Genomic DNA, 72,089 nt, shown 5'->3' with positions numbered 1-72,089 from the left:
GTAAAGATAAAGAAGGAAGGAATGTTACATTTCACTGATTAGTCAATCTTTCATTTCTACGACGATTTTTGCTCCGTATTACGTTAGAGAAGACAAACCATTGTACTTAAACGACTGTATTATGCTTAGGTTTTCTTTGAATAAAGATTCCCTTAACAGTATGTGGATAGGTGTAATCCGCAGAGAGAATTTCTACCTTACAACGAATCATTCAATTTGTTCAACTCATTTCGAACTACTTTCAAACTACGTTATTACCATATAGATTGTTATTGTCCTTCATCCACTCCATATCCTTCATTTTCTTCAAACAGATAATTATTCGCCGAATTTAAAGATACAGAAACTGTATAAATTATAAAACGTTAATATTTTAATATGACTGATTGAAAGCAATTCTTGTCTTAGTTACGGATTAATTAAACAGTTTCTTATCTTACTAGGTACTGCTACTACTACGACTACTTACTGCTACTACTACTACTACTACTAATAATAATAATAATAATAATAATAATATATTAATAATAATATATTAATATTTATTATTATTATTATTATTATTATTATTATTATTATTATTATTATTATTATTATTATTATTATTATTATTATGCTTTTTGATTTCATATAGCAGTTTAACCTACAGATTAAATTAAAAAGTAAACATCCTTTCATTAACCGTGGATATGAATATTCACATTCAGAGTTCCTATGAAAATGATGAAAGCCTGACAGCCAGAGTTGCCGGGTATCCCAATTTAGGCGGGATTCTCCCAATTTCGTGGTTAAATCCCGATAAAGCGAGTCGAGATTGGTAAAAATTCCGATTTGAGAGATAACAGCTTAGAACGTAATTTAAACAAATTAGTCTGCATTTCCTATTATCCGATATTTTTATTTAAATATTGACTCAAATGGTAACACTGTGAACATAGAGGTAACCCGCGGAAATTTAGTAAGTCTGTGAGGTAACCCAGCTGATTGCCGTAAGGCAACTTACTCTACTCGCAAGATAATAGTTCCCCTAGTCCTACAGCATTGTTGATTAATCCGTTTCGGTACCTAGTTGCTGCTCTCTCAATTAATAAACATTGTGTAGTTTAGGTGCGTTGAATGACAAAAAAGATAGCGTTTTGATATCGTATTTTTACACTAATAACAGAGACATACAATTGCTGCGTTTTATAGTTTAGTGAACTATGTTTAAACATGGATTCATTGTCAGATGTACTGTTGCAGTACCGGACCCGAAAAAGAAAAGTTGCAAAGTTACTGTAATTTAGTAGCGAATGGTTAAAACATATTCGTGGTCAATAAAAGAAAAAACTATTAGCCTATAGTATTCACTGTACTGTGTGTCCTTCGTATTTTAGTGTTTCTCAAGGAGGCGAATATTACATTAAAAGAACGCGAACATTACTTTGCAGAAAACAATTATAAATCTTATGATAAAGTGATGATAAGTCTAATGTCTTAAGTCAGCTTCTGATATCCCGATTTCCCTCGCAGAAAACCTAGCAACTCTGCTGACAGCAGAAACATGTTATTAAAGGTATATCGGAAAAGAAGTATTGTTCCTGTAAATAAAAACATTTAGCTTTCGGATACGGAATACAACGCGTATTCAAATAGCGGTTTCGAAATCCCGCGCGTTTTCTACCAACAAATGGCGGCTTTCCGCTGCTTCAATCTGGGAACATATTTCTCACTTTTCCGCTATGGCGTGGTAGGGGCTCGATAATAATTGAGAATAGAATTAAGATACAGGATCCAAACATCGCCTACCTTATTGCATAATCCAGTAACGCTTTGCTTCAAATAAATTCAAGTTAACAGCTTTCCCTTATTTTTCAGTGTAATAATAATATTTTATATTTCAGATATAATACATTATATTATAAAATAATATAATACATTATAAAATTAAGTATCGAATTCGTTTAATATTTGTATATAATATAATATACGCATATGGTTTTACTTCTCGTAAGAGTTTTGTTTTTCCATTTTCAGCGCTATCAAATCATTACATATTTTAATTGTTGTTGGGGTCAACGTCTCAACTCTCATTATAAAGGAACTCTAGAGTCTAGACATTACAGTTAATGAAGGATTTATTATTTTATGGATCCAATTTATTTTATTTGAGTACATAATGTACCTAGATGTATTAATTGTATGTGTTATATTTCCGCTGTGTCGACTGATAGCTGGTGTGATGTCAGCGTCAACTCTAGGGAGAAAGCAGAATCTGACGCTCTAGCTGGCTTGAAGGTAATTGAAATCAGTCCGGCTACATCAAAGGTACCGACGCGAAGTGTCCATTCTTTATAATCCCTATTCGCTGGTATCCTCGTATAAGCCCGAAGTACAGGAGGAAAGGAACTATCTTCCGCGACGTAGATTTCAAGAATGTAGCCTAGTCGGAAAGAAACTCTTAACTCTGCTGTCCACTGCGGTGAAACCACAGTCTACTATGTACAGTCGCGAAGCTCAATATGTAGTAAAAATGCAAACATGAGTAGTTGCCCACCACTAGGATCGCTACTATCGCCTCATCATCGCAGATCTCTCTCCTAGCAGCCGACAAAATATGCTACACTTTCGTTGTCGTGTTCTTTTGAAAAAATTAACACCTTCCTTCCATTATTGAAATATTAAATGCATAAAGTTAATTTATTATTTTAATGAAGTATATTAAATTCCACTATAAACTCGAAGATACCTGCAAGAAATAATTTATTTCAGTCACTGACTTCACAGCATATGTTTAAGCTGCTACACCTTTACATTACATATTTAAAGGACGTATGAACGTTTTCGTTGGTCTACGCCAACATCATCAGATACGAAGTACATTTCAGCAATATCAATGCTCTCTACATAATATCTACAAATACAAAACATATTTAGTGGCATGCGAAATGAGATATATTAAAAACCAACATTGCTGTGATACACATTGACATTCTATATGACTGCCTTGATTGTCACTGAAATAAATACTTTTAAGATACAATAAAGACTTCTCTGAAAATCAAAAATGAATTGCAAAATAATGCAAGAAATAAGTTAATATAATTTTTGTTTGTGCAAAACGAACTGAAATTTACTATAATAGCTTCACTCATTCAAAATTATAGCGATAATTTACTATAAAACCAATAAATATTAATTTGCATTTCTCTTCACAACAATAATAATGGAAATATGAATTAATGGAGTAACTTACGTGTACCGGTACTTGTAGTGTAGGCTTACGTAGTTAACAAAGTGGGATGAGGTTAAGCAATAATAATCACACCAGAATTGGAAATAAAACGTGATCAATAAATTTTATTGTAACAGACTTTTTGTACGTCTCTAGTAAAGCAACAAATAAAAATAACAACAAAATTAACAGCTATAATTAAAAACATATCCTTTGAAGAAAAAAGTAGGCCTAAGCAATAATAATCCCACCAGAATTGAAAATAAAACGTGATCAATAAATTTCATTAAAACAAACTTAATTTTTCTCCGTCTTTAGTAAAATAACACATAAAAGTAATAACAAAATTAATAGCTACAATTAAAAATATATCCTCTGAAAAAAAAAAAAGTAGACCTAACCTTTATTTCTCTGGAAATTTAGCAGCCTAAATGACAGAACTTTAACCGGTATCTAATGTCCTTTCGGTTAGAGTGAAACATTTCATTGTGAAATTTAAGGATATAATGTATTCTAACAGTCACAAAGAACTTCAAAATTAAGAGTTTTGTTTCTGCACAGCATTCTTGTGGAAACCCAGGAACCTTTCTGAATCTTTCGGAAATCGGAAAAAGGATAACTCTGGCCTCTTTCTCTTACTGTTGCTACAATTTATAGCACTACAAACGTCTCCTCCTTGTCCCATATTATTATTCCAATTATTATATTTTAGCCATTAACATTTTCATTATAACCTATAACGAACATTTCACAAGCATCAATGTGAAATACGCAACGAGCTAGCACTCGATAGAAATACGACACAGACCAAAGTCGACCATGGACAGTCTATTGTTTCTGGTTGCTAACCGCTTGGAGCGCTTTATCACGAGATTTGCAAAAAAACACCTCAAGCTTCGCGACTGTATATAGTAGACTGTGGTGAAACGCTGATCAGGTCCACAAATGCTTCTTCGATATCTATCGAAGTCAAATAAGGCAACCTAAAAAACAACTTGAGCCATTCACATATAATACTTCCTCTTTACTCTTCTGGTCTTACTAATAAAAACTCTATATACAGACGTTTAACTGTCTTATACATTGGCCCATAAGAATAAAATTGAAGGATTTCCTTCGAAGCAAGAGGTTGAAGTACAAGGATGTGCTTCGAAGCAAAAGGTTGAAGTATAAGCATATGCTTCGAATTGTAAGAATAACCTTTACCTTATCCTTTGATCTTCTGCTTCTAAGACAGGAGCATGTGCTCCTGAATGTGTCATGTATATTTTTTGGCGTTTCGTGTTTCACTACTGTGTATTTGTCGGCGCTCTTTGTCAACTGATAACGAGCATTCGGTTTCATAAAGGAAAACGATAAGCTGCAATGGTAAGCCTCTCGATAGCACAGCAACTTTCGTTCTGATGCTAATAAACCATGGTCACTTCCGTCAGTACTGGGTAGGGATTCTGTGTTTTTAAAATGGAGTCTTCCGATTCAGATGACGGTAGCTCTGTCCCTCTTGAAAATACAATGATATTTCTAGCGACAACTTTAGGAAAGTATCCAGAAATATTAGAAAAATCACAAGTTCCGGAAATGAAAAGGAAAAAGGAGGCAGCAATTAAGGATATGATAAAATTATTCGAAGAAAATTTCGGCACGCCAATAAATTCTAGGCAACTACTAAAAAAAAATTAATAACATGAAAACAAGGCTCAAGAAGAAAACCGACAAGAATAGAACAGGAAACAAGCCAATAATTTTGAATACTTGGGAGAAAGAACTATTCACTCTGCTACAGGGTGACACAAATCCTGTAATCAGCAAAATTCCAGGTAAATGTATACCATCTATTACCATGGTTTTTTAATCGTTGATGTAATTATTTTGTAATCTATATATTAAACGCATGTGTATTTAAAGTCAAAATTACATTTTAAATTAAAATTACATGCCGGTAAGTCTACTTATATTTTTTAATTTGTTTTCAGGAGCTGTAAGTGTGGAGCCTTGTCCATCCACTTCTTCTTCTTCTTCTTCTTCTTCTTCTTCATCTGCCTCATCAAACACTGAGTTTACATCTTTAAAATTACCAGGTAATTTTAATTACAGTTATTCTGTTGCGAAAGTTGTATTTATTGAAAAGGGCTAATTGGAAGTAATTATGCAATAGGGAACCACTTTATTGCAATTTTACGTCTGTTGGTTTAAGTGAAATTAAATATAGACTAGCAAATAGAATTTGAATTCTGAAACAGCTAATCACATATTTTATTGAAACATAGCATTGCAATATAATTTAACATCAATATGAAGTTTTATTTCATTCTTACATTTTTTTCACATCTCTGTTTGCAGGCGCTACAAATCATCCTCTTGTACCTCTAGATTCAAGGTCATCGTCACCAATGCCCAGCGAGGTTTCATTTACCAGACCACCACCCACAAAAAAACCTAAATTAAATTTACCAGAAACAGAGGAAACAAAAATACTCAGCACTAATGATTTACACAGGCTTGTATTGTTGGAGCAGTTAAAACTGACAAGAATTCAAACAGAGAAGGAACGCATGATAATAGACATTCTTAACCAGAAGATTAGCGAGGAAGCCAAGCAACCGCAGGAAGATAGATCCAAGAATGAAAGTGCCAAAATATACACCATCTTGTAGAAATAGAAACCTACAAGTAGACTATAAAGAAGAAATTCAGCAGTACTGTACCTATTTACGTCTACAATCACAATTTCCTACAGTAATTGAGTGTTATAACAGTGTAATATTCACCACACAGCGATATTTTCAAGTTTATTTTTTTAATTGTGTTTCTCGTTAAATATTTTATAGTCAGGTTACAGTCTACAACTATATCAGTACCAGTATACTATATTACTAACTACAACTCAGTGATAAACAGTTATTATTTTACGTGAATCTAAATTCGTTCTAACATATGTATTGTGTATTAACAGTGTCTATAATACTGTATTTTATATTAAATATGTTGCAAGTGTGAGAAACAGTCATATTTTAAGTTCCTACGCTAATTTGTATGCAGTGACATTACCAGTGTACTATTCTCCACACAGTGATATTTCAAGTTTATTTTTTTAATTGTGTTTCTCGTAATATATGTTGTAACATATCAGATTACATGTCCACATCTATATCAGTACTGGTGTAATATATTACTAACTACAACACAGTAATAAACAGTTATTATTTTACGTAAATCTAAATTCGTTCTAACATATGTATTGTGTATTAACAGTGTCTATAATACAGTATTTTATATTAAATATATTACGAGTATGAGAAACAGTGATATTTTAAGTTTCTACGTTAATTTTGTGCACAGAGATTACATCAGCGAAATACGTAGTACCGGTACCAGTGCAGTGCAGTTCAGTGAACACATTTAAAGTTCATTTCCTATTAGAGTTGCAATTTGTTCCCTTTTCTCGCGTCCTCTCTTTAAAATTTCCCTTTCAGTGGTACATTCCTCTTGCTCTTCATCACTGTCATCTTTATTTAAATCCTGTGTATCGTCTGTAAAGTCATCATCATGTAGATACTTCGCCACATTGTGCAACACAAAGCAACAAACAATGATGGTTGGAACGTTAGAGGGAGCAACTCTGTAGACGTATTGTAGAATAGGAAACCTCCTTTTAAGTTGACCAAAGCAACGTTCTATTATAACTCTTTCTTTCTTTAAAAGTCTGTTGAAATTTTTGTGACTATTCTGTACAGCATTTCGATATGGTGTCATGAGCCATGGTTCTAAGCCGTACCCTTCGTCACCCAACAGGACAGTGTTCTTAAAACCACTTAACACATCACGCACTGATTAATTTTTCCATATTCTACAGTCATGAACTGACCCTGGCCAACTAGCTACAACACTCGTAAAACATTCTTTTGCATTGCATGTAGCTTGCACGTTGATACTAGCAAAACCCTTTCTATTAACATACTCATCACCATGCTCTATTGGTTTAGGGATACGCACATGAGTGCAGTCTATTACACCGATAGCACTCGGAAAATTGAATTTCTGTAACCATTCAGCCTTTGCAGCAGTTATGTCTTGCAATGATGACGGAAACTTGATCCATATGTTAGCTTTTTCCATGATTTTCTTAGATACACTAATAACAGTTTTACTCACAGTTGTCTGATGTATACCCATCTCTTCTGCAATACCTGATTGGAACCCTGGATCAGCCATGTACCGCAGAAAAATCTTCATCTTCATTTCCGATGATAGTGCCCCTCCTCTTCTCTCCTGTGTTTCTTCTAGAAAATGAGATGCAATCCATTGAACATTTTCTTCAGTAAATCTATATAAGCTCTTATAATGCTCACTAGCGGCACACCGACGTAATCTGTAGTACTTTAGACGACGCAAAAAGACTGGTAATTGAGCCATGTCAGTAAACCACAGAGATGAGTCTGCTACTGACCAGACTTCACTTTTCAGAAGGATGTGCTTCATAATTGAAGGATATGCTTCACTTTATTCTTATCTTTTTTCTAATTTTGAAGCAAAAGGTTGCGCTCGAAGCAAATGCTTCTTCCCGTGAAGCAAGTGCTCTTTTCCTATTACGTCATCAGTAGCAGAAGGTTGTACTCTGCATTTTATTCTTAAACTCTGAAGCACATCCTTCAAAATAGATGAGGAAAAGGATATGCTCCACTTTATTCTTACGGCCCAATGAGTAGCTCGTTTATAAGTCGTGTGTAAATTCCTTACTAATAATCACTACATACGTCGTGTATAACAGTACAACTGTTACACAGCTACGTTATAGTTTCGTCATTACTTCGTTACGAAAGCTAAAAGAATATCTAAGGTTCTCTATTGCATCCGGTAGAGCGCTCTAGTGCGTCATGATAAGTATCGATAGTACAACTGGCTCTAATCGATTACCACACTATATTTTGGTCAAAGAGTACAAGCGACAGCAATAATATTCTAATTATTCAGATTTCTTCTGTGGTTACAAGGCAACCATCATCATGAAATGACAGTCGATACGAACAGCTGTTAGAGGGACGGCCATTTTTTTCTCTATATACAACGCTTAAACAAGGGGTTTCGTGTATATAACTACTGCAAAGCAATTCCCATTTTATAGTTACAAACTTTATATATCCATCGCTTATGCATGGTTTATTAGTAAAGTTTTTGTCTCAACTCTGCATAAGGATCGTATAAAAACTATACACGACTTAGTAAGATAGTTACAGTATACAATATCATTTTTGTTGCAACTTCTGCAGCTGTCTCCAAGGTCTAATATTATACGGCCGGGAGCAAATTGAGCATCACACAAAGAACTATTTCGTCTCCACATCTTCTCATAGCAAGGAAATCATTTTCATGTTTGTAAAAACAAAATATAACCTGATGATCATTTTCACCATAGTAAACAGATAGATTGCACAATTGTTGGAAAACCCGTGGACGAGTATAAAATGTCCCATCTGCTAAAACTATTTTCACATACAATGTACTAAAATTGTAGATTTGTATCACATGTTATGAGTACTATATCGTCAATGGAAAACAAAATCATTCATTCTTATTTGTTACAATGCCCAACTTTCCTAGTTGTTTCAAGACGCCTTACAACGAAATAGGATTTTGAGGATATTTCTTCTTCCGTTCGCGATAAATAGCCTGTCTTACATAATTAATATAGCTGTGTGTTATATTTGAATTTTGTTCTTTACTGAAAGCCATTCTGATTAGTGAGAGGTCTGAGTCCTAACTCTTCACAAGCTTTTGTTTTATAGACGTAACGAACAATTGATTTCTCAATATCACATTCAACAATTTCGTCATGATTATGGGTACCAATTTCCAGTGGCGAAGTTCTTAAAAGGCTTCTGAGGCTTAGCCTACCAAAAAATGTTCGTAATAATGCTGTAACGTAAAATTTGGTTTCACTTCGATCATTCCATGTATTAAATTCACTGTTGGCAGCCATTTCACTACGGGAGGCTTGTGGCAGAAGCCTCGTAACGAGGCGCGACGGCAAGCTTAAGGGAGGAGGGGATATCGATTCGCTACGACTCGGTAGCTGGAAGCGGGGATAGCCTCAACCGCGATATAATACGCCGCGTTATATTGGTTTTCTGTGAATGCGCTGCATTGATAGTCTTAGTTTAATCAAAAGTACATGCTTGTATGCGTTACATATTAATTTTGTGTAAAATGCTCATACTGAGAGAACATTGAAGAGTCATTCCACGTCAGACCGGACACATTTTTGACCTCATATTTTTAGAATTATTTGAAAAATTTTTTATGCTTTCTCAGGGTAAAAATAAGAGACCCATATTTTTTTGTTGGCCCCAATTCTGATTATTTTGAGATATAAACAGCATCAAAATTATTGAAAAATTGCATACATTGACATATATAAATATTCGTTTCTCCCATTACGTGTGTCGTATGAAATCGAGGTTAGTCTCATTTGGAAGGTTAAATATATGGCTTTTAGCCTGTGTATATTCACTTTCCATTTTTATGTATTCACAGTGCTTTATGCCATAATTATTATATAAATCTTGATATTCATAATGTTCGGACACTTAGAATACCATTTTTAAGTTATCACCGTGTTCTCCATTTAATTATCCGTAAGTAAACCAAATTTCGTAGTGGGAAAGCAATAAATGACTCAGTAAAAAAATACTAAAGAAATACGCGCGCAGAGCTCTGTTGCGCTAATCTTAATCCCTTGCAGCACCACGCCGCCACACCGTTAAACTGCTGAAGCCTATAAACTGTCAATTGCTGCCTTTGTCTGTTATCACCACACTGGCGACTGCCAGTCATCTTTGTTTACGTCTGCAGAAGCTTAGCTGTGATATGTAATAGTTAAACCAGGTCCAAGGCAGAATGAATTCTCTTCACAGTGTTGCCAACTGGACGGAAATTCCGTCAAAACTGACGGAATTTCAACGTAGCGGACGGGGAAAAAATGCCTTTGACGGGTGACGGATTTTCTGGCGGAAATTACAATTTACATATTTTTTTTTTACTTTTTTTAGCTGCTGTCATTTTTAATTATTCAATTTTTGGGGGAGCGTAGACCAACCCAGCACATCAACTGCAGATGATGTGGATGGACAATTATTTTAATCAAGATTTGAAAGTTATGTTACAATTTTCTTTTTAATTTTCTATAGATATATTGAGTGGGTCTTATTAGTTTTAATTTTGACGGATTCTGACGGATTTCCAGGTGTTAGACTGACGGGAATACAAGTTATGTGTTGGCAACACTGTCTCTTCAGTTTGTTCCGAGATTTTCAAACGTTCGGGCATTAATAACACAGTACTATAGTATTACTGTGAGTGTGTATGGCGTAGTTTCTCTTGTTTTTAGATGGTGCAATTACTGTGTAATCTAGTCACAATGAATAATGTAACACAACCATCAGTGTTTTATTCTTTCAAAATAAGCAACCACAGTCGTAGGTTTACGAAAGGGAAATTAAGGTGCATGACTTTCAACATGTTTAAAAAATTGAACATGCAACACATTAATTTGTCATACAATCTTAAGATTTGTGAAAATTGTCGTAAGAAAATTTTGTTAATGTCAGATGTTGGTGAATCAAGTGCCGTTCAAATCATCAGTGTTGATATCTTAGCCGGTTCTAGTGTCCAGTAATTCAAGTAATTCAGAGGTGTCAGTGACGGACATTGTTGAATGGAAGTATGGTTTCAATGGGGAAAACACCAATTCAGAAGAAGAAATTATCACAGAAGAAGTATCCCCAACAGAAATATCAGAAAATAAAACAAACGCTTAAGGAAAAGATTTTTCGCGTTGAGAAAAAGTAGAAACAACACCAGATGAGAAGAGTAGCAGTGTCACAATTAATAAGCTAGCAGAGTGTTTCAGGAAAACTATTCACCGAACACTTAAAATTCAGATCTTGACTATATTTGAGGACTGGCCATACAATAAAATTAGGGAACACTTTGTCTGTGTGTGTGCTCATCATGAGAATGTAAAGTTGTTAATTACTGAAGGTGGAAACATTGCGAAATTGACAGCCAATCTAGAACTGCCACTGAGAAATTACAAAGATCTGATTTCACAAATTGTATGTAATCCTGCATCCCCTGATTGTTATTTCAGAAAGTGTAAAAATTGTCCATCAACCCATCAACAGCAGACTTAATTCAATATTTACAGAAAGCATTTCAAACAGAAATGATAGATGTAGTCAATTACAAAGAATGGGTAACTATTGACCGAACTAATTTAAAAATGTTGCACTCTTTAATAGAAGAATTTTTAGATAACATTTCGACCATATTAGAAGCGCTAGCTCCTCACGCATTTATTGCTTAGCAGCAAATTGCGTTTCTGGCGGAAAAGAAAGAAGGTCTGCAGGACGGTGAATGCCTTGTAATTTGTGACTTTTCCGAAAGTTATGCCTGCGTGATTCAAGACTCAGTACAGGGTGTTCATTGGAATAAAAATCAGGTCACACTCCATCCCTTTGTAATTTATTTTAAGACAGAAGTGAATTAAAACTTAAAAAACTTTGTACCAATTTCAGTGTGTCTTAAACACGAAACAAATTCTGTTCACCTTTTCGAACGACAGTTAATACGGTTTCTGAAGAACGAAATAGGAAATGTGAAAAGACATTTATTTTTCTCATGGGGCTAGTGCCCAATACAAAACCGGAAAAAATTTGTAAATCTGTGTTTTCACGAAGAAGATTTTGGCGTAAGTGTTGAATGGCATTGTTTTTTTTTTTTTTTTTTTTTTTTTGGAACTTCACATGGGAAGGGTCCTCGTGATGGGATTGGCGGCACCACTAAAAGACTAGCAACAACAGCAAGTTTTCAGCTACATCAGGACCCCATTACGACACCAAGAAAATTGTTTGAGTGAGCTGAAAAGAATATTAGTGGAATTCATTTTCTATTTTTCACCAATGATGAACATAAAAATGAATGTGACTTACTGCAGTCTCGATATGAGAGGGCAAAATCAGTAAGTGGCACGAGAACACTACATGCTTTCATACCGGTCTCAAAATCTGAAGCACTAGTTAAATATTATTCTTTGTCTCACGAAAGTAAACGTGTATTTGTCTGAGTTGCTGAAACGTATGTTTCAGTTATCCAACACGGTTGACTTGTTTTTGTGTGTTTTAACTTAGTTTTGTGGAATTTTATGTTTATAATTGTGCTTCAAAAGTGTTTACATATTTCGTAAGTCGACTTTATGGTGTATAACATACTGACACTGTGTGTACACACGTATCCATACATAGCGACGCGGTCTTGCAGTGACGCTCCTACTCAACAGCGTGCGCCCGGCTGGGTAAGTTAATTTATTGCAAATTCATTTATGTATATCCCATTATGAAATTTTGTACGCATATAGTTGAAAAACTAAGGAATGTAGTGATATTTTTTATATTTCGAAAAAAGTGTCCGAACTTAAAAAAAAAAAAAGGCATTTTAAAAATATATTTTCGAGAAAAAAATTCAACATAACTTTTTATGTAATCGAAGGTCAGATGTGTTAAAAGTATATGTTATGAGCTTTAATATGAGCCGAATTTGAATAAATTGCGTTAATTAGTAACGGAGATATTACCGTTTATATATAAGAGTGCGCGCGTTATTACAAAAATTTTGAATTTAAATACTTTTGGAAAGAATCAAGTTTTATGAAAATAAAACTATACGTATACTTTATTTTTGTTCTTTCAATCGAATAAAAAAGTTTGACAGAAATAAAAAACTTCAAGGTTAAATTTTCTTTAAATTTGTCCGGTTTGACGTGGAATGACTCTGAAGTCATTTGCAGAATTGAAAGAGAAACCGTTTTCAAGTTGGGGATATGAAACAAAATGAGCTTACGAAGATAGGAGATCGACACTACATTTATAGCTCGATTCAGCGTTATAGCTCGCGCAAGAAACGATTACCGAAAACCAATGGTCTGTCTGTTTTGACGTGTGTATGTAGGCACGCCGAGGGGGCAGAGGCGTGAGCCGATGGAAGTACTGTCTCTTCCAAGGAGATAAACAAATGAGGACATCGCTATGGAAATAAAGAACGTAGCAAGAGAAAAATTCGAAGCTAATTAAACGCGCAACATATGTTTACGAATGAAATAATAATACCGTGCGATATAAGACACGCATTCACATGCAATGGAACAAACTAAAGTTGTAATGTAACTATCACAACGCAAGACTGATTCTATCGATGTCATTTCTCTTCCGACTGTACTCTTGAATATCATTCAAGTTATCTCGTGGCCTTTCCTGTCGCCCGCTCTTCCATATCGCAGTGTTAGATTCGCATTCTTCCGTCGGTATTCCGTGCTTGCGAGACCTATAATGGCCCCTGTCCTTGGTTGTTTGGCTAGTGAGCGGGCTGTGTGTTGCATCATAAGAAAGAAATTTAATCACAATTGTGCGTAGGAGGGGAAGAGAAAAGAAGAAAAATGAAAATAATATCTATGCTCCAAGCTGAGGGACACTCATGTCAAGAAAATATAAGTCATCATGACATTGTTTAGTCAACAAACGTAGACATGTGGAAGAATATTGTGTTTTAAGGCGCAGTGTACGGCGACATAATAAGAAGGAAGTGCTAAGGCCCATTCACAATGAAAATTAAAGATAACCGTAACATAAACACAGAAGTTTGCGCCCAGGCTACCAAATGGGATCATTCACAATGATTCACATAAGCATTGACATAAACATTACCGTAAGACGTTAACATGAAAGTTTGCAAACTCCAAACTTTCATGCTTATGCTTACGTCATTTGCAAACAGAACACAATCGTGGAGCGCTGAAGTATAGCCTACGACAGAATATGAGGAAATGGCGTCGTTGTTATGTTTCCATGGTTACCAAGTATGTTTGCGGTTATGTTTATGTTCCCATCGTCAATGATGGTATGACTTCTTGATTTTACCGTAACGTTTATATTCTTAAGTTAACGCTTACGTTATGTTTAATTTTCATTGTGAATGAGCCTTTAGGTGTTAGACTGCGCGGCCTGACCTGTGTGACCCAGCCCGCCAGCAGTGATAAGTAACTCGCTCTTAGTCTGTCTACTTACTTTTTTCAGGGGTCAAAATCCCTGAATCAGGCTGAAAATAGCGGATGGAGGAAGACAAAATAGAAATGTTCAATTTTCGTGCTACTGTATAAGAAATATCCTTAGCTAACAGGGTACTCCGAGAAAAATAAGTTATATTGTTATACCTGTATTCCGTTTGGGGATGAAAATAAGTAGTCATCATCTTTTTGTGTGGGTCCGTATCACACAAAATTTTGATATAGAATCGAGAAACATCTGCTGCATAAAGAGATATAAGGTAAGCAGATTTTTTTCATCCTACCTAGTATTTATACCTTAGCTTCGCTACTGATACTTTCATATAACACACAATACTTACATTTGCGTCAGTATGGATGGAAGCATTACACTTTCGTGAAGTACACCTCCATGAAATATCACCACTATCCAACACACGGAACCTTCTGTATTTGTAATTGGAGTACACGACGCACTCGTATTTATTAGTTACCGTTCTCACAAACGAACTCATTTTTGACCAACTGACTGCACGTCGTGTAGAAAGATCTGAAACTTACGCTCTGAGGAAATGAATAGACCTACGTTGCAAGCCTCCCAAGGATCGATTACCTAATCGATTACTTGAAATATTGTTTGCTTCTTATTGGTAGGTTTTAGCGCGCTTTCATTCCTGCATAAAAAACCTCCTCCTGCAGCGACGGTGTCAGAGAAGTCATGCAAGATGATGTCTGGCAAGACAGAAGACGGTGGGGCTTGGATACGAGAGACGTCGTGTAATGTGTAGTTCCACTACTATTCTTTATTAGTTCGATATTGTATTCGTATAAATTTTGTTACAGTAACACTTCAGGGAGTCTACCGCTGTGGTCGGCACGTCTGGCTATGAAACGACGGGCCTGGGTTCAAATCCTTGTTGGGGTTTTTCCAGGGTTTTCCCTCAACCAATCGAAGCAGAATTGCTGGGTAATTTTCGGCGTTGGTCCTCGGACTCATTTCGCCATCATTAATTCACATATCATCATCATCATCATCATAATCATCATCATCATCATCATCCATACAATAGCTTGAATTAACTTAAGGGTGCGTTGTGCTGTACTTGTACAAGATCGCAGCAGTTTGGCTACCCAATAATTCACAAGAATAAGAGTGGTACCTCTGATTGAGATTCTGGCTGATATGTACAGCAGTAGCAAAAAAAACCGGACCAACCCTTGTAGCTGATTTCAGAGCCTTGCTCACTCCAGAGCACGATAGACTGGTGCCGCGGCCTCATGCTTAACATGCCGGCATCATACAATAACGCCGATTGTTGCTCTGTAGGTTTCACTCTAAGCGTCACGTTGTCACGTCTACTTCCTCGATAAGAATAAGCACTAGTTTGTTATATTGTTAAATGGCTATTATTATTATTATTATTATTATTATTATTATTATTATTATTATTGTTGTTGTTTCAATTACGAGTACGTTGACATTCTTAACTCTTATTAATAACTCTTTAATAATAATTTTTAATCACATACCTTAATGTTCGTCCTCAGCACAAGACATTGCAACCTCGGTTTTAGTCCACGTGGATTAGACAAGTAGGTGTCATTAATAATGGAAGCAGCTTATTGGTTGCAATATTGAAATTGAGGCGAGTGATTGGAGCGGCGACATAGGAAATTGAAAACAATAATATAAACAAATTTCAAAGACCTGCCAAATGTTATGCACAAGGCCGCTCAAAGACCTGCCGAATGTTAACCATGAGAGCGCGGCGATAATACAGTAACTAAGACTTTTGTGGTTCGAATCCTGCCTGGGAAGGAAACTTTTTTTTGTTCCTTATTCAAATTTATTCCCAATACTTTCCGATTGCAGCGATAGTTTACTACTTAATTAACTTGTTATGCCCAGAACATGAATTTTACCAGCAATCGAAAAGTATTGGGAATAAATTTGAATAAGGAACAAAAAAAAGTTTCCTTCTCAGGCAGGATTCGAACCACGAAAGTCTTAGTTACCAGTCTATCGTGCTCTGGAGTGAACAAGGCTCTGAAATCAGCTACAAGAGTCGGTCCGTTTTTTTTTTGCCACTACTGTACATCTATTATCAGGCAGTAGGCTACATTTCACTTGATGATAATATGTGTCAAAGAAAGAACAATTGTTTGTATGCATCTGAAGTCTGATTGGTGGAATATGTAGCTAATCGGCGATGTATGCAATGGAGGGGAAAAGGAACTGGCCACCCTACCCCATTATCTCCTGGCCTAGTTGCCTGGCCTCATAATTATGAGGTTCAAACTTGTCTTCGGACAGTTGACTAAACAACAACAATAGGAGTGGTAAGCACAATAAGCCTCAAGCTACAGTGTAAGCCTTCGGGTCCCTCCTCCGTAAAAAAAAACACTTCAGGGAATTGCAGTAATTTAAAGATCTTTTGCTTTATGCTATTAAAATACTTTTTTACGATGGATTGCTTTCAAAAGAGACAGAATTGCTTCAATTTATTAAAATGTGGCTCGGCTAAGGCGCTTACCTGCCGATCCGGAGTTGCGCTCGGGCGTGGGTTCGATTCCCGCTTGGCTGATTACCTGGTTGGGTTTTTTCATAAGTTTTACCTAACAGTAAGGCGAATGTCAGGTAATCTATGGAGAACCCTCGGCCTCATCTCGACAAATGCCATCTCGCTATCACCAATCCCATCGACGCCAAGTAATCTAGTAGTAGATATAGCGTCGATAAATAACCAAGTAAAAGAAATTAAAATGTGGCATTGTTCCTTATATGATGATATTATTATTATTATTATTATTATTATTATTATTATTATTATTATTATTAATTTATTCTTGTGCAGTTAAAGTGAAATACACTAGATATATAAATACAATAATAGAAATAAAAAGAAAAATCACACTATAAACAAAGTAAAGCCACATAAAAATATACACAGGTTGCAGTCACACAAACTTTAGATGAGTGATTAAGTATCATAATTAATTATTATATCCTAATTAATTAGCTAACATAAACAAGAAACTTGTAATTTTAATCTAGAATAAAAAACACAAATCAACATTTCTAGCAATACCTAAAAAGCATGAAATAAGACAAAATTATCCAATTTAATTTTGAATTGTGATAAAATCTGACAGCCCCTGACGTCATTAGCTAACGATTTCCAGAGGCGAGGTATTTCTACATTGTACGAGGATGAGTATAAAGACGTTCTGTGATGTGGGACAGAAAGAAGTGCTTGATGCCGGTTTCGAAGATCAGACTTCAATAATACACAAGTCCACACCTTCGGAGTAACGGTTAGCGCGTCTGACAGCGAAACCAGGTGGCTCGGGTTCGAATTCTGGTCGGGGCACGTTACCTGGTTGATGTTTTTTCTTATGTTTTCCCTCAACCCAATACGAGAAAATCCTGGGTAACTTTCGGTGCTGGATTCCGGCATTGTCACCTTCATTTCATTCAGACGCTAAATAACCTGAGATGTTGAAACAGCATTGTAAAATAACCCAAAAAAGACACAAAGAGCAACCGGATTTGCGGCAAAAGATTGTGGGAGTTTACACTTGTGTTACGATTCTTTTGAAGGAAGTCAGAGAGCAGAGAAAGTGACTTGTAGGCAATTAACTGCACATTTCAAATGTGCACTTTATTTACGAAGAAGCAGAAGATTTGTGGCTTGCGGGTGTTCTACGGGGAAAGACGTACACTAATTACAAACGTGTGTACGCTGAAGTGCATACATTTAGCCAACTCTTACTTCCTGAACTCTACTCTTAATTTAGCAATGAGAAATTATTTTGTCCAACAACCAGTAACATTTTGTGACATTAATTTCGCTTTAACAAGGAACTTGGGCTCACAGCACGCCAGATGTTCCCCGCCTAAAACTTGGTTCGAATACCGGCAGGCCCAAGTTAGTGTAAGTTATGATGATGATATGATGATATGCTATATTTTCGTCACAGCACTTCTTTACATGTAATGTTATACCTCACATTTCTCTGTATCCGGTGCCACCATTAACATATTATTACAATAACACATTATTTGCAGTACACGTCTACACAAATACTCCCATTTACATTTTTTTTACTTCGTCTAATTTCCCCTTGATATAATAATAATAATAATAATAATAATAATAATGATTTATTTTAGCTGGCAGAGATAAGGCCGTAAGGCCTTCTCTTCCACTCAACCAGCAAAAAGAGTATATACATATGCATGAACTTACAAAGAATTCAACAATTTGATTTAGATGAGAGTTACATGTATACAAGAGTTATTTACGAATTAAACAACAAAATAATATGAACTATTAATTAAACACTGAAATAAACTGTGTAGCAGAATTAAGCTAAAATACATAGAATGTTAATATATTTCAAATAATATTAGATAATAGGAAGAGATTATTATGAGACAATTTTGAAAGTACAGCACAATCAGGATGATGTCTAAAAGAAAGAAGTAACAATGTAGTCAGTGATAGTTTAAATCAGTATGATTGGAGTGAAATGCTAATAAGGTTATCTTTTAAGCTGTTCTTAAAGGTGTTTATTGTGTTGCAGCCCCTAATACTTTGTGACAAGGAATTCCATTGACGCGAGGTGGATACTGTAAAAGATGATGAATAACAAGATGTTCTATGAAGAGGTACACTTAGCGTGCCACAGATAAGTGATGTGGTATTTACGTCGTGGTTAGAGTATAGATAAGAGAAACGAGACGAAAGGTAATTTGGTGTTAAGGTGTGCAGAATTCGAAAGAGTAAAGACAAAGAGTGTAAAGTTCTGCGTTTTTGAAGTCGGAGCCACGAAAGACTTGCGAAGGACGGTGATATGTGGTCATCTGGTCATATCGTCGGATGTTGCACACGTATCTGACGCACATATTCTGAGCTCGCTGTAATAACTTGACTGACAGTTCAGAACTTAGATCACTTAACAAAACATCACAATAATCGAAGTGCGGCATTACTAGGGTTTGTACTAGGGTAAGTTTTAATTAGTCTTTCTCCTACATTTCATTTGCCATTCTCTATTTGTTCATTAATCCTAATATATCTAATATTATATACTACTTTCAAACCCCCTTTTTCCTCTAACTACTATTCACTAAAATCTCGATTTCACATTTTCTCTATTAATTATCATATTGAATTATTTGTCCTATTTGTTCTTTGACCTTTTCTCCTATCTTTCTCTTATATTCATTTACACTTCCAACGTTCAAATGTTAGTACTAATTTTATGCTGACACTTGTTCACTTCTCTTAACCCTTTTTCACCATTTTCACTCATTCCTATTTGCGCTCACTTTCACTTTCTTACTATTCCCCTTACACCTAATCCTTTCTCACTTCCTATAAATGCTTATACAGGGACATCATTTTATTTTTACTTCAATTTTTATTGTACCTGAGTTTTTGAATGTACTTCACTCCCACCCCTTCTACTAGTACTACATAGTAGCCTTACGGTCACAGTAACAGTACGTTCCAAAAATATGTTCGCGTTTTCCAGTGACGAAAGAGCTTTCAATATTGAATCATTTTCGCACAGGTACTGTCGTCCATTTGCCTACGTCGTATCCCGGTTTCCCCCACCAGCTTTTATTCGCCAGCTAGTGGGTGGACTGTCTTAGTTCTTTTCTGAGAACATTAATTTCTGTTAGGAATTGGACGTCTACGTAATATTATACAACTGTTTAAAATAACTTAAATAAAAGGGCCTCGTTAAGTAATTAACTGTCACGTGATTTCCCCCCTTTATATGACCCTACGACATAACCACTTGGACGGAGTAATTTTATCTTTTCGGATCGGGCAGAAGTGAAGATTGAATTTACAGTACGTAAGGTACTCTTATATAGAGTAGGTACAGAATTATTTCAACATGAGTTACTAGTACGAAGGACGAAACTGGTAATTGGGATTAGGTACAATAGTCTATAGTGCGATAATATGGACATTAGAACTGAAGGCTGTATCGAAATGAACGGCCACCATTTTCAAAAAGTGTTTAAATATCCATAGTATGATTATTTTTCAATTTAACTTCATTCTCTATATTGTACGCTAATGTGCTGTAGAGAGTATAATATACACTGCATAATGAATACGTTCGCATGGACAGCTCAGTTCGTGAGTAAAAACACTTATTGTTAATACTGTACTGTATTTTGATTAAACAAAAACCTAATGAAAATTATCAAACTCAAAAGCGCGATATTTCCTAGTTTACGTAAATGGATGAACTACTTTTCTTCCCTCCTATACCTAGTAAAGTGATTTGTTTGTATTTTACGCCAGTATCATCGAACTCTAGTCGTGGAAGGGGGTTAGCAAACGGTGTTGATCCAAAGGTATAGTCAGGTTAATATTAAAAATGTTAGTAAAAATAAAATGATGACCCTGTATTTTATCTCTACACATCTGCTTATACACTTCCTCTCTTCCCTATACTTCTCGATCTTTTACAATTTTACTTTACTTGCACTTATTGATCACATCCCCACATTTTTAATCATATCTAATTAGTATAAGTTATGAAGAATGGCGAATGGAGACAGCGTTGGAATAGATTTCCGATATTTCTATCGCTGTCTTACCACTTTCCATAACTGAGAGTGATATGACTTGTCCATGGAGTCGTCTTAAATCCCAAGGCATTCCTACGGCGAAAACTTCGCACAGCAAATAACTGTATGACATCCCAAAAGTTATTGCTGTTGTCTCAGCCTTCAGGCTTGACATTATTATATGATGATGGAATAGTGGAACAGAGAAAAATTCTCTCCGGCACCAGGACTTGAACCCGGGTTTTCAGCTCTACGTGCTGATGCTCTATCCACTAAGCCACACCGGATTTTTTTCTCTTCCACTCTTCTATCATCATATGATGACGCAGAATTTCTGCACTGAAATATCATATGTACTTCGGCACATCGTAATACAGTGAAACCTCTCCTTGCGGACACCCCCAAGATACGGACACTCCTCATATACGAACAGATTTTTATGTCCCAACTGAAATAATATAGAAATAATGATACATTTAACTCTCGTTTACGGACATTCTCAGACACGGACATGGACAGCTGTTTCACAGTTCTAAAGCTTGCTTTACCTCCTGATTGCGGACAAAACTTGGATTTCAAGATCTAATGTGTTACAAAAATGGAAAATTTACTTTTGAGGACTGTACAGCAATTCCTTAACATGAAAGAAGACAATAAGGGTCTCGTAGGCTACCACTAGCCCAGCCGGCTACCCCTTGTTAGCTGAAGCAGAAGGATAAACAAAGTCATAAAATTTATCTTGTATGATGGGCCCACGTTTTCGCGATCGTGAAATTGTATTCGACACATGATGGGATTAGTAGGATAACTCTCTTCACTTCAATCAGTTGTTCTGTTTCGAGATACATGACACCTGAACTTAAAGGTTAAGTTGAAAACTGTAAATTACAGTACTGCATAACTGTAGACTTATAAAAAAATTGCATGGCACAGTACGACATTTTCCTTTTCCGGTCTTATCTACTGTAGTTCATAGTTGCAAAGAATTTACTGTAGTACAGTATATTGTATTTAGAATTAAACTACAGTAATACATTTCATTTAAAGCGTGAAGGGATACATAATGCATATTATAAATTTACTGTTAGATTGGGGAGCCTCCCTCCCAATAAAGGACACCTCCCAGATGCGGACAGATTGTTACGTCCCTTCAATGTCCGTAAATGAGAGGTTTCACTGTATATGATATGCGAAAAATAATCACTTTGTGATTTAAGACAGCGCTTATTCCGTCGGATCCCGGCCACTTAGTCACTCATAACGAGTGCACCTCTGCACATGTGTGGACATTGTGCCACTGTCATACATCTATGACGCAGTGCATGAGGATAGGCCACTAGAGGGAACCCAAGAGGTGGAACTTAAACTGAGAGGATTCAATCCGACATCGGAATGGGAATCCGGTGTGGCTTAGTGGATAGAGCATCAGCACGTAGAGCTGAAAACCCCGGTTCAAATCTCGGTGCCGGACAGAATTTTTCTCTGTTCCACTCTTCCATTATCATATGATGACGCAGAATTTCTGCACTGAAATACCATATGTACTTCGGTACATCGTAATATTTGACATTATTAAATGAGAAATATATGCAGATTACAATAAAGTTTTATTCATACACACGGTCCCTTCGACAACTCACAAGGAAGCATTCTCATGGTGACAGATAAAAAGTTATTATTTTTTTCTTCCACTATGTTAATAATGTCAAAACAAGTGCTTATACAAATTTTCGTCACTCGAGCGCAATTACGAGAGCAGTAAAAATGAATTTCCTTGGGGCCGTTAACAGAAAGAAAACATAATTTCATTGGAAATATTTATTGGAACAGGTACAACAACTGTTGAGCTATTTTTCAACATATTCTCCATCGGAATTCAGACATTTGTCATACTGTGGGATCAACTTTTGTATCCCTCTGTCGTAGAAGTCAGCCGCCTGGGATCGAAACCAGTGTGTGACAGCCGTCTCCACCTCTCTGTTGATCCCACAGTATGACAAATGTCTCAGTTCCAATGGGGAATATGTTTAAAATAGCTTAACAGTTGTATCAGTTCCAATAAATATTTCCAATGAAATCGTGTTTTCTTTCTGTAAACGGCCCCAGAGAAACTTATTTTTATGGCCGTCGTAATTGCGCTCGAGTGGGCAAAATTTGTACACGCACTGTTTTTGACATCATTAATATGGTGGAAGAAAAAAATAACTTTATCTGCCCCCAAGAGAATGTTTGCTTGTCAGTGCTAGAACGCAAGTTTCTTTCGTGAATTGGGCTTCTATACTGGGCGTTGATTTGAGAGTCATTTCCAATACACACTATCGGAGAATGATGATTTTTCAGCGAAGTTTTCCCGTTTCAACATTACAAGATCCATTTACCGTACTCCCCATTTTACTCTCCTTATTTCATATAATTTCATGTCAGGGTAAGGTGTAGGATCTTCGGTGAAGGTGGATTGTGATGTCCAGCCAGTTTACTTTTTCTCTGCGCAGCAATCACGATTGTGACAGACGGGAACAACCTATAGGGTGATACTCCTGGACATTTGGGGTATGATCCTAGTGTTGGGCGAGAAACGTCTTGCAGTGAAACTAACTCGCATTCGAGATAGTTGTGCTTACGCCAGTTGGAGATCACATAAGTTGTGTCTCGATTGTGTTCGGGGACAAAATTTGTTAGAGGAGAAGGTGGAAATGTAGGCTACCATTTTGTTTTCCTCATAATAATGGAAAATGGTGTGGCATATTGCTTGGAAATATTTATTGACATACAGAGTAATTATTCATGTACAGTTTTTCCAGTCTTAAAGGTCAATAGTTGCAATAGATATTTGCATATAATTACGAACTGGTGCTCTAGAGGTAGTAGGGCCTAAATATGGGCTACCACAAAAATTTGAAAATAAAATTGGAAAAAACAAAGAAACGTAAGTAGAAAACCTGTCATTTCAATGGCAATATTCTGTAACAAATAACGCAAATCACGGTAGTGGAAATACGGGACGTGTTAACGTGCTGGTAATATGGGCTACCTATCCCATAGCGGTAGCTCATATTAGCAGCATTGACTCATGAAGGTTGCTAAGATTATGTATGGCAATTGTTACCCTAAATAAATATTACTCTTATGCCATGTAATAGAGCTATTCTTAATCAGTGCAACACATCAAGCGTGATTTCTAAATACGAAATATATTTCTTTCAATAAAATTGAAACTACATACCTGCAAAAACTTTGAATTTGATGAAAAACGCAAAGAGCACACCACATCCACACTACAAAGGCAACTGGTTTGTCTCTTTGTGCACGTAGACTGATGGACACGAGATGTACTTTTAGAGCTTTTCGCTAGGTAACAACATCATATATAGTAAAAACGAGGTAGCCCATATTACCACTCCTAGCCCATATTTCCACCTTCTCCTTTATTATTGTTAGAGACGGCAGATTTTCACATCACGATAAATACGAACTGTGCCCGATAATAAATTTAGGCCTGTATACTCGCTCGAATTTTGTAATATATGAGATAGTAGAAAAGTTGACAGTGGTGGTTAAGAAAACAACGTTCCAAGATATCACAGACCATGCAGTACATGTCCCATAATAATTGTACCTGAACTCTGAGCAAATACTTCAGCAGTGAATTCCAAGGCAGATAATTAGGCACGATCTTTTGGATTATAAAACACAGTCTGACTTGTGAGACACAAGAAATGAGAGGAAACGCTTTTTTTTTTCACCTTCCTTCTCATGTTTCATGTGGGGATATTCTTAGAGCAAGGAGGGAAAGTTGTCTTAAGGAAAACATGGTCTTGACAAAGACTTGCACGACACGAGACATCTGATGGAGCAGTGGCGGACTAGCAGGGAGACTACTACTTTAATCTTGTTGTAGAAACACTCACTTCCGTTACATCCACACTTGAAGATAATCCTCTTTATAAAACGTTCACTTTATTTCAGGAAAAATAAAAATTAAATCAGTAATGTGAAAGCTAAACAAACTATAATGCTTGTAAAAGCAAAAGTTGAGGTTCTGAGCACTCCCATGATATTGCAGAAAAAACATATGGCAAACACTGGAGAAGGGACCTTGTATCAATATCTAACAGACCAAGAAGTTTGGCAGTCACGCATTTCCGGCTTGCAACTGGACATGACTGCTTGACACAGCATCTCCACCGTTTCGGTATTTATCAAAATCTAACCTGCACCCTTTGCGACCTTCAAGAAGCGATGAATAGGGATTAGGGATCATCTCCAACGCTGCCCAGCTCTAAAATCCCTGACAGAATGTGCTAGGGAAGTCTCGTGCCTCTGCTTAGTTCTTAGTTCTTTAAGGATTTTGTTTAGTTAGGCATACTTTTTCAGATTTAATTTTAAGTTCTATCAAGTTTTATTGTTTTAATCTTGAGGTTGTGATTAGGTCAAAGATAAGTTATCTATGTACCTGTCATTCTAATTAATAAATAAGAGGTGAGTCTGCCTGGAGAGAAATAAAAAATAGGTTGCAGCCGCCAAATTACCCTTCAAGGAACGACCACTCAAATAAATTGAGGGAAAGAAGGCAGAGGACGGACACTGGAAAGTTTTCTTTTCTCAATCGTACTATCAGGGACTGGAATGCTTTACCTGCAGACTTACTCAAGGCTTTACCAACAACCAAAAATGTATTTAAAAATAGGCTTAAGGACTTTACTAATGGACGGTAATTATACACAGTATTTAAAGGATGTAAATGATATGTTGTTATTGAAGTGTTGTATCAGTGAAGAATTATGTTGTGTCAGTGAAGTGTATTGTGTCAGTGAAGTGTGTTGTGTAAGTGAAACGTGTTCCTGTCAGTGAAGCTTTATAGTTTATAGTGGCAGTGCAAAGTATTTGAACAGTGAAATGTTTTTGAAGTGTTAGTGAAATCAGGATAGAATCAGTGAAATGTGTCGTAGTTCCAGTGCAGTGAGTGAGTTGACAGCGAAATGAGTGTAGTGTTGAAAGGTACTTGTGCAGATATGAACATATCATACTCGTGGGTTTTAGTTCGAACTTAGGTTTAAGATACAAATTAGATTTATTTCAAATGTTATTTTAAGTGATCATTTCATTTAATTTAGGATATTCCCTGTTGTTGTCATTATTATTATTATTATTATTATTATTATTATTATTATTATTATTATTATAAATTATTGTTAGTATTAATTATTAGTATTATTATTAACTGCATTTTTAATTTTAAGTTTGTTATTGTCATTATTGAGTGTAATTAGTTACCACTGCCACCGGGTATATACCCATTCCAGTGTGAATAAATAAATAAATAAGTAAATAAATAAATAAGTAAATAAATGAGTAAGTAAATAAGTAAGTAAATAAGCAAATAAATAAATAAATAAAGAGACAAATAAGTAAATAAACAAATAAATAGATAGATAAATATGTAAATAAATAAATAAATAGATAAATAAGTAAATAAATAAATAAGTAAATAAATAAGTAAATAAATAGATAAATAAGTAAATAAATAAATAAACAAATAAGTAAATAAATAAGTAAATAAACAAATAAGTAAATAAGTAAATAAATAAGTAGATAAATAAATAAGTATATAAGTAAATAAATAAATAAGTAAATAAATAAATAAATAAGTAAATAAGTAAATACATAAGTAAATAAATAAATAAGTAAATAAATAAATAGATAAATAAGTAAATAAATAAGTGAATAAAGAAACAAGTAAATAAGTAAATAAATAAATAAGTAAATACATAAGTAAATAAATAAATAAGTAGATAAGTAAATAAATAAGTAAATAAATGAGTAAATAAATAAATAAGTAAATAAATAAATAAGTAAATAAATAACTATATAAGTAAATAATTAAATAAATAAGTAAACAAATGAGTAAATAAATAAATAAGTAAATAATTAAATAAATAAGTAAATACATAAGTAAATAAATAAATAAGTAAATAAATAAATAGATAAATAAATAAATAAATAAGTAAATAAATAAATAATTAAATAAATAAATAAGTAAATAAATAAATAAGTAAATACATAAGTAAATAAATAAATAAGTAGATAAGTAAATAAATAAGTAAATAAATGAGTAAATAAATAAATAAGTAAATAAATAAGTAAGTAAATAAATAACTATATAAGTAAGTAAATAAATAAATAAATAAGTAAATAAATAACTATATAAGTAAATAAATAAATAAATAAATAAATAATTTAAAACGCACATTCGAATTTATTTTGTTAACATTATGTATTAATCGTGGTGACGTGAATGCAGTCGAAGTCTTAAAAAATTCTGAACTCAATAAACAATTCAGGCGCCACTTAATTCTTTTAGTTGCCATGGCTACCTGCCGTCCGAAATTTGTCTACCCTTAATTGTTATAATAAATAAAACGCATCTAGATACTTCATATCTAATTAAAGTTTGGCATTAACAAATGAAAAAATATAAATATCAGCACAAACTTAAAATATAACAAATTATAAGTGCGTGCTTTACGTGCCTCTACAAATTAGCCCTACAATCAGGCTGACTGCCTGGTTGGGCTTTCCCTGGCGTCCTCCCCAACCGCAAAAAGACAGTGGGGCAAACCGCGGCGAATCCTCGGTTACATATGATGTTCATGGAAATAATTTAGCAACATATATTGTATATATAAATTTGTTTGATGTCCAATACATCGAATACGGTTAACTTTGATTTATCATGATCCTAGCCTCAGACGTTTGTGTTGTGTGGGAAATGTTCTAAATTCGTACAATCAGTAGTCTAATTTCAAAAGTACTAATTAGTAAACTGACTTCTAGCCTGCTGTTAATGTGTACATAGGACACTATTTTCAAGAAGTATGACATGCCTTCTGTCCCGCGCCGTGGCGTCGTGGTCTAAGGCATCCTGCCTAGGACTCGCGTTACGGAATGCGCGCTGGTTCGAGTCCTCATGAAGAAAGAAATTTTCTCATGAAATTTCGGACAGCGTATGGGAACGGTGCCCACCCAGCATCGTGATGCACTTGGGGAGCTACGATAGGTAGCGAAAATACGGTTTCGCAAACCAGCTATGACGGCTGGAGGAATCATCGTGCTGGCCACACGATACCTCCATATTGATTGAATGATCGTCCACCTCTGCTTCGGCATGTGAACGTGAGGCGGGCTGGTCGGTCTTGGCCCTTCATGGGCTGTAGCGCCATGGATTTACTTTTTTTTTATGATATGCCTCCTACATCAACCACTGCTTAGAAACAAACTAGTTGAGAATGATCTTTTAGTAGTATAATATAATTATTTTAATAAAATTTGTCGTAAAACAAACTACATTTACTCGTACATGTGTGAGCATGAGTCGGACCACGTGCTTAGCCCCGCTGGCAATCCTGTTTATCACCACGTGCTCCAAATCCGCTGTGACAGGCTGTTCCATGTGATGCACCACATCTGTTTACGTCGAATGCAGCTAGCAGCGTCTTCCTCCCACACACACTGTCAATCATAAAGTATTTTTAATCTCACAGTGACTCATCGCTATGCGTTGGTCTCTCATTCGGTCGGCCGGGTTCGATCACCGGCTTGGTTGCGATGAAATTTTGCAGTGAACGAACTAGACGTTATAGACGTTGGAGAGGGTTTTTCTCGTAATCTCCCTTTTCACTTCACCAATACTCTACATCAGCTGTGGCGAAAATGTGACTCGCAATGATAGCTATGCGCTTCCTACCTCCCACAACCCCCACCCTCTCACTCACTGGAGTCAAACTCCGTTCCATTTGTATTTGTCTCTGACCTGCGAGTGGCGTATCGTCGCAATATCTCTCTTGAAACTATGTACTTCTACAAAACGGAAGTTTCAAGTAGGATGGGAGGATGCATTTTTTTTTTTTTTTTTTTTGCTGCCAATATGATGAAAATATGAAATGTATGATTTGTTCACAAGTATTACGAGTAAAACGGTTGTATAACATAAAACGGCATTATACTACATGCCTTCATGAAACATTAAAAGGTTAAGTGTTATTAAGTTATTATTATTATTATTATTATTATTATTATTATTATTATCTCTGTACGTCGATTACTTTTCAGCAGATGTACGAATAATGCGGTTAGATCTTCAATTGAAACTCACACATTTACAATGTGATGTTAAATGAAAGCTAGATGTAAGGACTAGACAAATGTTGAACTGTTCAAATCTTTGCCAAAAATAAATATCCAAAGCTCGTTCTTTCGCTTGCTCTGTTAAAGCCATGTTCGCTACAACTTACGTTTGTGAAAAATTATTTTCAACAATTAAAATAGTAAAAACCAAATTTAGATCACGACTGACAGACAGATACCTTCGTGATCAACTACGACTGGCAGTAAGTGACGTAATTCCTGATTTTGAAACTCTGTCGCAGAGACATTCTGAAGTCAGTTAATAGGTTGTGATAATGTGTCCTATGTTTTCTTATTCATTTCTTTCTTCGTTACACGTACTAAACATTAGTTTGTAACATTATACTGTATACAATTATATTTAAGTGCTTGACGTAAAGAAAATGAAAATCCGTTAATAAGTCAGACAGTTGCTTCACTTCCCTTCGGGTGTCCGCCTCCCTCCATAGGTGCTATGCACGTTGCAGGTTACACAGTGGCTCGGCGCACGATTACATTTTCGCCACGGCTGCGTCTACATCTTTCTCTCATTTGAGGGAAGGAGAGGCGTGAGACGGCCGAAACTGCGATGGATGTATGAAGTTTTGGAAGACTTGAGAAGGTTAAGAATCAAAGGATGATGGTTGGTTGCCAGAGATAGAGAATCCTAAGGGCAGCCAAGGCTCATAATGGGCTGTCGTGCTGCTGCTGATGGTGATCGTACAATTTATTAAAAAATGTTCCGTTTCGAAGATTAAAATTTTCATTTTTATACAAATAAATGAGCCGTTCAGAGCAGAAGTGGTGTAAGTCAAAAATGGATAATGAGGGTTAAAATAAATATTCCGTAAAATACAGCGCAAAGTAGCAATTAATATTCAATTTATTTAAACTATTAGTAGTCAGTGGATAGCACGGTGGACATTTTAACTGCTATTTTGTTCTGTATTTTACAGAATTTTTACTTTAAACCACATTTACTCAATTTTGACTTACACCACTTTTGCTCTGAACGGCTTAAATGTAGCTATTCAGTTAAACTTCATTAGCGAAATAGTACATTATGCAACGAGCCTATAATGATAGTAATTAAGACGCAAGCATGTTTGTTTATGAAACGAGCGCAAGCGAGTTTCATAATTTTCATACAAGCGTCTTAATTACCATTATAGGCAAGTTTCATATGACTTTTTATGCTCGACCATATTCCTAACTTTAAATTATTCAGAAGTATACATTTTATTTGTATCTGACAGAAGATCGGAAGTGACCTTGTTCATAGCTCTTGAATTGTGAGATGTGCGCAGACGCGAAGGTATTGATTTTTTTTTCCGAGTAACAATAATGTCATTGACCTTGATGTAATGAGGTCGACCTGGTTGGCAAGTTGGTATAGCGCTGGCCTTCTATGCCCAAGGTTGCGGGTTCGATCCCGGGCCAGGTCGATGGCATTTAAGTGTGCTTAAATGCGACAGGCTCATGTCAGTAGATTTACTGGCATGTAAAAGAACTCCTGCGGGACAAAATTCCGGCACATCCGGCGACGCTGATATAAGCTCTGCAGTTGCGAGCGTCGTTAAATAAAACATAACTTTTTTTTATGTAATGCAGAGAATGTATAACCTGGAAATTGATTTAGAATTGAAAAACGAGATGACAAATTGAATTTATTTGAATATTATTTACAATTAACGCTAATTATTACAGTAACAGAACATAACCTTCTGCGACAGTATTGGATTTCCAGCCTCCGTGACGTTTCCCTCGTCTTTCGCTTGTATATCCGAGAATAATCGAAAACCTGAACTTTAATGAATAGGTGTACTTTAATGACATGCATTAAAGGACTGCTACCAGGTGTATAATTACTACATTTCGGCATGGTCGAGCATAAACAAATTTACACTTTCAAAAAACTATGTAAAAATGTAAAAAAAAAAAAAAAAAAAAACCTAAATAGCCGAAACCAATCAAATTATTGGAGGAAGTCCAAATGCGCACTCCGCCAAATTGAAGTTTATGACCCCCAGATTGGAAAAATATCCCTCAATCTGGCATCCGTGTCCAATAACATAACATGACATCTTTGACTAGTTTGGGTCAGGGCCAATCAATATCACAACTGACATCGCGAAAAACATTTATCAGTTCAGCAGAGTAAAAACATCTGAGGAACGAAACGTAAGAAATAAATCACAAACACAACGTGCACATGACTTGTGATGAAGCTAGTCGTATGAAAAATCTTCAACATCGAGAAAATAATAATCATCATCATCATCATCATCATCTTCATCACGGCATAAGCCTTGTGGTTCGTTCCGTCTTCAAGAAAACTGATCCGACCATCTCATCCGTGGCCTGCCAACATTTCTTCTACCTACAGGTTTATACTTATTTATTATTTGTGGGATACGATCTTCATCCATTCTTTGTATATGATCTTGCCATCTTTGTCTATATTCAACGATTGTTTCATTTAGACTCTGAATTTCCAATTCTTTTCTAATATCTTCATTTCTCTTTTTGTCTATGAGTTTATAACCTGCCACCTGTCTCAAAAATTTCATCTCAGCAGCCTCTATTTTCTTCTGTTGTGAGACAGTCAAAACCCAACTTTCACACCCATAAAGCAAGGTTGGGATCGCCATTACTTTGTAAAGTTTTAACAGTGTTGCTCTATTACAATTTTAAAAGTTCTTTTTATTGTACCACATAGTGTTTGGAATTTGTTTCATTTATTTTGCACATCTCTATTGCCGGTATAATGTCGTTGTAAATGAGGAAGAAAAGATGGCAGATCGTTCAGGGGAGACTATGTTAGACTCTTCTATTGCTGATGATTTATAAAAAGAACCATAACGTTTCGAATGTTGGATATACTTTCGTCTTTATTTGCACAACTTGTGAGGAAGATACAGCACTGATTTGGTGGTTACAAATACCGTAGCTAAATTCACGTGGCTGATCAAGCCACATCTCTTCTGAAAAGAGCAATTATTTTTATTTTTTATATTATTTTTGTACAAAGGAATTGATTTATTAGTAACAGCTTATGACTCTTCACTGTGTGATTATTTTACATATTTTTCTTTCTCAATACATGACGTCTGTCCACGGCAATATACGATCTCAGCGTCAATAAGTAGTTCTGGGTATACCGTCTGTCCGTGTACTGTACGGCGTTGAAACTATTATATTAATTTTGTTCATGTTCGACAACTATCAGTCAATTTATGCATGAATGATAAGCACGATATTTAATAATTTTTAATAAAAATAATGGAATTATTATTTAAAATCAATTGCAAACGATGGCGATGTACTCCAGATCAAATCAGACAGTAAATAAATCGATTATTTGGGAAACTGCACATAGGCCTATACTTAACAATAAGTTACTGTAAGTTTTTAGAAAACTTCACAAAATTGTAGTTTATAAACAGTGGATAAACGAGTACGCTCTTATCTTTTTAGGGTGATTATTTCACATGTATTGCAGTATTTCTAAATGTAGGCTATATATTTTTAGTTGGAGTCCGCCGAGTTAGCTGTGTGGTAGCGTGTCTGTCTCCAGACTAGCCGACCCGGGTTCGATTTCTCGCGGGTTCAGTAATTTTCATGTAAAATTTCTACCTCGGAACTAGAGAGATGGTGGTGCACAACTTCTAATCACTAAATTCTGCACCAATATGCCTGGGTTAAATCCCAAATCTCTCCGAAATGCATATGAAGGGAAGGTATATGTCACTGTTGATAGAATCTAGTGATTCGTCCGTCGGACGTGAACGTTAAGCCTGGCGGCCCCCTTGGTGCTATTCGACAGGAGTAGACTACGTGCCGGCACCGGGTTTTCCCTTCTCCCTTCCTCATCATCATCACTCATTCCATAAACTACACTTACACATACATTCACCCTAGTACACGACATAACTCTCTACAGATACACATCATGTACAGCATGGCCCGCCGAAGTAATGTGCAACTATAAAATGGATCACAGACTTACAGTACTGCCATCTATCCGCAATATGAAGAACCCGAATCACGTAAAGTGAAATGGGTAGGCATTAGATACATACATATTTTTAGTTGGTTATTTAATGACGCTGTATCAACTACTAGGTTATTGGTGATAGCGAGATGGTATTTGGCGAGATGAGACCGAGTATTCGCCATAGATTACCTGACATTCGCATTACGGTTGGGGAAAACCTCGGAAAAAACCAACCAGGTAATCAGCCCAAGTATTTTATTTTGTTTTAGTAGGTTATTTTACGACGCTGTATCAACATCTTAGGTCAGGGCTCATCAGCACAGGGCATGCTGGGGCTAGAGTCTCTTACCCGCGGAAAACGCAGTGCTCTAGGGTGCACTCCGTAGCTGCTAGCGGGTATGCTCTCTATCTCTCCCTGTTGCACGACGGTGCACACCGGACAGCACCGCGTACCCTTTGCACATTTCAGCGAGTGCTGACGACCATTGTCTTAGGTTATTTAGTGTCTGAATGAGATGAAGGTGATAATGTTGGTGAAATGAGTCCGGGATCCAGCACCGATAGTTACCTAGCATTTGCTCATATTGGGTTGAGTGAAAACCTCAACCAGGTAACTTGCCCCAACCGGAATTCGAACCCGGGCCACCTTGTTTCGCGACCAGACGCGCTAACCGTTACTCCACAGGTGTGAACTAGCTCAAGTACTAATCGACCGCAACTACGGATTGGCAGGCAAGCGCCTCAGCCGACTGAGCTACGCCGGTGGCTTTATGTATATAACAAAGAAACATTTAATTATGTTACGAAGAAATCGTACAAAAAGTTCCATTTACCGGAAATATCCTGGCGTTCAATCACTATCCGATTCAACAATGCAGTAGATTCAGGATTTTGTGAAAAAAGTGGAAGTAACCTGCTCGTTTTTAAATAAAAGTTCGTAAATATTTACTACCAAGTTCATTAAAATTATATAGGCCTACATGTGACAAGAAACTGCAACGATATTGACTGAGTTCAAGTTGTAATGTTATTCATGTTTCCGCATTAAGAACATTCGGAAGTTACGATATGAAATAAGACAGTCCGACACTGCATGAGGGAAGTGGAGACTAAATGGGTGCACGTTGTCATCGAGATCAGGTTACCTGGTTGTCAATGGAGTTGGTTGTGCTGTGAAACACATGTGCAGGAATTGCTGAGACATCCTGAACTGCAGCGAGAGAGGAAATGCCACACAGTTAATTTGCGAGGGGATTGCATACGTCGGAACGGAACACCGCTACTAAATTTAAGCTTCAAGAAAACTCCGAACAGTCTGAAGTATTTGAGTCGACAGTTCTATGGCGAAATGTTAACGTAGGTATGTCGATGCATTTCTACAGGGACATCATTTTATTTTTACTAACATTTTTAATATTAACCTTGTTATACCTTTGAATTAACGGTTGACAACCGGAAACACGTTTGCTATCCCCTTCCTACGACTGGAGTTCGATGATACTGGCGTAAGATACAAACAAATCACTTTACTAGGTATAGGAGGGAAAAAAGTAGTTCATCCATTTACGTAATCTAGGAAATATCGCGATTTTGAGTTTGATAATTTTCATTAGGTTTTTGTTTAATGAAAATTCAGTACTGTATCAACAATAAGTGTTTTCACTCATGAACTGAGTTATCCATTCGGACGTATTTATTATGCAGTGTATATTATACTGTCTACAGCACATTAGCGTACAATATAGAGAATGAAGTTAAATTGAAAAATAATCATAATATGGATATTTAAACACACTTTTTAAAATGGTAGCCGTTCATTTCGATACAGGCTTTAGTTCTAATGTGCATATTATCGCACTATAGACTATTGCATCTAATTCCAATTACCAGTTTCGTTCTTCGTACTAGTAACTCATGTTGAAATAATTCTGTATCTTCTCTATAAAAGAGTACCTTACGTACTGTAAATTCAATCTTCACTTCTGCCCGATCCGAAAAGATAAAATTACTCAGACATGCTATCTACTGTCAGTCCAAGTGGTTATGCCGCAGGGTCGTAGAAAGGGAGGAAATCACATGACAGTTAATTACTTAACGAGACCCTATTATTTAAATTATTTTAAACAGTTGTATAATATTACGTAGACGTCCAATTCCTAACAGAAATTAATGTCCTCAGAAAAGGAGAAATCCGGGTTTTACTTTTTTTTTTTTTTTTTTGATTGTATATAATCTTTGATTTATTATTTAAGTCCAATTTTTGGTTTGTAATTTGTCATAATGAGAAATTCGGGTTTTACTTTTTTTGATTGTATATAATCTTAGATTTTTTACTTAAGTCCAATTTTTGGTTTATAATTTGTCATAATGAGCTAAGACAGCCCAGCCACTAGCTGGCGAATAATATCTGGTGGGGGAAACCGGAATACGACGTAGGCAAATGGACAATACCTGTGCGAATATGGTTCAATATTGAAAGCTCTTTCGTTACTGGAAAGCGCGAACATATTTTTGGAACGTACTGTTTACTATGACGGTAAGACTACTATGACTGTATATGCGGTCTTGGATCTGTGTGGAGGACGATTGAACTTCATTAGTAGAAGGGGTGGGAGTGAAGTACATTAAAAAACTCAGGTACAATAAAAATTGAAGTAAAAATAAAGTGATGTCCCTGTATAACCATTTTATAAATTCTAACTTTCAGTATTTTTGGAAGTAGACTGGATGTTAAAAGCTTCTCAACAGAAATTATTTCTAATTCTCCAAGAACAGCAGTGGCTCTCTTCAGACTATTAACTGGACATGGCTGCGTTTCTTCAAAATTGGAATTTATACATCATCAAGTCGGCATGGGTGGCGCAGTCGGTAGAGTGCTAATCTTCTGTGCCCTTCGTTGCGGTGTCCTTAAGGGGTTAGGTACAGCTTACAGCAGTAAAACTTTTGGAAATATTCTATACTTCCCCCCCCCATTACTGTATCTTGTACAATAATGAAAATTGGTAGGTGTAAAACACTGTCCTCCTGCTATATGAAAATAATATTTTACGATTAAAAATTATTTACATTTTTTTTTTTTCAAAATTCATAATGGTGGTAATTCACTATGAAGTGATGAAGCGTTTCCCTCATAACTCATAAACTTGTTAACTTTTTCATGTTCTCTCTCTTTTATTTTGTCGCTGAAACTCATGTTTACAATATCATGCTCTTCCAACTACATTCCTTAATGAATAATATTTCTTTTTTTATTATGTGATAGAAGAAAATATTGATATTTGACCTTTTTAGATGAATTTATTTTTTATCAGACAATCTGTCAAAGGTAGAGAAGTGATCTTGCATCATATTCTAGATATGCCATGCTTAAATACACACAAACAATTTAATCACAGAATGATGGATAGTTTTTTTTTTCCTGTTATTATTCGGTTGAGAAGCTTTTGCCATCTAGTATGTTGTCAAAAAATCTGAAAGTTAGAATTTATAAAAAAGTTATAATACTGGTTGTTCTGTATGGCTGTGAAACTTGGACTCTCACTTTGACAGAGGAACAGAGATTGAAAGTTTTTGGGAATAAGGTTCTTAGGAAAATATTTGGGGCTGAAAGGGATGAAGTTACAGGAGAATGGAGAAAGTTACACAACGCAGAGCTGCACGTATTGTATCCTTCACCTGACATAATTAGGAGCATTAAATCCAGACGTTTGAGATGGGCAGGGCATGTAGCACGTATGGGCGAATCCAGAAATGCATATAGAGTGTTAATTGGGAGACCAGAGGGGAAAAGACCTTTGGGGAGGCCGAGACGTAGATGGGAAGATAAAATTTAACTGGATTTGAGGGAGGTGGGATATGATGATAGAGACTGGATTAATCTTTCTCAGGATAGGGACCAATGGCGGGCTTATGTGAGGGCGGCAATGAATCTCCGGGTTCCTTAAAAGCCAGTAAGTAAGTAATGTTGGATAGTTTTTTAGTTATGTGGGAAACGCTTCATCACTGTACAGTGAACTAAATTTTGAAAAAAAAAAAATGTAAGCAATGTTTTTAAATCGTAAAAATATATATATATATATTTTTTATATAGCAGAAGGACAGTGTTTTACACATACTAATTTTCATTACTGTACAAGATACAGTAATGGAGGAAAAACATGTCGAATATTTCCAAACATTTTACTGCTGTGAGCGGTACCTAACCCCTTAAATGCGACAGGCTCATGTCAGTAGATTTACTGGCATGTAAAAGAACTCCTGTGGGACAAAATTCCGGCACACCAGCGACGCAGATATAACCTCGGCAGTTGCGAGCGTCGTTAAATAAAACATAATTTACAATTTACAATTTTACATCACCAAAATGTGGTTTCTGCAGAGAAGAAGCTTCAACTATAAACTTGCAGCACATAGCGTACTAAAGTGCAAAGTTATCAACTTTTTTTGAGTAAAAGTGTTAATAATGTCACAATGGCACAGCGCATGCATTATGTCCAGACACTCTTCCTACAGAGCTGCGCACGAGATCGGATGAGTCTACTTACGCATTATAGGGGAATGGGTTAGTCTTTGCCTTGAACTCGGTAGACACACGCCCGACCTTCCCTTCTATTCCTACCCCCTCTACGAAAACGTTGTTCCCGTACTGCACATCGCGAGTGTCTTCACAAAATGCATGAGCTGTATATTTATTTATTTATTTATTTATTTATTTATTTATTTATTTATTTATTTATTTATTCTGGTGTAGTTAAGGCCATCACGCCTTCTCTTCCACAACACCAGGAATATAAATACAATAATAGAAATAAACAGAGAAAAAAAATACACTATATACAAAGTAAAGCTACACAAAAAATAAAGAGAGAGAGAAAAAAACACTATAAACAAAGTAAAGCCACGCAAAAATATACACAGGTTGCAGTCACACAAACTTTAAATGAGTGGTTAAGTATCATAATTAATTGTATCCTAACTAATTAACTAACATAAACAAGAAAAGTCCAATTTTAATCTAGATTTAAAAAAAAAAGAAAAAAAACAAATCAATACTTCTAGCAATACCTAAAAACATGAACTAAGACAAAATTTTCCAATTTAATTTTTAATTGTGATAAAGTCCGGCAGTCCCTGACGTCATTAGGTAACGAATTCCAGAGGCGAGGTATTTCCACAGTATAGGAAGATGAGTATAAAGACGTTCTATGATGAGGAATAGAAAGAAGTGCTTGATGTCGGTTTCGAAGAGTTGTAAGAAATTGAAAGCGCGATAACCGGTAATTCGGAGTAGAAGTATGCATGATTCTAAACAGAAGAGACAGTGAATGTATTGTTCTTCGTTCCTTCAGACGCACCCATGAAAGTAACTGGAGGGAAGGTGTTATATGGTCAAATTTACGAGTATTGCAGATGAATCGTATGCACACATTATGAACACGTTGCAGTCTCTCAGTAAGAGTAAACTTACATTAGTTAGCAAGGAATCGCAATAATCAAAATGAGGCATTACAAACGTCTGAATAAGATTCTTTTTTAGACTAAGTGGTAGAAATTCTTTCATATGGAACAAGGAGTGAAGTTGAGAAAATATTTTTTTGCAAATGTATGTTACTTGAGTGTTCCAATTTAGATCGCTATCCATAAAAATGCCAAGATTTTTAACTGTTTCACTGTATTTAACAATAATCCCATTCAATATTATATGTGGTATAGTACTGCTATCAAGAGTGCTTCTTAAACGATTATGTCCCATTACGTTTGCTTGCGATTTCTCTGGATTTAACCTTAATCCAAATTTGTGTGCCCACAGTGAAATCGAATTCAAGTCTCCGTTTATTTTGTTTACTGCGTCACTAGTCTCGTCAGGGTGGAAATGCAAATAAATTTGCAAGTCGTCAGCATACATATGGTATCTGCAGTGTTTTATCATATTAGTTACGTCATTAATATAGATCATGAAGAGTAAAGGTCCGAGAACTGATCCTTGTTGAATTCCAGATTTCACGACACACCATTTTGAAGAATAATCGCATGCAATGACACATTGTTGACGTTCGCGAAGGTAGGATTCAAACCAAGTAACAGAACTTTCAGAAAGATTCAGAAGTCTTAATTTACATAACAGAAGGTCCGTGTCAACTGTATCAAATGCCTTACTGAAGTCAAGTAATGTCAGTAATGTTAATTTACGTTCATCCGTGGCTTCACGTATATCCTCATTCACTTTTAGTAGTGCTGTAGTCGTACTATGTCCATTTCTGAACCCGGATTGGTATTCGTCCAGTAAGGCATGTTCGGTTAGATAGTTCATTAGTTGTTTGTGAACAATACGTTCCAGAGCTTTTGATAGAGCAGGTAGGATACTAATTGGACGGAAATCATTTGCACATAATGGGGTTTTAATTTTGGGGATCGGACATATTGCATATTAGAGAAGAAATTGAGAAAATTAATTAATGTTCTGAACATTTTATTTAATAATAATAATAATAATAATAATAATAATAATAATAATAAAAATAATAATAATAATAATAATAATAATAATGTCGTGGAAGTCTTTTCTCGCCAATCGCGATAAATTTTGTTGGAAGAGTCAAGTGGAATGAAACTGATTGTGGGTTGCATTAGCTCCCTTAATCGACCCGTACGACACATGTTTTGTGCTATGGCTGCGGTAATTCTCCTGAAAATTTGGTGACGGAGCGCTCCGCACCCCAGCAGCTCCTAGCCGCTGTCGTCTGCACCTGCTGACCCTAAATTTTGGTATAGAAACCAAGTCTCCCCCCACACACATTAACATTGCTCATGCAGGAGTGCCCAACACACACGAGTTGTCAGCCAGTATGTTTTCAGATATTAGTTATTTTAATTTTAATTTTTACAAAACAACTATTGTAATTACTTACCAACATATTTATTACGAGGCTTATAATTTATTGTGTCAATTTCTCCGGGAATATTTGAGACAAACATAAATAATTTGTGGATTTGTAATGCATATTTTAAATTTGTGGATTTGTAATGTATAATATTTTAAATTTGCGGATTTGTAATGCATATTTTAAATTTGTGGATTTGTAATGTATAATATTTTAAATTTGTGGATTTGTAATGAATATTTTAAATTTGTGGATTTGTAATGTATAATATTTTAAATTTGTGGATTTGTAATGCATATTTTTAATTTGTGGATTTGTAATGTATAATATTTTAAATTGTGAATATTGTACGACAAAATATTTCTAGGAATGTTACTTGCTTATATTTTACCATAATAAATGTTTATGAATAACAAAAAGTATAAAGACTCACCTAGTTAATACTGCTTCATCCATGATTTTAAACATGTGAGTGCATTCACATGCTCCGAATTAAGTGCCGCTCTACGTTTAGTAACAATGTTTCCTGCATCACTATACGCGAAAAAAACTTTTCTTCTGTCAAGCACTTCTCCATGATCGTTCAATATAAATCCAAACGTTTCACCGAGTTTGCATATCAAATTCTCATATGACATAATTGAGTTTACACTTTTCACAAACCACAGAAAACTGATTTTTTTCTTCATCAGACTAAACACATAACCTTCATATACAAACTCAGTACAGAAACAATACAGCGGTCGAAACAGACTGGCCCCTATTGTAATCGAATTACCATGGCTATTTTATAAGGGATGGGAGGGGGACGAATCGCAGAAAAGTATGTATTTCATATGCTAGGGAGATGAACTGACAACAAGGTGGAAATTTTCTTTGAAAACCATAAAACTTAATAAGGTTTTCGCATTGTGTTTCAACTTTCAATAGAAGTAGACTAGGTCACTGTCATCATATCTCCATCTCTTTCTGAAGTGTTAGTGCAAAGATTTTCCCTACGCTACCTGGTTTACAGTTAGAAAATAACAGTACTATTGTGCTTTTAAGTAAGCAATTTCTGAGAGAGAAATATTGTCGGAATTTTTAGCATGAGTTGTATTAACAAAATAATAATTAATATCAACTACAACCGATTAATTTTAATTGACTCGATTATTCGATTAAATATTTTTATCGATTAATCTTACAACAGAAATTGATCGATTAATCGATTACATTAATCAATTAAATCACACAACACTAATTTTTACTGCATATATTTCAATTTTAGCGCATATTTCAACACTTTTGCTGAATATTTGCATGCACATTTTCAGGTTTTTAATGCATAAAGTTCCGTGGTCTGATCGTGACGATGATGATGATAATAATAATAATAATAATAATAATAATAATAATAATAATAATAATGCATAAGTGTGTTCTTTGGGGAGGCCGAGACGTAGATGGGAGGATAATATTAAAATGGAATTGAGGGAGGTGGGATATGATTGTAGAGACTGGATTAATCTTGCTCAGGATAGGGACCGATGGCGGGCTTATGTGAGGGCGGCAATGAACCTCCGGGTTACTTAAAAGCCAAAAGTAAGTAAGTAAGTAATAATAATAATAATAATAATAATAATAATAATAATAATAATAATAATAGTGTGGAATATATTTCTACACTTTATTTGGAAACGATTGCTATGAAAAGACTAATGACAGTGAGGAAAATAGAAATTTAGAAAAACAATTAGAGAATTAAAAGTAGTCTATATTTTATGGAAATCATATCTGTAAACCTCTACAATAAAGATAACTGTCTGGACAATGACGGGACTATTTCTATAGCTTCCTCTTGGGCAGCCCTGAGTGCTGTATCCTATGACAGCTACTCACTAAACAGCTGAAGGGGAATATAATCTAATTTATATCCTCACCACAGCCGTCCCTGGTACAGCATGTGCGTTAACAAAGACATGAGCGGTGTGGGAATTCGGTGCTTGGCTTCAGGAAGCACGTACGGATTGCTTGTAGAAGAAGAGACACATTATTGTTGTCTTACTTGAAGAAATAAAATTCATTTCATGTACAAACAATACGAACAATAATAAAATGTTAGAAAGTCGATTATTAGGACCGATTGGAAACCATGACTTGCACTTAATCGATACGATGCAGGGTCGAGAAAGGTAACACTGCATACTGGCACATGTAGGTCTACAGAATGTATGTTTCCGGATAACCGACGCAACATTTCGAATTACAAACATTCGAACGAATTGGAGTGAATTTAATACTGTACCTTAGTTGAATTGCCCTTTTTAATGATGATTTTAAGAAATTAATCCGAGGTACAACGTCGAAAGTTACCCAGCAATTCTGCTTCGATTCGTTGAGGAGAAAGTTCGGAAAAAAACCTCAACCAGTTAACTTGTTCCAACCAGGATTTGAACCCGGGCCCGCTCGTTTCGCGGTTAGACGTGCTAACCGTTACTCAACAGCGGTGGACTACTAGTACAATTACTATTTTTTACAATTACTATTACTATTATTGCTAACATTAATGTTACTACTACCATTACTACTGTTGTTGCACTGTTGCTAACATTACTACTGTAATTACTATTATTGTTACTGGTACATTTAGGCCCAATTGTATAAAACTCCCTGACTAAAGATCAACTTTGATCGAAGATCGAAAAGTGAACCGAGTTCAGACACTTCTTCTATTGTATAAAACTTTTCTGCGATCAAATTACCTTGGTTCAAATGCAATCTAAGTTCACGTGAAAAGGATTTGGCAACATCGCATAAACAGGTGAAATACGTGATGCGCGGACAGGTTTGTTCAGTGTTGCCAATTTAGCGACTTTAACTCTTTTTCAACAACAATTTCTTTTAACTTTTATATTGCTTAAATAGGGATTTAGTGACCTTTTTAGCACCCCATAGTGACAAAATTTAATCTTTCTTTGTTGATAATGTGAAATCTAGCGACTTTACAACTACTTTTTGGCGATTTTCCGTACACTCTGTTGGAGACACTGGTTTTTTGTGCAATGTAAATAATGGAGGACAATAAGAAGGTTGACTGTTCTCCGAGTTGTTATCATGTTATGGTGTTTGATACTGCTAAACATAATACAGCTTTATAAAACGACAATTTTCGTTTAGTAATACAGTTAATTGAAAATTTATGAATGTATCTATCATATACATTAATTATTAATGGTTGTTATAAATATAATATAATTATAGGTTATGTTATTTGATACTACTGAACACGATAGAGCCTTATAAAATATAAGATTGTTTGTGTATTAAGGCAAGAAATTGAAAGAAATATATATAAATGTACCTAACATATCTATTAATATTAATAATAATGGATATTTTATTTGCACAATCTGCCACTCGTATATTTCAAACAGAAAAGAAATAACTGAACTTGGATTATCTAACTTAATCGGAGAAATTTCTTCAGTCAAAGTTGACTTTAGTTTGAGACAAATTAATCTCAGATTAGACTTCATACAACACAAAATTCCAAGTTCAGCTGAAACAAGGATCAATTTAACCTCTGATCTAAGATTAAATGGTTTATACAATCGGGCCTTACTACTGCTATTAATATTCCTTTTATTGAAGTTTACTTCCAAAACATTCCATGACGTTTAGGGCCAGTGAAAAGTTTTGACTTAAGTTCACATTCAAACTGCTTTGCAGATCTATGCCTCAATTACTCAGTAGGGCCTACTTACGGAAGGCTGAAGAAACCCTTGCGGTATGAGTTCATAATTTAAATACATGATTTTGTACCTATTATACAGTGTGTCCGCAGAAACATTCCGTGGTTATAAACTGCTATAATTCTGTCACTATGTGTTTTACGAAATTTATACCGGTGTCATTAGAAAGAACAGCTGAAAGAATTTCAGGAAATGCATAATTGATCATTGTTGACCGAAACAACAGATGGCAGCACAAGAAGAAAGAAAAAAAACTATTTCGCTTATCATTAAGGCATTGTTGGATATAAGCAAATTGTGTTAGGCCTAAATGATCTGAATGTTAAATTTTCAAGTCTGTGTGAATTCTGCTTGTTTACTTTTCCATTGACGTAGAACGTTACCTCGTCAGTAAAAATGAATTTGGCTCAAAAGGTCTTCATTATCCGCCATTTAGAGTCAAATTTTTACAGAAAACACGTCGTATTGCATGGTCGTCAGGTTTCAACTTATGCATTAATTGTAGTTTGTAGGGGTGAAATCGCAGACGAGAACGTAGGATCTTGGGAACGGTGGATTTAGAAATGTTTAACTGCAAGCTAGCTCTACGCACAGACTTTCAAGAACTATGTACAAACGCCTCCCGCACCTGTTCTACAGTTTCCGCTCTGACAGGCCGTTTCCCTGAATGGACTTTCCTTTAATCGCATAATCTACGCAGTCGTGCTCTACAAAATCTCTATACCACTTCAGAATCGTTTTGTCGGTAGGTGTCTCATGATGAAAATTCCGTCTGAAAGCACGCTGTACTTTTACTACACTCCGAGTACTATGTTATTCCAATACACACAAACCACGTTCCTGTGGATTCGCCATAACCTAAATAACCCTCTAAATGCTGCAGAATTCACACAGACTTGAGAATTTAACATTCAGATCATTTAACACAATTTGCTTATATCCAAAAATGCCTTAATGGCAAGCGAAATAGCGGAAACGGCGCTTTTTTTTTTTCTTTCTTCTTGTGCTGCCATCTGTTGTTTCGGTCAACAATTATCAATTACGCATTTCCTGAAATTCTTTGAGCTGTTCTTTCTAATGACATCGGTATGAATTTCGTAAAACACATAGTGACAGAATTATAGCAGTTCATAACATCGGACTGTTTCTGCGTACACACTGTATATCTGAGTAAAAGAAACCAGTCCTAGTCTGGGTAAAGTGGGAGACCATAAGGACCTCAGTTAACGATAATCGATCTCCTTGGAGCTGGGGTGGAATCACTACGGGAGGGTGAAATATATTATCTACACCTCATCGTCTTAATTGGCAATCAAATCTATCTAACCTCCTGATTTATGAAGTCAAATATGTAGTATCCATGGTGATATACGAAAATGTTGCTGACCAGCGATTTGCTGCTGCGCTAAACAGTAGCTTTGCGTGAAGTATTTTAAATTAATTTTTGCTCGACAATGCCGAAATGTAGTAATTATACACCTGGTAGTAGCCCTTTAATGCACCTCATTAAAGTACACCTATTCATTAAAGTTCAGGTGTTCAGCCAATGACAAATCACCTTTGTACCGTTATAAAACCGCAAGTATCGATTATTCTCGGATATGCAATCGAAAGACAATTAGCGAAAAGTCACGGAGGCTGGAAATCCAATACTGTCGCAGAAGGTTATGTTCTGTTACTATAATAATTAGCGTTAATTGTAAATAATATTCAAATGAATTCAATTTGTCATCTCGTTTTTCAATTCTAAATCAATTTCCAGGTTATATCAGACTAATGTTCATCTTATTCTCTATCAAGGTCAATGACATTCGGCCTCAGAAAAAATCAATACTTTCGCGTCTGCGCACATCTCACAATTCAGGTCAGTTCGCACATAACCATAACATGACCTAATTTTGAATAATTTCAAGTTAGAAATATGGTCGAGCATAAAAAGTCGTATGAAACTTGCCTATAATGGTAATTAAGACGCTCGTATGAAAATTATGAAACTCGCTTGCGCTCGTTTCATAAACAAACGTACTTGCGTCTTAATTACTACCATTATAGGCTCGTTGCATTATGTACTATTATATCTTATGAAAAATGTCTACTGTTTAGTCTACATAAGGCTTATGGATAGTATAGTCGTATTCACTAAGCTAAAAGTTACCGACTCTGCACCAGGTAACCTCTGTGATTCCAAATCCACCAAGAACGATGTATTTTTTGGAGCAGAGAATGTAAGTACGGCTTCCTTCAGGGAGGGCAGTACTGTAATCCTCAGGAAAGTGGATCCTATAATTATCCTACTGTTTGTGGCATATGAAGAACGTTACGCAGGGCTGCCAATTGTCAATTTTCGTCGCTGACATCAGCGTTTCGTAAATCATGCTAACGTGCTGTACCTTTATTTGTCAATTTTTTTTTTTCATAGGCTTGTGCCAATCTATGTTTATTTTGTTACTACAGCAACGTTTGTTGTATAAAACAATTGATAGTTTGTGTAACCACAGATAACATAAAATCTTTCAGGTGGAATACAGAAAAATATAGGGTCTCATTTAACAATGTTTCCGATAACGTCACAATTCGCACAAAAATGGTTTGTTTTTTTGAAAAAGTGTTTTTTTAATATACTGTTTGATCTGTCCGAGCGTATTTCGAAAAATATTTCCAAATATTACAGCAACGTTTGTTGTATAAAACAATAGATAGTTTGTGTTCCCATGGATAACAATAAAATCGTTCAGGTGGTATACAGAAAAATATAGGGTGTAATTTAATAATGTTTTTTTTTTTTTAATATACTGTTTGATCTGTCCGAGCATTTTTCGAAAAATATTTCCAAATATTACAGCAACGTTTGTTGTATAAAACAATAGATCGTTTGTGTTCCCATGGATAACAATAAAATCGTTCAGGTGGTATACAGAAAAATATAGGGTGTTATTTAATAATGTTTCCGATGATGTCACAATTCGCACAACAATGATATCAAGAATGATTTGTTTTTTTGAAAAAGTGTTTTTTTAATATACTGTTTGATGTGACCGAGCGTTTTTCGAAAAATATTTCCAAATATTACAGCAACGTTTGTTGTATAAAACAATAGATAGTTTGTGTACCCATGGATAACAATAAAATCGTTCAGGTGGTATACAGAAAAATATAGGGTGTCATTTAATAATGTTTCCGATGATGTCACAATTCGCACAACAATGATATCAAGAATGATTTGTTTTTTTGGAAAAGTGTTTTTTTAATATACTGTTTGATCTGTCCGAGCGTTTTTCGAAAAATATTTACAAATATTACAGCAACGTTTGTTGTATAAAACAATAGATAGTTTGTGTTCCCGTGGATAACAATAAAATCGTTCAGGTGGTATACAGAAAAATATAGGGTGTCATTTAATAATGTTTCCGATGATGTCACAATTCGCACAACAATGATATCAAGAATGATTTGATTTTTTGAAAAAGTGTTTTTTTAATATACTGTTTGATGTGACCGAGCGTTTTTCGAAAAACATTTCCATTTCGCTGTAGCAGAAAATATGCATGGCTTTTGAAATAGTGTGTAAGTAAAATTTAATATGAGAGATATGACATCCATTATGCTTCAATTAACAACAATATTATATAGAATCAGATTTGTGCAATTGAATATAAAAACCGTCCTGTATGTGACTTTTAAATACGTAACAAAAAATTAGGCCTAACGATCAAATATAAAAACCAAACATTGTTCTTGTAATGGTCATTGTGCACGATGACAATGAAGAGAATTTGAATTGTTTTAATGTAGTAGTATCGAAACATTGGAAACTGCCATGTTCACCTCATATGTCAGTAACACATCATTTTCCGTATCCGTCATATTCACACGAAAAATTCCCCTTGTTTACGATAAAGAAAAGACACATTAAACATATTATGTTGTAAAGAAAGTCACAACATCCAGGGTTGTTTAAAGGGAAGCTAGACGATGGGAACTATCATAACAAAACATGGCTTTGCCTTTGATATCCCTGCGCCGTCCACACTCACATAAGCACAACAGGGCAGGGGTGTCTTCCGCTTCCACTTACAGTCTCGAGGGAGAGTGCTTCCTAATGTATTTATGGACCATCTCCAACGTTGTTTCTGGGAAGGAGCAGTGTCACTGTGTAGAAGCTCCGACGCTTTATCGGCGATTATAAATAGGCTAGATTAACAATTTTGTGTTTTCTGTTAAATGGCGGAGATTTCAGCCCCGCTTCAGAAAGAGTGATCTTGCTAACACGCTTTTTACCTTCATGTAGCGGCCTGTCACAATGGTCACTATCCTCAGCAGCAAATCTCCTGCATATGAAGAGAACCAATCAGAGATCTATGCGGAGTTGTAATATAGATGGCTTGTGCGAGAGAGAGTGGCGTCTAGTGTGACAGAGACAGCGATACCAGAGCCAGAGGGAGGGAAAAATCAGTTTCCCGCTGCGTTAAATATGTATCACGTTGTAGCTCCTAATATAGTCAATCAATCGCGCTGTAATTTTTATAATTGATAGCTGAATTATTGAGGAAAGCATGAAGAAAAAAAATTCGAAATCAAAATCTTTTTTGGAAACAGATAAAATAAGAACCTCGAAGTGATCTGTTCAAAATAGACATGTACACCTTCAAAAGTTGGTAAGCGGCAAACGTTTTTGTTTTTCACTTTAGATGGGGGGTCAAAGTGAGATAAATGTTGAAAAAGAATGGAAATTACTTTTAAAAGTTACTGCTGCTCAAAATTTTTACAGGCTTCCGAGTTATGGCAAGTTAAACGACCGTTTTCGCTTCGTCGAAGGACTAAAGACTCAACCTTTTGTCTGTTAAGAGAGCAAGGACGCTGGAATATAAAAAATAACTAGTAAACTCTAAATATCTGTTGTGCGTGGTCTGCGTTATCTCTTTTTTTTTATCACTGCTACTTGCTTTACTGAACGACAGAAATATTTGCACATGAACGAGAAATGACCTGTTTTTTGTGTAAATATGAATGCAGAGGAAGAATGATAAGAGTGTGTCAGCTTGACCGTGTGTATTTGTTTTCTGTTTTCTTGTATCACCGTATCTTGAGCGATGCAGGCGTTCTAAACAATAGCGCTATTCTTCCGGAATGAGTTAAGATCAAACACTGCGCTATAACCCATATCCCTGTAGGAATTGTACAGGGACATCATTTTATTTTTACCAACGTTTTTAATATTAACTTGTCTATACCTCTGGATCAACGCCGTTTGCTACCACGTTCCACGACTGGGTTTCGATGATACTGGCGTAATATACAAACAAATCACTTTATTAGGTATAGGAGGGAAGAAAAGTAGTTCATCCATTTACGTAAACTAGGAAATATTGTGCTTTTGAATGTGATCATTTTCATTAGGTTTTGTTTAATCAAAATACAGTACAGTATTAACAATGAGTGTTTTTACTCACGAACTGAGCTGTCCATGCAGACGTATTCATTATGCAGTGTATATTATACTGTCTACAGCACATTAGCGTGCAATATTGAGAATGAAGTTAAATTGAAAAATAAGCATAATATGGATATTTAAACACATTTTTAAAAATGGTGGCCGTTCATTTCGATACAGACTTCAATTCTAGTGTGCATATTATCGCTCTATAGACTATTGTAAGTAATCCAATTACTGTACCAGTTTCGTCCTTCGTACTAGTAACTCATGTTGTAATAATTCCGTACCTATTCTATAAAAGAGTATCTTACGTACTGTAAATTCAATCTTCAATTCTGCCCGATCCGAAAAGATAAAATTACTCAGACATACTATCTACTGTCCGTCCAAGTGGTTATTATTTTTTTATTGGGTTATTTTACGACGCTGTATCAACATCTAGGTTATTTAGCGTCTGAATGAAATGAAGGTGATAATGCCGGTGAAATGAGTCCGGGGTCCAGCACCGAAAGTTATGTCGTAGGGTCGTAGAAAGGGAGGAAATCACGTGACAGTTAATTATTTAACAAGGCCCTTTTATTTAAGTTATTTTAAACAGTTGTATAATATTACGTAGACGTTCAATTCCTAACAGAATTAATCTTCTGAGAAAGGAGCTAAGACAGCCCAGTCACTAGCTGGCGAATAAAAGCTGGTGGGGGAAATCGGGATACGACATAGGCAAATGGACGATAGCACATGTGCGAAAACGATTCAATATTGAAAACTCTTTCGTCACTGGAAAACGCGAACATATTTTTGGAACGTACTGTTTACTATGACCGTAAGGCTACTATGACTGTATGTGCAGTCTTGGATCTGTGTGGAGGACGGTTGAACTTCATTAGTAGAAGGGGTGGGAGTGAAGTACATTCAAAAACTCAGGTACAATAAAAATTGAAGTAAAAATAAAATGATGTCCCTGTACAAAGGAAACATTCTTATAGAATGTTTTTTTCTGTCAATTTTCAACTATAAAACTACATTTTTCTTACGTATTTATCACACAATTCTTACAAACCACGCCAATCTTGTAAATTCTTCAAGATTCCATCGTCACCACCATAATAAAATTTTCTGTAGCGATATTTCGCCAGCATCTTTATGGCGTACACTCAATTTAAATTGTACCAGGGTCTATTTTTTTTCTATATGTCATAATCTGTTTTGTCTGAAACCTGTTTATATTATTTTGCATTTTAAATTTTATTGTGAACTATTCTGTGTCGCAAGGCAAACTCAAAATACTGGGTCAGACTAATAAATTAATTAGGATCATTTGAGAAGGATGATCAACAAGCCAATAACGTTAACGATGAAAAGAAGTCTATTTACAACCCATGTATTCCTCACTTCAGTGAGAGATACAAAATGAATATTAATACATGGGAAGTGAAAGGATTTCTTTTTGGCGTTAGGGGAACTTCATTTAAGTTAACCAAAACCATTCTCCTTTCTCTTAAATTTTCTAACGAGAACATTAACAAAATTTGTCTAATGGTATTGAGAGATTCATTATCCATTTTACACAATCACTTGTATAATACTATGTAATTTTTTTTTACTTCATTTCATTACTCTTCAATGTACTTTCATCTCATGTTTCTCCGAAATCAAATTATACTTTATTTTTTAATTTATCATTCTTCCATATTCTCTCCGCAATCATATTGTATTTTTAATTTAACCTCTGCTTTGTATTCTGGATCCTAGTGGTCAGCCGTAGATTTCGGCCAGATGTCCCAAATTGTCTTCTGTTAGGTTGAAAGTAGTCGAAAAGGTAACCCAGTTAATTAACACATGAAAGCATATAAAATATACTGTGCAAGCATATAAAACACTAATATATTGATATACCTGATTCCTTAAGACGAATAAATGTACAGGGACATCACTTTATTTTTACCAACATTTTTAACATTAACCTGGCTATACTCGGAAACACTATTGCCCCCTTCCATTACAGGAGTTTGATGTTACTAGTGCAATATGTAAACAAATCATTTTACTAGGTATAGGAGGAGAGAAAAGTAGTGTATCCATTTATGTTGTAGGGAAATACGATATTACGATTTTCAATTTCATCATCACTTTTACGGAATTTATCAAAAATACAGTAGAGTAGTAACTTTTTTTTTTCAAAAACTCAACTTTTCAGGCGGCTATGTTCGTTATGTAATGTCTACTTTATTTAGCATATTAATTATTGATGTTATAATACAATATGGAGAGTAGATTTAAATTGAGGGGGTCATAAGTAAAGGGCTGTAAGTGCACTTAAGTTACTTTTGAGAAAATGGGGTTTAAATATTTAAGCTTTCGTAAAATCGGTGAAATTTTTTTATTTAAATTTTAATGTGTGATGCGATTAAAATATCCCTTTGCCACTAAAATTTTAGATACTTTTGCTTACACTGGATGCACTTAACTCATGTTATTATAAATGTCACTAGCATTCCTTTGCTTCTAGCCACCTCAATTCAAAAAAAGCTAATCTGAATTTTTAAACAAGTTGCTGAAAATGGTTGTCATTCATTACAATGCAGGCTTCAATTCAGTACGCATATTATTAAAACATTTTGAAGCATATTCTCTGAAATTGAATTTATCGTTTCTTGAATATAATTTTGTAGTACGATATTATTAATATAGGTTCTTTCTTCTATAGAAAACGCAATCATATTTATGAAACACACTATACACTGCAGTGTTTACTTCACTACTTCGAATGCAACAGCGGCCGTAAGTTTGTGTGTCTGACGGGAGCAAGGACATTAGTGAAGGGGTGAGAGTGAAGTACATTCAGAAATGCAGGTACAATAAAAATGCAAGTAAAACTAAAATGATGTCCCTGTATATGTATAGACATTGCTATATTTATTCTTTAAGTTTCCTGCTACGTTAAATCTGTGTGTGATTTAGTTTCAGATTCAACTCCATATTATCGATAGCAACCGTTCATAAATAAACGAAGTGAGAAAGATGTTTGTTGACTCTGTCTCACCAGTAATTCCGTGGCCTACCTCGTTTCGTAGAAGCCTCATCTCAGCAGAACACTCCTGAATAAACACTTCCCTAACAGATTCGGTAAATATAAACAGTTTTTGTAGGTTATTCGGCGACGGGAAGTGCAAATTATTTGCAGACAGGAAGATGCGAATTGAAAACTCTAAGAAGCTTTCTTTATTCATGGTTTGTTTGGCTAAATAAAAGTTCTTAAACTTCTACTATAAGCACCAAATCATTTTTTTACAAAACTCATTCTAGTATGAATGTAAAAAAGACGTTTATACAGACGATATTTAGGGCCTATATCTTTTTATTATACTAATGTACGCCTACATAAATGAATATATTCAGCAAATAATTGTCAAAATTCTTGAAAGCAGCAGAATCTGAAGCAGAAGAAAGGAAAAAAAATTTTTTTTTGTTCATTCACAATTAATTTATAAGAATATTATATATATATATATATATATATATATATATATATATATATATATATATATATATTTGGAATGACCCTACGAAAGTATGGCAATACTTAAGCAGTTTTGTAAAAACTATAAACGCCAGAGTCGCGGACTATAATGTTCTATCTAGGACAAGAAAATATGTAAGTTATGAATTTTGTATCTTGTGTATTCTTAGAGCAGCGGTGACCAAAGCGGGTGTCGTGATTACATCGTGTAATCACAGACATTCAAACGGGTACGAGGAGTTTCCTGTACATTGCTGTGTGTTTCATTCATGTACTGAAATGCTATGTTTTATTTAACGACGCTCGCAACTGCAGATGTTATATCAGCGTCGCTGGATGTGCCAGAATTTTGTCCCGCAGGAGCTCTTTTACTTGCCAGTAAATCTACTGACATGAGCCTGTCGCATTTAAGCACACTTAAATGCCATCGACCTGGCCCGGGATCGAACCCGCAACCTTGGGCATGGAAGGCCAGCGCTATACCAACTCGCCAACCAGGTCGACTTCATGTACTGAAAACAAGCAGTGACGATATCATGTCGCTCTACAAACTCTGTCTCTACAAGCAGTAAGAGGTGGTTTCGTAAAGAATGGGAACGAGAACTTTTTTGTTGTTCTGTCGGACAAAATGTAATATGTTTACTTTGCTCAACGGTTCAATTAGGAGGACCTATATAGAAACATTAATTGCGACGCTGAATAATATATTGTTATTATTATCATTATTATTATTATTATTATTATTATTATTATTATTATTATTATTATTATTATTATTACTGACCACTAAGTATGTGTTTCTATAATTCTTCTGTACGTGCATGAATATTGATATTTTTAGATCTTCTCCCTAGAAGGATAAAATTATTAGGTTTTATCTCAATTTTAATCTTCTTAATCTTTAGATGAGGATAACTATTTATTAGTTATTCATTTAATAACAATAATGTAGAAAAACTGATTCATTATTATGTGCCGACGAACTGTTAAACGCCAGGAATTGACATATCTTAAATCATAGCCAGGAAGAGAAAGATGAGCTACCTAATGGGATTTGAAATATCTCGCGCTCTAAAGCCTATTAATAGAACAGAATTTCTCAGAAGAGTAATGATTAAAATAGCTTAAATGACTTGTCTATATGAAGTACTTAATTTTAAAAAACTACGAATTTCTCGACCAAGTATCGAGAGAAGAATTTAGAAAATTCCTGTTTTTATTCAAGAGGAAGGTTAAAAAAAGAAGCAAAAAAATCGTATATTATTCACTGGTTCTTGATGACAGCAGTGACATTACTGATACAGCAAAGCTTGAGATTTTTATCCGCGGGATTGATCAAGATGTTAGTACAGGAACCACCACTGGTTGTAGTTTTCATGTCAAGTACCTTTTCTCCGTCTCCTTACTTCATAGGCTGTCTGTCGCGTGTAATCACTGCACCTCGAGTTTTGGTCACCGCTGTCTTAGACGGAAGCCTGACTTCACATTGTTTAGTCAAATGTCCGAGGCAACTAGGCTAGGAGATAATGGGGTAAGCTAGCCAGTTTCTTTTCCCTTCCATTGCGTACATCGCCGACTAACTACATACTACACTAATCAGAATCCCATTTTATATTAATCACATTAAGTATCCACTTAGTGCTTCATGTCTAGAAAATTCAAATATTATCTTAGGTTATGATGATAATAATAAGAAGAAATAATAGGTTTCCAAGAAGCAGTCAGTGTGACAATTTACGCTTTGATTAGTTGTTCCTCATATAACATATACATACTTCTAATTGCATAATGCAGCGTTTCTCAAACTATAGTCCTCGGACCACCTGTGGTCCTCGAGGTCTGCCCTTGTGGTCCTTCAAAAAAGACAGAAGAAAAAATAAAATTCAAACGAATTGCGTATCACACTGTAGCTTAAAACCTCAGAGTTTGGAAATGACACATGATAATCGAATTTCACTTTTTCTCTCAGTACTGACAATTTATGAAATTTATTATCCTACCCGTCTATTGACTTCCCACTCTACTCTCAGCAACAAAAGAGGGATTTAAAGCACTATATACGTGGTGTTTCTCGCCATCTTTTCCCTGCACATCTGGCACCGCGCCTGTAACCCAGCCAGGGACCACCCGAATTCATAACAGAGGACCAAAGTACCGAACCTTAATTCAATTTTAAAATATAAGTATACTGGTATCAAGGCCACACCTGTGGAGTAACTGTTAGGGAGTCTAGCCGCGAAACCAGGTGGCCCGGGTTCGATTCCCAGTCGGGGAAAGTTACCTGGTTGAGGTTTTTTTCTGGGGTTTTCCCTCAACCCAATATGAGCAAATGCTGGGTAGCTTTCGGTGTTGGACCCCGGACTCATTTCACCGGCATTATCACCTTCATTTCATTCAGACGCTAAATAACTTAAGCTGTTGATAAAGTGTCGTAAAATAACCTACTAAAATATAAGTATACTGGTATCAAAATATGCTACGAAAACGATAAATTTGCTTTCGAAGGGAACAAGAGTAAGGTGGTCCGCGGAACTGCTCTGATTTTAAAAAGTGGTTTCCACTTCAAAAAAATTTGAGAAATGCTGGTATAATGTATAATATTACAGGGCTGTATGTAATATTTTTGTTCAGTGCCTTGCCTCATTTACTTCATCGGCTTCAATTTAAAAAGGCTGCGACCAGTTGCCGACCCTATTCGTGTCCTTCACCCTTTCAGTTTTAAGAAGCCTATTGTCTGTCTTTTGTATAGACACTTCATGGACCAGACATGACAACAATAAAAATGTTGAACACCGCTATTGAAAAGACTGGGCAGCGGAGTGGAAAGGCAGTTCCAGTGCACAAAATATGAGCCATATTTCAGTTGCGAGCATTATGTTGTTCTACAGAGCCTTTACAATAAATATCTTCGTCTTGGAGACATTCATCAGATCCCCAGGGGTTCCCCTTCCTTCAATTGTTGGAACACCGAACTGAAGGACATGAAAGTCTGCTCATAATGCACAGACTACACGCTATTTCCAACGCATTACTTTGACGCTTGGTGCACGACGGTACTTACTTATCGCTTTTAAGGAACCCGGAGGTTCATTCCCGCCCTCACACAAGCCCGCTATCGGTCCCTATCCTGTGCAAGATTAATCCAGTCATATCCCACCTCCCTCAAATCCATTTTAATATTATCCTCCCATCTACGTCTCGGCCTCCCCAAAGATCTTTTTCCCTCCGGTCTCCCAACTAACACTCCATAAGAATTTCTGGATTCGTCCATACGTGCTACATACCCTACCCATCTCAAACCTCTGGATTTAATGTTCCTAATTATGTCAGGTGAAGAATACAATGCGTGCAGTTCTTCGTTGTGTAACTTTCTCCATTCTCCTGTAACGTCATCCCTCTTAGCCTCAAATATTTTCCTAAGAACCTTATTCTCAACCACCCTTAATCTCTGTTCCTCTCTCAAAGTGAGAGTCCAAGTTTCACAACCATATAGAACAATCGGTAATGTAACTGTTTTATAAACTCCAACTTTCAGATTTTTTACAGCAGACTAGATGACAAAAGCTTCTCAACCGAATAATAACACGAATTTCACATATTTATTTATATTTGTTACTGTTGCTCCAAGATATTTGAATTTTTCCACCTCTTCGAAAAATAAATCTCCAATTTTTATATTCCCATTTCGTACAATATTCTCGTCACCGAGATATAATCATATACTTTGTCTTTTCCGGATTTACTTCCAAACCTATCGCTTTACTTGCTTCAAGTAAAATTCCCGTGTTTTCCCTAATCGTTTGTAGATTTTCTCCTAACATATTCACGTCATCCGCATACACAAGAAGCTGATGTAACCCGTTCAATTCCAAACTCTCTTTGTTATCCTTAACTTTCCTAATGGCATATTCTAGAGCGAAGTTAAAAAGTAAAGGTGACAGTGCATCACCTTGCTTCAGCCCGCAGTGAATTGGAAAATCATGAGACAGAAGCTGGCCTATACGGACTCTGCTGTAAGTTTCAGTGAGACACATTTTAATTAATCGAACTAGTTTCTTGGGAATACCAAATTCAATAAGAATGTTATATAAAACTTCTGTCTTAACCGAGTCATATGCATTTTTGAAATCTATGAATAACTGATGTACTCTACCCTTATACTCCCATTTTTTCTCCAATATCTGTCGAATACAAAAAATCTGACCAATAGTCGATCTATTGCGCCTAAAACCGCACTGATGATGCCCAATAAATAGTAATAATAATAATAATAATAATAATAATAATAATAATAATACTTAATAATCTTCTACGACTTCTAGTCCTGTTACCAGTATTAATCCCAGTAGGCCTATTGTTATTCCTGCTATTATTACTACTACTCGTAATTTTTATACTAGGCCTACTACTAATCTTGCTGTCCCGCGCCGTGGCGTCGTGGTCTAAGGCATCCTGCCTAGGACTCGCGTTACGGAATGCGCGCTGGTTCGAGTCCTCATGGGGGAAGAAATTTTCTCATGAAATTTCGGCCAGTGTATGGGACCGGTGCCCACCCAGCATCGTGATGCACTTGGGGAGCTATGATAGGTAGCGAAATCCGGTTGCAGATACCAGCTATAGCAGCTGGGGAGGGATCATCGTGCTAACCACACAATACCTCTATTCTGGTTGGATGATCGTCCACCTCTGCTTCGGCATGTGGGCGTGAGGCCAGCAGCCGGCTGGTCGGTCCAGGCCCTTCACGGGCTGTAGCGCCACGGAATATTATTATTATTATTATTATTATTATTATTATTATTATTATTATTATTATTATTATTATTATTATTACTAATCCTGCTACTATATAGCATTGTTACTTTTACTCCTGTTACTACTCATCCTAGAACAGTTTGATTTGCTTTGTTACAGATTATAGCAATTTACATGAAGTAAAACATAGGAAGATAAACATTACTACAGCTTCTACAAAGTAATGAAATTTAAAATTTGAAATTGAAAAATGTTATCTGCTTTCTTTGTAATGAGTTTCAAGCAGGAGAACACTTTTATTGAGTTATGCATAATGCACACTGTTCAAAAAGAGTCTCACCCACCATCTGGTATGTTAAACCAGGTTATTTTGTGAACAGTTGCGTGCGAGGGATAGCATGTGGCAGGGAGTGGCAGCCGCTATCCCTGAGGCATCTCTGACCTTCATGCCCAAATTCCCCGGTATGTTGGGTGCTTCTCTCCTCCTCAGAGACCTAGTAAGATGAGCTGGATCCACATCATAGCGCCCACCACATGGCTGCTTCAGAGCTCAAACACCCAATAGATAATAGATAATATATAAACCACACTGATGATCCCCAATAATTTCATCCACGTACGGAGTTAATCTTCTCAAAAGAATATTGGACAAAATTTTGTACGTGAACAGAAGTGATATTCCTCGAAACTTACTATAGTTAGTCTTGTCCCCCTTCTTAAAGATAGGTACGATTATGGACTCCTTCCATTGATCTGGTACAATTTCCTTTTCCCAAATAGCAAGTACAAGCTTATAAATTTCGTTAGATAATGCGCTTCCACCCTCTTGTATTAATTCAGCTGGAATTTGATCGATACCTGGAGACTTATAATTTTTCAGATTTTCTATCGCAATTTCGACTTCAGAAAGTGTAGGTTCGGGTATAAATGGCTCAGCAGTTTGTATTTCAATTTCGTCCCGATCATTTCTATTTGGCCTATGTATATTTAGGAGTTGTCCAAAATAGTTTTTCCATCTGTTCAGGATTGAATGAGTGTCTGCAAGCAAGTCACCATTCTCATCCTTGATCACGTTTACCCTTGCCTGATATCCATTCTTGAATTCCTTTATGCCCTTATATAAATCTCTAATGTTTTATTTTTACTATTTGTTTCTACCTCATTCAGTTTTTCCTTCAAGTAATCTCTCTTTTTATTCCTAAATGTACGATGATATTTGGCGAGATGAGGCCGAGGATTCGCCACAGATTACCTGGCATTCACCTTACGGTTGGGGAAAACCTCGTAAAAAACCGAACCAGGTAATCAGCCCAAGCGGTGATCAAACCCGCGCCCGAGCGCAACTTCAGACCGGTAGCCAAGCTGCCTTAACCGACTGAGCCACGCCGATGGTGGCTCGAAAAACTTGTGACCAACAAACATTCACTTTGCCCATTCAAACCTGACACGACCTGCCGATGCTAGAACACCGCTCACGCACACTGGCTGGACTGTTCCGTACAGCGAACATTGTTCCTGAAAGGATTCTAACAGAGACCTTCGCCCTTTGTAATCTGTGTCGAATCGTATTTGTGTGATATGGTTGATGACAAACATTACGGGTCACAGCAATGACGGTTTCTGATACAGCTCTTGCGTAGTTACAACGTTCAGCGGCCATGATCATTGGACGCAGTTCTTTCATTGAAAACAATCTGTAATAAAGTTTCAAAACGTGCATCAACAAATAGTAAGCCTAACATAAACGGTCTTACTAATAAAAACTCTATATACAGACGTTTAACTGTCTTATACTTATACAATGAGTAGCTCGTTTATAAGTCGTGTGTAAATTCCTTACTAATAATCACTACATACGTCGTGTATAACAGTATAACTGTTACACAGCTAAGTCATAGTTTCGTCATTACTTCGTTACGAAAGGTAATAGAATATCTAAGGTTCTCTACTGGAACCGGTAGAGCGCTCTAGTGTGGCGTGTTAAATATCGATAGTACAACTGGCTCTAATCGATTACCACACTACATTTTGGTCAAAGAGTACAAGCTACAGCAATATTATTCTAATAATTCTATGATCTTTGGTTTGTTCTTCTGTGGTTACAAGGTAAACATCATCATAAAATGACAGTCGATACGAACAGCTGTTAAAGGGGCGGCCATTTTTTCCCTATATACAACGCTTAAACAAGGGATTTCGTGTATATAACTACTGCAAAGCAATTCCTATTGTATAGTTACAGCCTGTTTATACGTCCATAGCTTATTCACGGTTTATTAGTAACGTTTTCTGTCTCAACTCTGCATAAGTCTCGTATAAAAACTATACACGGTTTATTAGTAAGACTGAAAGTCTTTAAAATACACTGTTAGGCTAATTGTACTTACGGAAATTTTATTTAATGTTCCTTCTCAAGTTCACACTATAATGGAAACGTTTTTAATTTATCTGATTACGAAACAGTTTATTGTGATGCCTACATCCATCTTAGTATCTCAGTTGGTAGAGTGCTGGCTTACAACGAGTTCAAATTTCGGCAATGGTGGAATTGTATTTGTGGTGGACAAAGCCAAGATTGTGAGGGTTTTCTCGGGATTCTCCCGTTTTCCCTCGCCATTCTACCAACACTCTCCACAATTCTCCTTTCATCAGCATTTATGTCTAAAAAATAGGGCACTACTTGTGTTTGTGTGACGCCGAATGTATCGTGCGCCATGTTTATTTGTTCAAAGATTGACAGATGCAGCAGTTCGGCACAGGAGGCACCAGAGTTTCTTCCTTTCCTGATGGGGACGTGACGATTCATATATGGATCAATAAGGTGCGACAGACCACCTATATAGTGTACCAATTTGAAGCTGAAGAGGAATGAGTAGTTTGGCGGATAGTGGACCCGGCTTAGTTGAGCAGCACAATCAGTACGCAGCTCATTCCAGCTCAGGTGCACAAATAATCTACTTAGGTTGAAGTGTTCAGGGATGCTCCTTGTCTCGTCCGTTAAGCACTGTACCCCTTATTTTATTTCATGGAGTGCAGTTTCATAGAAAGGACTTTGCCGACAGACTTTCTACTGCCTCCTACTAATTGGTTGTCATAAATAAATGTCTTCCTTACTGTGACGGAAATCTTGTCTTCTCCTGTCAGTAACCAATCACAACCCTCGTTCAGAAGAGGCAGAGTTGTCACATCTTTTCCGAATTCCAAGAATCTCGTCAGTTTCAATGCATAATTTCGAAGATCACCAGGATTGTGGCAACTGTGCAATGTTGGGACGAGGGGACAGGATGGAATTGTCAGAGGTGTTTGTGTATGAAGTCATAAACCTGTAAGTGGGTGTTCAGAGGAGCCACCGCATTCCTTGAAATAAAATAAGGTACTGTGCCGTAGTATACACAACTTCTAAGGCTTTTTTGCTATTTCTCCTCACATAAATCCCGTAGTATGTTTGTTTAGTCCAGTTATGGAATTATGAAGGTATATATGAGAAATGTGAATAACCTGAAGATTTTACGGATAGTATTGCTGTAAATACCGAAGAAAAATAATGCCAAAAAATGTAACGAGTTTAGGACTATCAGCCTGATATCGCATCCAGCGAAGGTTCTCCTGCGAATACTCAATCCATGTTTAGCCTATATCCTAAGATGAAAGGACAGCTGGAAGAAGAGCAGTTTGTCTTCTGGGAGGAAAAAGGTGTGAGATGTGCAATTGCACTGATGCGAACAATCGGCGAAAGATACCCAGAGAAGAATAAAAAAAGTATATAATATTTGTAGACCTAAAAAAGGCATTTGACAGAGTGGACTGGAACAAAATGAGGGGGATCCTGAAGAAAATTAGTGTGATTGGAAAGAGAGGAGGCTGTTCAGTAATCTTTATATGAAACGAGTGAAAGTCAGGATAGGAGAAGAAATGTCAGAAGGAAGTGAAATTGGGAGAGGAGTACATCAAGGATGTCCTTTATCACTTATCCTGTTCAACATCTACTTGGAGGATTTGGCGAAGAACTGTTTTCAGAACATGGGAGGGGTGAAAGTAGGAGGAAGAAGAATAAAGTGCGTAAGATTTGCTGATGATATGGCGTTGTTAGCAGAAGAGGAAATGATACTAAAGAACATGCTACTGGAGCTAAATGACAGCTGTGTGGAGTATGGGATGAAAATAAATGCAAATAAGACGAAGAGCATGGTCATAGGAAGAAAAATACAGAAGATAAACTTGCGAATTCTAAATGAGGCAATAGAGCAAGTGGACAGCTTCAAATACTTGAGTGTACTATAAGCAGTAACATGAGCTGCTGCCAGGAAGTCAAAAGGAGGATAGCAATGACCAAGGAAGCTTTTAATAGAAAAAGGAGCATCTTCTGCGGACCTCTGGAAAAAAAGAACTAAGGAAGAAACTAGTGAAATGCTTTGTATGGAGTGTGACATTGTATGGGGCATAAACATGGACATTACGACGGAGTGAAGAGAAGCGAATAGAAGCATTTGAAATGTGGATATTGAGAAGAATGAAATGTGTGAAGTGGACAGACAGAATAAGAAATGAAGCTGTGTTGGAAAGAGTGGGTGAAGAAAGAATGATGTTGAAACTCATCAGGAAGAGGAAAAAGAATTGGTTGGGTCACTGGCTGAAAAGGAACTGTCTACTGAAGGATGCACTGGAAGGAATGGTGAACGGGAGAAGAGTTCGGGATAAAAGAAGATATCAGATGATAGACAATATTGAGATATATGGATCATATTAGGAAAAAAAAGAGGAAGGCAGAAAATATGAAAGATTGGAGAAAGCTGGGTTTGCAGTGAAAGACCTGCCCTTGAGCAGTACACTAAATGAATGATCATCCAAGATATGTTCTTCGTGGTAGTTTGGAGAGTTGATAATATGTAGTCAGTCAATGTAAATGTAAGGCAATCATGTCCCGTCGCCAGTCTGGATTTCCGTGAATGTTCTGGTATGAATGTTCAATCATTCAATAAGACGACCCATCTTAGCAATATATTTAGAACTAGCCGTACCCGTGCGCTCCGCTGCACCTATTAGAAATAAATATAAAGTACAATTAAAATAGGACGTTTGATCCAGGAAACATTCGTGTTTGATAGAAGGATAAATCGTTTAATATGTTACTTAATTTAAATTGTATTTAGATAATTAAAATGCGGTCATTTTGATCCAGAGAGCAATCATTTGGTGCAATGACAATTCCTTTAAGATGTTTCTTAAAATTGTTATTACATTTAACCATAGTTTAACGAAGATTGACATATCATGTAGTTTTAATGTGTATACTTTATAATACTTGCTATATGTTTCAGAAGTTACTGTAATAACATTGTAGAATTATGTCCATCTAGAGAAACTACATTTTCCAATGGTGAAATAATAATTAAACAATTAATTAGCTTTCGATATTACTTCATACAAGCACAGAAACATTCTCTTGTTAACACCAATTGTTTAATAGCTTTCGATTGTTGTTGTCCAAGGCCCCTTATAGACGAAGGCATTTGTTTTTATTTCAGTACAGCGCCTTAGATGGTGTTGTTATTGTAATTTTAAAACTCATTTATCTCATTAAATATCAGTCCTATCAAATTTTTGTATAGAATAAAACTTATCGGAAATTATTTTAAAGAAACTTTTGTTATGTAATATTTTTATGAAAATCAATATAAGCGAGATATTTCGACTTATTTAATTCAGGCCCCCTTATAACCCCCCTTTTAAATAAAGTATTTTGAATGCCATATAGCCTAAAATCTAAGTTATAACGAACTTAATTTATATTCCAATTTTCATATAAATCGGTTCAGCCATTATCGCGTGAAAAGGTAACAAACATCCAGACAGACAGATATACAAACAAAAATTTCAAAAAAGCGATTTTCGGTTTCAGGATGGTTAATTATACATGTTAACACCAATTATTTTTGGAAAATGGAAAATTAAAAAAAAAAAGTTTGGCTACAGATTTATTATTAGTATGCACTCCCCCCCCCCCTCCCAAAGCTCATGCCGTAATGGGAAGGAATCCATTTGAAAACTGTTTGTTTCTGGAGCTCGGTACAAACATACTCATATGTTGCATTAAGATATAATTTGCATGTTTGGCTATGGCCTGAATGGCTGTTTCGGAATCCGAAAAAATTCTTTCTTAAACATTTCAGCTAGATCAGGTGGTAACACAAATATCACTAACTTTAATCACGAAAACATTGGTTGTGCGTGTTCGTGACAACAAATCAAAGACAATTTCTTATTACATAATTCTTTAACCAATTTAATCTTCAAGAGATATAGTATTGTTTAAGCTCGACCATGCCGAAATATAGTAATTATACGCCTGGTAGCAGTCCTTTAATGCATGTCATTAAAGTACACCTACTCATTAAAGTACAGGTGTTCAGCCAATGACAAGTCAGCTTTGTACCGTTATAAAACCGCAAGTATCGATTATTCTCGGATATGCAATCGAAAGAGAATTAGCGAAAAGTCACGGAGGCTGGAAATCCAATACTGTCGCAGAAGGTTATGTTCCGTTACTATAATAATTAGCGTTAATTGTAAATAATATTCAAATAAATTCAATTTGTCATCTCGTTTTTCAATGTCTAATTTAATTTCAATGTTATATCAAAGTTAATATTTAGTTTACTCTGTAGGTTCTTATAGGCTATCAAGGTCAATGTGGACATCTGTTCCTCGGAAAAAATCAATACCTTCGCGTCTGCGCACATCTCACAATTTACGAGGTATTGCTCAAGGTCAGTTAGATACAAATAAAATGAATAATTTCAAGTTAGAAATATGGTCGAGCATAAAAAGTCGTATGAAACTCGCCTATAGTGGTAATTAAGAAGCTCGTATGAAAATTATGAAACTCGCTTGCGCTCGTTTCATAAACATCCATACTCGCTTCTTAATTACTATCATTATAGGCTCGTTGCATAATGTACTATTATGTATCATTTCTACATTCGCCTCTAAAAGTGAGCTGCTTATTTCGATGACGACATAAATTCATACATAAAAATCGAAATAATTTTGAATTGTATTCTCATAGTTATGAAACAAAAGGTATGAATTCTTTAAGAGTGTTTGAACCAAAATACAACACTGTTACAGTATTTAATCATAGTAGTAATTTAGGCCCAAGAATATGTAACAAATTTATATTTAAATATCATAATCTTGTCAATTCGAATAGTTCTAGTATTAAATTTAAAATGTTATGTATGGATTTTATAAAAATTGAAAAATTGTAAATTTAAATTTATATACTATGATTGCAAATTGTATTGTATAATTATTAATTATAATTGTATTGTATAATTATTAATTTCAATTCAGAAATCCGCCCCTGAGCACGAGTTCTACTCTTTCAGGGGCGAGCTAAAGTTTCTCTGTATATTTTATAATTTATGTTACAATTATTAGCAAAATAATAAATAAATAAATAAATAATACGGTTTTCGAAATGAAGGAGAAATCTCAGTTTACTGTGGAAAATGAAGACATCGATTTTTCGCTTTATAATACTCAATTCAATAACAATAACTACGTGGATGTTGGAAGCGCACGCCTCTCTTACCTGACAAGGAAACAACGCAGCTCGACGCGGCTACATTCATGGCCAGCCTAGCAGCGCACCTGTGCTGTCCCCTAAATACCAATGAATGATGAGCGAGCGGCGCAGCACGTGCACCAGCCAACTAGTCCGGCGTTGCCACACCTCGTATAAAGCACATGCTCGATAATTCTGGAATTTTTTTTTTTTTTTTTTTTTAACTATTTGATACTTCCATAGAGCAGTTCAATTTTATTTTGTCTGTAACTGAAAGTAATATCCAAGAGAAATCCTACTTCATTTGTTAAAAACCCATCCAGCGAGAAATTGTTATGTTTTTTTTTTTTTTTTTTTTTTTATTTAACGACGCTCGCAACTGCAGAGGTTATATCAGCGTCGCCGGATGTGCCGGAATTTTGTCCCGCAGGAGTTCTTTTACATGCCAGTAAATCTACTGACGTGAGCCTGTCGCATTTAAGCACACTTAAATGCCATCGACCTGGCCCGGGGAATTGGGATAACGACTTCGACGTAGACTGAAATTGAAAAGACGTGAACCTAAGATTTAATTGCGCAAAGGCAACCATTTTAGCGGTGCTAGTACACGGTGGTGTTTTGTTGTGAATTACTTTTAATAATAATAATAATAATAATAATAATAATAATAATAATTCTTTATTTATACTGGCAGAGTTAAGGCCATAGGGCCTTCTCTTACACTCTACCAGGTCACAAAGTATACAAGCAGTTAAAATTTAACAAAAATTTAAAGAACAGAATACTAACATATTACAAACAAATAATAACAATAATAGCATAATAAAATCGACACTAAACAACATGAAAATAATACCATAATAGAAAAAAAGAAAGTAAAATACATTGGAATATATTGAAAGCAACTCATTTAGTACAAATGGTTAATATGGAAAAACGTAAGGAAGAATATATCAAAATGGAATGTAATAAAATGATAAAAAGAAAAGAAATACAAAAATTAAATAAAATTCACAATGAAAAGGGTAAGATAATAAATTCATCGGCTGGTAAAGAGAACACAAAGGGGAAAGGAAGAAAAGAAATATATAGCCTATATTTTTACAAAATTATCGCAGAGAAAAGGGCTTGTAACTGAAAGGAATCTAATTCAAAAAGTGCAGTTTTAATTTATTTTTGAAACTAGACAATGTCCGACAGTCTCTGATATGTTGTGGTAGAGAGTTCCAGAGATGAGCCGCAGAGACGGTGAAAGATGAAGAGTAGAAGGATGTTCTGTGTTTAGGAATAGAGAGTGTGATATGGTGTTGTGAGCGAGTATCTATTTCGTGATATGAGGACAAATGTTGAAAACGAGAAGCTAGGTACCTAGGGTTAGAGGTTTGAAGAATATTGAAGAGTAAAGTGAGAGAGTGAATAATTCTTCGTTCTTTGAGACGGACCAAGGACAGCATATTTAGTGAAGGTGTGATACGATCAGATCTACGGACGTTGCAAATAAATCGAACACATGCATTATGACAGTAGAACCTCGATTTTCCGTCACCTTATTAACCGATTGGTGGATTATCCGACTGTCTTTCTCTCTCACTCTTTCTTTTTATGCAGAAAAAATATAAAGTACTGTGCATTATATTAGTATACATTTTTTTATACAGTGTTTTTTACAAGCCTTTAGGCCTACCCTTACACAGTATCATCTACTATTCGAGTGGCCGTGCTGTCTAACTTCTATGCAAAATGTCTTCCACATAAAAAGTGTTGTGCTACAAAAAAAAAGTGCAAGTAATTGAGTAGTTTCAGAAAAGAGAAACTGTGGTTCATCTCGCATCACAATATGAAACAGAATTACAACTGTGCGCGATTTAATGAAAACCAAATATAAAGTGTATACCTGTGCAGTAAAAGGTAAAAGGTAAAGGTATCCCCGTAACATGCCATGAAGGCACTTGGGGGGGGGCATGGAGGTAGAACCCCATGCTTTCTATGACCTCGGCACTAGAATGAGGTGGTGTGGTCGGCACCACGCTCTGACCGCCTTTTACCCCCAGGAAGGACCCGGTATTCAATTTTATAGGAGGCTGAGTGAACCACGGGGCCGTTCTGAAAGTTTGGCAACGAGAAAAAATCCTGTTACCACCTGGGATCGAACCCCGGACCTTCCAGTCCGTAGCCAGCTGCTCTACCAATTGAGCTACCCAGTACCGGTATATAAATCTACAACATGAGACTTATATTATTCCTATCTTTCCGCAGTCAGCCGTCATAAGGAGTTTCATTAAAAACTGGTCGTTGAAAATCAGACTTAAATTAGTGAACTTACTGATTCACTATCTAGCGTATTAAAACAAAAGATCACCGGAGAAAATTACGAAACTGTATTATGCATTTAATTTATGAAAACCTTTTATAATACGGATTATCCGATTTTTCGATTAACCGTTCACTCCACCCCCTTCATTACCACGGATAATAGAAGTTCTACTGTACATTGTATTGTTTGTGAAAATATTATCCCTTTTCTCGTTTAAGGGACACTTCACTGAAAATGACAACTTTTACCTAATAATTTTTTCAACCAAATTTTGAGGCGTCCACACCTGTGGAGTAGCAGTTAGCGCGTCTGGCCGCGAAACCAGGAGGCCCGGGTTCGATTCCCGGTCGGGGAAAGTTACCTGGTTGAGGTTTTTCCGGGGTTTTCCCTAGATGTTGATAAAGCGTCGTAAAATAAGCTAAAAAGAAATATTTTGAGGCTATTCTTGCAGTGTAGGCTTTCACGGCCGGAGTCTATAGATCTAGATTCATTTTCCGGGCTGAAAGGCCGTGGTCTATTGGTTGGTTTTATACCAGACGTTTCGTCTGCAACTGCGGCAGACATCTTCAGTGGAGTGGTATCCGAGGTTGCAAGATTCTTCTCGGCAACTGCCTCAGTTACGCCGAGAAGAGTCTTGCGACCTCGGATACCACTCCACTGAAGATGTCTGCCGCAGTTGCAGACGAAACGTCCGGTATAAAACCAACCAATAGACCACGGCCTCTCAGCCCGGAAAATGAATCTAGATCTATTTTGAGGCTATGTTTATTATGTAAAGAACTAACAGAATCCAAATTTTTAACTCCCAAATGTTTTTGGCTCTTTATTTTTTATTATTTTTCTACATTTTTTAGAAATATTTCCAAACCCAAGTTTTTAGTAGAAGATCTTCGGTTACATTCACCAAGACATACAAAAACATTTCTATGCATTCATTTCATGAAGCATTTGATTTATTCACTTTCATTTTTTTTTTTAATCTTTAAAATGTTATTTCTTCTATAATTCATGAAAAAGTATTAATAAAATAAATTAGCAGCATTTATTACACAAGTGGTAACTAATTACACTCAATAATGACAATTACTAATAAACACAACTAATAAAAAAGAATAATTAATAATAATGATTAATAATAATAATAATAATAATCATCATCATCATAATAACAAAAAGCATCCTAAATTAAATGAAGCATCATCACTTAAAATAACATTTAAAGCAAATCTAATTAATTAATCTAAGTAATGCTCTAATGCAGCTACTTCATAAATACTTGCAGTATTTTATCCACATTGATTAATATTTGGCATAAAAAAGTTGCTGTTGAATCAAGAACTTTTTTTCGTTTTTTTTTTTTGTCTTTTATTTCAGTACGTTATTTTACGACGCTTTATCAACATCTTAGGTTATTTAGCGTCTGAATGAGATGAAGGTGATAATGCCGGTGAAATGAGTCCGGGATCCAGCACCGAATGTTACCCAGCATTTGCTCATATTGGGTTGAGGGAAAACCCCGGAAAAACCTCAACCTGGTAACTTGCCCCGACCGGAAATCGAACCCGGGCCACCTGGTTTCGCGGCCAGACGAGTTAACCGTTACTCCACAGGTGTGGACTCATGAAAAATAAACTTGCGTAAAAATGGATTTGAATAAAAAATGAATATTTATGTAACACATTACCTATTAAAATTCTCCTCGCTACATTCATCTAGTAACTTCAGCGAGCCAACTTTAGAACAAAAAGTTACTAGATTTGTAATCAGAAATTAAAAAAAAAAAGAATTCTTTGATGAAAAAATAATTTCCACAGCTCTTTAAATGTCACGACCCCTTACAGACTTTATTTCAAAAAGAAATTAAAACATATTTGTAATCAGAATTTAACTAAATCCATTTGGGATATGAAAATATATATATTCTAAAGAAGTAAAATAGCCAATAAAAATATTTTGAAAAATTTTCATGATTATATTATCACATTACGAAGAAGATTTAGTGTGACATTGCGACCACAGGCAAATGAAGTGATTTGTATACTATAGAAGAACCTCACTGATTCGGACTAATTGAGGGAAAATCCAGTGAAAGTTCCAATTATAGAAAATTTGTTGCTTAGCCAACTTTCCGAAGACAGTGAGAGCCATAAAGCATTATTCATGAAATGAGGCAACTAAGCCAGGAGATAATGGGGTAAGGTAGCCAGTTCCTTTCCCCCTCCATTGTATACATATTATTAATAATAATAATAATAATAATAATAATAATAATAATAATAATAATAATGATTTATTTAACCTGGCAGAGTTAAGGCCATACGGCCTTCTCTAACACTCAACCAGGAGTAAAAACTGCGTTACAAAAACACTACAAATTTACAAAGTACACTACAATTTTACACACAAAACTGAATAAGATAATAATAATAAAATGTAAATAACAAGTAAGAAGAAATCAGACATAATATATAACATAGCTAAGGAAAGAAAAAAGCATAATAAAATGTGAACAGCAGGTCAAAAATAAATGAGGCATACAAAGTATAAAAAATAAGACAATTATTCATAATAATAATAATAATAATAATAATAATAAATAAGAATAGTAATAATAATAATAATAATAATAATAATAATAATAATAATAAATAAGAATAGTAATAATAATAATGATAATAATAAAATAATAATAACAGGCCTAATAATAATAATAATAATAATAATAATAATAATAATAATAATAATCTAATAGTAGTAATAAAATAGTGCAGTACAAAGCATACAATAAATACAATATTTTTAAGTACACACAGTAAGGAAAATTATGTTTATATGTAGCTCAACTTATCACATTAGAGATATACCATTATCGGAAAATATGAAAACAAAAATATAAAATAAGTTAAATATCACTAGAACATAAAAAAAAATGTGAATACGTGGAAACATGCAATACAACACTTGTCATAATAGTAAGTTAGTTTGGTAACTCGTCATAAGATATTATTATTATTATTATTATTATTATTATTATTATTATTATTATTATTATTATTATTATGTACCAATATTTTTGCAGGTTACGTTATTTTCATAATGAAGAAAGTAAATTTTGGAGCACGTTTTTGTTGTTTGTAAATTTAACTGGAAAACGAGTAATATAATTTAATGTTTCTATGCCAGGCAATTCAACCTTTATCAGAAGTTAATCTATTCATTCGTGTTGATGTGCATCCATTTTGAACAAGTCGTAGCAGATGTGTGACAATGGTTGATGCTTTACGTTCCAGCTTGTTTAGTGATCCAGAACATCAGTATGGCACCATCATTGTCGCGGCACAAAATGATGCGGCGCCATGTCCTGTGTGAAATTTCCCGCAGCAAAGGCGGTGTGATTTCCCTGAATGCCTCCCTAACAGCTTGCTTCAAATCTTCGATTGTCTGGTATCGATGTTTCGAGACATGCTGCTTAATTATTCCCCACAGGGAAACCACACCGCCTTTGCTGCGGGAAATTTCACACGGTACATAACGCCGCATCATCTTGTGCCGTGACAATGATGGCGCCCATACTGATGTTCTGGATCACTAAACAAGCTGGAACATGAAGTATCAACCATTGTCACACATCTGCTATGACATGTTCAAAATGGATGCACATCAACATACAAACAATGGGTGGTGACAAGACTTTCGGACCTTACTGTAAATATTATTTTAGAAACTCTGTTATGTAATAATAAAGATTTACAGATTTGCCATTTTAAAAAGATAGATCTTCCTTCTTAATTGATTTTCAGTTGGAAATAATGATAATAATAATAATAATAATAATAATAATAATAATAATAATAATAATAATAATAATAATAATAAGAAGAAGAAGAAGAAGAAGAAATATAACATACTCTTTATACTGTAGTTAGCCTACATGACTTCGGAATAAAAAATGATAAAACTGGAGATAAGATTGAGGTTATGATTACATACGGTAGGCATAACTTGAGAATAAAGACTCAAATATGTCACAGAACGAATAATAAAATTCATGAATTCTTCGAAATTGTTTTCTTTTAAATCCATTTAAGTTCTTAAATTTAATTATTGTTCAGGCAAATTATGGCGCGAAATGAGATATAAGGTTGTGCTTAGGAAAATATTTGGGGCTAAGCGGGATGAAGTTACAGGAGAATGGAGAAAGTTACACAACTCAGAACTGCACGCATTGTATTCTTCACCTGACATAATTAGGAACATTAAATCCAGACGTTTGAGATGGGCAGGGCATGTAGCACGTATGGGCGAATCCAGAAATGCATATAGAGTGTTAGTTGGGAGTCTGGAGGGAAAAAGACCTTTAGGAAGGCCGAGACGTAGATGGGAGGTAATATTAAAATGGATTTGAGGGAGGTGGGGTATGATGGTAGGGAATGGATTAATCTTGCACTGGATAGGGACCGCTGGCGGGCTTATGTGAAGGCGGCAATGAACCTTCGGGTTCCTTAAAAGCCATTTGTAAGTAAGTAAGTAAGTAATGAGATATAAGGTTGGTCTTTACTTATCTTAAATCTTACTAGCTTTTGACTAAGTTAAGACTAAAGTGTAAGTTAAGCTGTGACTCTGAATACAAATTCTGGGGTTTCAACTTACTTAAGTCGGATGTAAGTGAAAGTGAAGTTCAAGTGACGTTCCTAAATTGAATACGCCCTTAATAAAACTTAAGTATCAATTTTAGAATATTTTGAGTATTGAATGTAAGTCCTAATATGCATTCGCTTAGATTATTATTTCTACTTAGCCACTCCTTGACATTACATATCCTG

Source organism: Periplaneta americana, chromosome 1 (assembly GCF_040183065.1).
Source record: "Periplaneta americana isolate PAMFEO1 chromosome 1, P.americana_PAMFEO1_priV1, whole genome shotgun sequence".
Taxonomy (NCBI): domain Eukaryota; kingdom Metazoa; phylum Arthropoda; class Insecta; order Blattodea; family Blattidae; genus Periplaneta; species Periplaneta americana.
This window is presented reverse-complemented; position numbering follows the sequence as displayed.